General features: G+C 59.6%; 1 protein-coding gene and 1 long non-coding RNA gene across 2 annotated transcripts; both read left to right on the top strand.

Moving 5' to 3' along the window:
- Positions 1-32,607: 32,607 nt before the first annotated feature.
- LOC141736921 (protein NDRG2-like) lies at positions 32,608-36,070 on the top strand (the record flags this gene model as incomplete). The annotated part of the gene is made up of 8 exons (XM_074571570.1): positions 32,608-32,741; positions 33,731-33,793; positions 33,874-33,934; positions 34,591-34,677; positions 35,134-35,190; positions 35,406-35,500; positions 35,847-35,891; positions 36,001-36,070. Coding segments are annotated over 8 exons (612 nt in total), but the record flags the coding sequence as incomplete, so codon positions are not given.
- A 113-nt stretch (positions 36,071-36,183) lies between these two features.
- Positions 36,184-37,814, top strand: LOC141736922 (uncharacterized). The gene is made up of 5 exons (XR_012585083.1): positions 36,184-36,219; positions 36,286-36,321; positions 36,734-36,785; positions 37,179-37,217; positions 37,794-37,814. It is a non-coding gene; the product is annotated as an uncharacterized LOC141736922 (long non-coding RNA).
- Positions 37,815-69,047: the final 31,233 nt, after the last annotated feature.

Here is a 69,047-nt window from a genome sequence, read left to right as displayed (position 1 = left end):
AGATGTGTGTTTGTTTTGAGGACGGCTCTCTGGAGCGTCTTAGCAAAGAGGTCACACAGATAATCAGAGCAATTCTCAGAGACACTGAGAACAAGCTCCGCAATTCCCTCCTGGCACTTTCCCTGTAGGAGATACCGCAAGACGTTTCTGTATATTGGGCACAGCGCTCTGCACGGTGTTAGCAGAGACTTTCCCGGGACAGTGAAACCCTATGTCAGAGACACTGAGAGGAAGCCCCAATGTTCCCTCCAGGCACTTTCAGTGTGGGTGCTTTCTCCACGTGGTTCCTGGTTTCACTGCAGCTCTGAAGAGAATGTTAGCAAAGAGGTAACCGGGACAGTGAAAACAGTACTCAAAGACAGGGAGAGCAAGCTCTCTCTTGGCACTTTGGATGTGGGACATACAGCGAGATGTTTGCTGCTTTTGCGTTTGGCTGTTGGGAGATTTACAGCACAAAGATATCGAGTTGATTTGAAGCAGTTCCGAGAAAGTCTAAACATAATCCCCACTTCTCCCTCCTGGCACTTTCCATGTGGGAGATATAGCAGGATGTATATTGGTTTTGAGGACAACTCAATGGACAGTGTAGGGAGAAAACCTCCTGGCTCCTTGAATGCCGTTTCTGGAGACACTGCGATCAATGTGGGAGATATGTCAAGATGTGTGTTTGTTTTGAGGACGGCTCTCTGGAGCGTCTTAGCAAAGAGGTCACACAGATAATCAGAGCAATTCTCAGAGACACTGAGAACAAGCTCCGCAATTCCCTCCTGGCACTTTCCCTGTAGGAGATACCGCAAGACGTTTCTGTATATTGGGCACAGCGCTCTGCACGGTGTTAGCAGAGACTTCCCCGGGACAGTGAAACCCTATGTCAGAGACACTGAGAAGAAGCCCCAATGTTCCCTCCAGGCACTTTCAGTGTGGGTGCTTTCTCCACGTGGTTCCTGGTTTCACTGCAGCTCTGAAGAGAATGTTAGCAAAGAGGTAACCGGGACAGTGAAAACAGTACTCAAAGACAGGGAGAGCAAGCTCTCTCTTGGCACTTTGGATGTGGGACATACAGCGAGATGTTTGCTGCTTTTGCGTTTGGCTGTTGGGAGATTTACAGCACAAAGATATCGAGTTGATTTGAAGCAGTTCCGAGAAAGTCTAAACATAATCCCCACTTCTCCCTCCTGGCACTTTCCATGTGGGAGATATAGCAGGATGTATATTGGTTTTGAGGACAACTCAATGGACAGTGTAGGGAGAAAACCTCCTGGCTCCTTGAATGCCGTTCCTGGAGACACTGCGATCAATGTGGGAGATATGTCAAGATGTGTGTTGGTTTTGAGGACGGCTCTCTGGAGAGTCTTAGCAAAGAGGTCACACAGATAATCAGAGCAATTCTCAGAGACACTGAGAACAAGCTCCCAATTCCCTCCTGGCACTTTCCCTGTAGGAGATACCGCAAGACGTTTCTGTATATTGGGCACAGCGCTCTGCACGGTGTTAGCAGAGACTTTCCCGGGACAGTGAAACCCTATGTCAGAGACACTGAGAAGAAGCCCCAATGTTCCCTCCAGGCACTTTCAGTGTGGGTGCTTTCTCCACGTGGTTCCTGGTTTCACTGCAGCTCTGAAGAGAATGTTAGCAAAGAGGTAACCGGGACAGTGAAAACAGTACTCAAAGACAGGGAGAGCAAGCTCTCTCTTGGCACTTTGGATGTGGGACATACAGCGAGATGTTTGCTGCTTTTGCGTTTGGCTGTTGGGAGATTTACAGCACAAAGATATCTAGTTGATTTGAAGCAGTTCCGAGAAAGTCTAAACATAATCCCCACTTCTCCCTCCTGGCACTTTCCATGTGGGAGATATAGCAGGATGTATATTGGTTTTGAGGACAACTCAATGGACAGTGTAGGGAGAAAAGGTCCTGGCTCCTTGAATGCCGTTTCTGGAGACACTGCGATCAATGTGGGAGATATGTCAAGATGTGTGTTTGTTTTGAGGACGGCTCTCTGGAGCGTCTTAGCAAAGAGGTCACACAGATAATCAGAGCAATTCTCAGAGACACTGAGAACAAGCTCGACAATTCCCTCCTGGCACTTTCCCTGTAGGAGATACCGCAAGACGTTTCTGTATATTGGGCACAGCGCTCTGCACGGTGTTAGCAGAGACTTTCCCGGGACAGTGAAACCCTATGTCAGAGACACTGAGAAGAAGCCCCAATGTTCCCTCCAGGCACTTTCAGTGTGGGTGCCTTCTCCACGTGGTTCCTGGTTTCACTGCAGCTCTGAAGAGAATGTTAGCAAAGAGGTAACCGGGACAGTGAAAACAGTACTCAAAGACAGGGAGAGCAAGCTCTCTCTTGGCACTTTGGATGTGGGACATACAGCGAGATGTTTGCTGCTTTTGCGTTTGGCTGTTGGGAGATTTACAGCACAAAGATATCTAGTTGATTTGACAGTTCCGAGAAAGTCTAAACATAATCCCCACTTCTCCCTCCTGGCACTTTCCATGTGGGAGATATAGCAGGATGTATATTGGTTTTGAGGACAACTCAATGGACAGTGTAGGGAGAAAACCTCCTGGCTCCTTGAATGCCGTTTCTGGAGACACTGCGATCAATGTGGGAGATATGTCAAGATGTGTGTTTGTTTTGAGGACGGCTCTCTGGAGAGTCTTAGCAAAGAGGTCACACAGATAATCAGAGCAATTCTCAGAGACACTGAGAACAAGCTCCGCAATTCCCTCCTGGCACTTTCCCTGTAGGAGATACCGCAAGACGTTTCTGTATAATGGGCACAGCGCGCTGCACGGTGTTAGCAGAGACTTTCCCGGGACAGTGAAACCCTATGTCAGAGACACTGAGAAGAAGCCCCAATGTTCCCTCCAGGCACTTTCAGTGTGGGTGCCTTCTCCACGTGGTTCCTGGTTTCACTGCAGCTCTGAAGAGAATGTTAGCAAAGAGGTAACCGGGACAGTGAAAACAGTACTCAAAGACAGGGAGAGCAAGCTCTCTCTTGGCACTTTCAATGTGGGACATACAGCGAGATGTTTGCTGCTTTTGCGTTTGGCTGTTGGGAGATTTACAGCACAAAGATATCTAGTTGATTTGAAGCAGTTCCGAGAAAGTCTAAACATAATCCCCACTTCTCCCTCCTGGCACTTTCCATGTGGGAGATATAGCAGGATGTATATTGGTTTTGAGGACAACTCAATGGACAGTGTAGGGAGAAAACCTCCTGGCTCCTTGAATGCCGTTTCTGGAGACACTGCGATCAATGTGGGAGATATGTCAAGATGTGTGTTTGTTTTGAGGACGGCTCTCTGGAGAGTCTTAGCAAAGAGGTCACAGGGATAATCAGAGCAATTCTCAGAGACACTGAGAACAAGCTCCACAATTCCCTCCTGGCACTTTCCCTGTAGGAGATACCGCAAGACGTTTCTGTATATTGGGCACAGCGCTCTGCACGGTGTTAGCAGAGACTTTCCCGGGACAGTGAAACCCTATGTCAGAGACACTGAGAAGAAGCCCCAATGTTCCCTCCAGGCACTTTCAGTGTGGGTGCCTTCTCCACGTGGTTCCTGGTTTCACTGCAGCTCTGAAGAGAATGTTAGCAAAGAGGTAACCGGGATAGTGAAAACAGTACTCAAAGACAGGGAGAGCAAGCTCTCTCTTGGCACTTTGGATGTGGGACATACAGCGAGATGTTTGCTGCTTTTGCGTTTGGCTGTTGGGAGATTTACAGCACAAAGATATCTAGTTGATTTGAAGCAGTTCCGAGAAAGTCTAAACATAATCCCCACTTCTCCCTCCTGGCACTTTCCATGTGGGAGATATAGCAGGATGTATATTGGTTTTGAGGACAACTCAATGGACAGTGTAGGGAGAAAACCTCCTGGCTCCTTGAATGCCGTTTCTGGAGACACTGCGATCAATGTGGGAGATATGTCAAGATGTGTGTTTGTTTTGAGGACGGCTCTCTGGAGAGTCTTAGCAAAGAGGTCACACAGATAATCAGAGCAATTCTCAGAGACACTGAGAACAAGCTCCGCAATTCCCTCCTGGCACTTTCCCTGTAGGAGATACCGCAAGACGTTTCTGTATAATGGGCACAGCGCGCTGCACGGTGTTAGCAGAGACTTTCCCGGGACAGTGAAACCCTATGTCAGAGACACTGAGAAGAAGCCCCAATGTTCCCTCCAGGCACTTTCAGTGTGGGTGCCTTCTCCACGTGGTTCCTGGTTTCACTGCAGCTCTGAAGAGAATGTTAGCAAAGAGGTAACCGGGACAGTGAAAACAGTACTCAAAGACAGGGAGAGCAAGCTCTCTCTTGGCACTTTGGATGTGGGACATACAGCGAGATGTTTGCTGCTTTTGCGTTTGGCTGTTGGGAGATTTACAGCACAAAGATATCTAGTTGATTTGAAGCAGTTCCGAGAAAGTCTAAACATAATCCCCACTTCTCCCTCCTGGCACTTTCCATGTGGGAGATATAGCAGGATGTATATTGGTTTTGAGGACAACTCAATGGACAGTGTAGGGAGAAAACCTCCTGGCTCCTTGAATGCCGTTTCTGGAGACACTGCGATCAATGTGGGAGATATGTCAAGATGTGTGTTTGTTTTGAGGACGGCTCTCTGGAGAGTCTTAGCAAAGAGGTCACACAGATAATGAGAGCAATTCTCAGAGACACTGAGAACAAGCTCCACAATTCCCTCCTGGCACTTTCCCTGTAGGAGATACCGCAAGACGTTTCTGTATATTGGGCACAGCGCTCTGCACGGTGTTAGCAGAGACTTTCCCGGGACAGTGAAACCCTATGTCAGAGACACTGAGAAGAAGCCCCAATGTTCCCTCCAGGCACTTTCAGTGTGGCTGCCTTCTCCACGTGGTTCCTGGTTTCACTGCAGCTCTGAAGAGAATGTTAGCAAAGAGGTAACCGGGACAGTGAAAACAGTACTCAAAGACAGGGAGAGCAAGCTCTCTCTTGGCACTTTGGATGTGGGACATACAGCGAGATGTTTGCTGCTTTTGCGTTTGGCTGTTGGGAGATTTACAGCACAAAGATATCGAGTTGATTTGAAGCAGTTCCGAGAAAGTCTAAACATAATCCCCACTTCTCCCTCCTGGCACTTTCCATGTGGGAGATATAGCAGGATGTATATTGGTTTTGAGGACAACTCAATGGACAGTGTAGGGAGAAAACCTCCTGGCTCCTTGAATGCCGTTCCTGGAGACACTGCGATCAATGTGGGAGATATGTCAAGATGTGTGTTTGTTTTGAGGACGGCTCTCTGGAGCGTCTTAGCAAAGAGGTCACACAGATAATGAGAGCAATTCTCAGAGACACTGAGAACAAGCTCGACAATTCCCTCCTGGCACTTTCCCTGTAGGAGATACCGCAAGACGTTTCTGTATATTGGGCACAGCGCTCTGCACGGTGTTAGCAGAGACTTTCCCGGGACAGTGAAACCCTATGTCAGAGACACTGAGAAGAAGCCCCAATGTTCCCTCCAGGCACTTTCAGTGTGGGTGCCTTCTCCACGTGGTTCCTGGTTTCACTGCAGCTCTGAAGAGAATGTTAGCAAAGAGGTAACCGGGACAGTGAAAACAGTACTCAAAGACAGGGAGAGCAAGCTCTCTCTTGGCACTTTGGATGTGGGACATACAGCGAGATGTTTGCTGCTTTTGCGTTTGGCTGTTGGGAGATTTACAGCACAAAGATATCTAGTTGATTTGAAGCAGTTCCGAGAAAGTCTAAACATAATCCCCACTTCTCCCTCCTGGCACTTTCCATGTGGGAGATATAGCAGGATGTATATTGGTTTTGAGGACAACTCAATGGACAGTGTAGGGAGAAAACCTCCTGGCTCCTTGAATGCCGTTCCTGGAGACACTGCGATCAATGCGGGAGATATGTCAAGATGTGTGTTTGTTTTGAGGACGGCTCTCTGGAGAGTCTTAGCAAAGAGGTCACACAGATAATGAGAGCAATTCTCAGAGACACTGAGAACAAGCTCCACAATTCCCTCCTGGCACTTTCCCTGTAGGAGATACCGCAAGACGTTTCTGTATATTGGGCACAGCGCTCTGCAGCGTGTTAGCAGAGACTTTCCCGGGACAGTGAAACCCTATGTCAGAGACACTGAGAAGAAGCCCCAATGTTCCCTCCAGGCACTTTCAGTGTGGGTGCCTTCTCCACGTGGTTCCTGGTTTCACTGCAGCTCTGAAGAGAATGTTAGCAAAGAGGTAACCGGGACAGTGAAAACAGTACTCAAAGACAGGGAGAGCAAGCTCTCTCTTGGCACTTTGGATGTGGGACATACAGCGAGATGTTTGCTGCTTTTGCGTTTGGCTGTTGGGAGATTTACAGCACAAAGATATCTAGTTGATTTGACAGTTCCGAGAAAGTCTAAACATAATCCCCACTTCTCCCTCCTGGCACTTTCCGTGTGGGAGATATAGCAGGATGTATATTGGTTTTGAGGACAACTCAATGGACAGTGTAGGGAGAAAACCTCCTGGCTCCTTGAATGCCGTTCCTGGAGACACTGCGATCAATGTGGGAGATATGTCAAGATGTGTGTTGGTTTTGAGGACGGCTCTCTGGAGCGTCTTAGCAAAGAGGTCACACAGATAATGAGAGCAATTCTCAGAGACACTGAGAACAAGCTCCACAATTCCCTCCTGGCACTTTCCCTGTAGGAGATACCGCAAGACGTTTCTGTATATTGGGCACAGCGCTCTGCACGGTGTTAGCAGAGACTTTCCCGGGACAGTGAAACCCTATGTCAGAGACACTGAGAAGAAGCCCCAATGTTCCCTCCAGGCACTTTCAGTGTGGGTGCCTTCTCCACGTGGTTCCTGGTTTCACTGCAGCTCTGAAGAGAATGTTAGCAAAGAGGTAACCGGGACAGTGAAAACAGTACTCAAAGACAGGGAGAGCAAGCTCTCTCTTGGCACTTTGGATGTGGGACATACAGCGAGATGTTTGCTGCTTTTGCGTTTGGCTGTTGGGAGATTTACAGCACAAAGATATCTAGTTGATTTGAAGCAGTTCCGAGAAAGTCTAAACATAATCCCCACTTCTCCCTCCTGGCACTTTCCATGTGGGAGATATAGCAGGATGTATATTGGTTTTGAGGACAACTCAATGGACAGTGTAGGGAGAAAACCTCCTGGCTCCTTGAATGCCGTTTCTGGAGACACTGCGATCAATGTGGGAGATATGTCAAGATGTGTGTTTGTTTTGAGGACGGCTCTCTGGAGAGTCTTAGCAAAGAGGTCACACAGATAATGAGAGCAATTCTCAGAGACACTGAGAACAAGCTCCACAATTCCCTCCTGGCACTTTCCCTGTAGGAGATACCGCAAGACGTTTCTGTATATTGGGCACAGCGCTCTGCAGCGTGTTAGCAGAGACTTTCCCGGGACAGTGAAACCCTATGTCAGAGACACTGAGAAGAAGCCCCAATGTTCCCTCCAGGCACTTTCAGTGTGGGTGCCTTCTCCACGTGGTTCCTGGTTTCACTGCAGCTCTGAAGAGAATGTTAGCAAAGAGGTAACCGGGACAGTGAAAACAGTACTCAAAGACAGGGAGAGCAAGCTCTCTCTTGGCACTTTGGATGTGGGACATACAGCGAGATGTTTGCTGCTTTTGCGTTTGGCTGTTGGGAGATTTACAGCACAAAGATATCTAGTTGATTTGAAGCAGTTCCGAGAAAGTCTAAACATAATCCCCACTTCTCCCTCCTGGCACTTTCCATGTGGGAGATATAGCAGGATGTATATTGGTTTTGAGGACAACTCAATGGACAGTGTAGGGAGAAAACCTCCTGGCTCCTTGAATGCCGTTCCTGGAGACACTGCGATCAATGTGGGAGATATGTCAAGATGTGTGTTTGTTTTGAGGACGGCTCTCTGGAGAGTCTTAGCAAAGAGGTCACACAGATAATCAGAGCAATTCTCAGAGACACTGAGAACAAGCTCCACAATTCCCTCCTGGCACTTTCCCTGTAGGAGATACCGCAAGACGTTTCTGTATAATGGGCACAGCGCGCTGCACGGTGTTAGCAGAGACTTTCCCGGGACAGTGAAACCCTATGTCAGAGACACTGAGAAGAAGCCCCAATGTTCCCTCCAGGCACTTTCAGTGTGGGTGCCTTCTCCACGTGGTTCCTGGTTTCACTGCAGCTCTGAAGAGAATGTTAGCAAAGAGGTAACCGGGACAGTGAAAACAGTACTCAAAGACAGGGAGAGCAAGCTCTCTCTTGGCACTTTCAATGTGGGACATACAGCGAGATGTTTGCTGCTTTTGCGTTTGGCTGTTGGGAGATTTACAGCACAAAGATATCTAGTTGATTTGAAGCAGTTCCGAGAAAGTCTAAACATAATCCCCACTTCTCCCTCCTGGCACTTTCCATGTGGGAGATATAGCAGGATGTATATTGGTTTTGAGGACAACTCAATGGACAGTGTAGGGAGAAAACCTCCTGGCTCCTTGAATGCCGTTTCTGGAGACACTGCGATCAATGTGGGAGATATGTCAAGATGTGTGTTTGTTTTGAGGACGGCTCTCTGGAGAGTCTTAGCAAAGAGGTCACACAGATAATCAGAGCAATTCTCAGAGACACTGAGAACAAGCTCCACAATTCCCTCCTGGCACTTTCCCTGTAGGAGATACCGCAAGACGTTTCTGTATATTGGGCACAGCGCTCTGCACGGTGTTAGCAGAGACTTTCCCGGGACAGTGAAACCCTATGTCAGAGACACTGAGAAGAAGCCCCAATGTTCCCTCCAGGCACTTTCAGTGTGGGTGCCTTCTCCACGTGGTTCCTGGTTTCACTGCAGCTCTGAAGAGAATGTTAGCAAAGAGGTAACCGGGACAGTGAAAACAGTACTCAAAGACAGGGAGAGCAAGCTCTCTCTTGGCACTTTGGATGTGGGACATACAGCGAGATGTTTGCTGCTTTTGCGTTTGGCTGTTGGGAGATTTACAGCACAAAGATATCTAGTTGATTTGAAGCAGTTCCGAGAAAGTCTAAACATAATCCCCACTTCTCCCTCCTGGCACTTTCCATGTGGGAGATATAGCAGGATGTATATTGGTTTTGAGGACAACTCAATGGACAGTGTAGGGAGAAAACCTCCTGGCTCCTTGAATGCCGTTTCTGGAGACACTGCGATCAATGTGGGAGATATGTCAAGATGTGTGTTTGTTTTGAGGACGGCTCTCTGGAGAGTCTTAGCAAAGAGGTCACACAGATAATCAGAGCAATTCTCAGAGACACTGAGAACAAGCTCCGCAATTCCCTCCTGGCACTTTCCCTGTAGGAGATACCGCAAGACGTTTCTGTATAATGGGCACAGCGCGCTGCACGGTGTTAGCAGAGACTTTCCCGGGACAGTGAAACCCTATGTCAGAGACACTGAGAAGAAGCCCCAATGTTCCCTCCAGGCACTTTCAGTGTGGGTGCCTTCTCCACGTGGTTCCTGGTTTCACTGCAGCTCTGAAGAGAATGTTAGCAAAGAGGTAACCGGGACAGTGAAAACAGTACTCAAAGACAGGGAGAGCAAACTCTCTCTTGGCACTTTGGATGTGGGACATACAGCGAGATGTTTGCTGCTTTTGCGTTTGGCTGTTGGGAGATTTACAGCACAAAGATATCTAGTTGATTTGAAGCAGTTCCGAGAAAGTCTAAACATAATCCCCACTTCTCCCTCCTGGCGCTTTCCATGTGGGAGATATAGCAGGATGTATATTGGTTTTGAGGACAACTCAATGGACAGTGTAGGGAGAAAACCTCCTGGCTCCTTGAATGCCGTTTCTGGAGACACTGCGATCAATGTGGGAGATATGTCAAGATGTGTGTTTGTTTTGAGGACGGCTCTCTGGAGAGTCTTAGCAAAGAGGTCACACAGATAATGAGAGCAATTCTCAGAGACACTGAGAACAAGCTCGACAATTCCCTCCTGGCACTTTCCCTGTAGGAGATACCGCAAGACGTTTCTGTATATTGGGCACAGCGCTCTGCACGGTGTTAGCAGAGACTTTCCCGGGACAGTGAAACCCTATGTCAGAGACACTGAGAAGAAGCCCCAATGTTCCCTCCAGGCACTTTCAGTGTGGCTGCCTTCTCCACGTGGTTCCTGGTTTCACTGCAGCTCTGAAGAGAATGTTAGCAAAGAGGTAACCGGGACAGTGAAAACAGTACTCAAAGACAGGGAGAGCAAGCTCTCTCTTGGCACTTTGGATGTGGGACATACAGCGAGATGTTTGCTGCTTTTGTGTTTGGCTGTTGGGAGATTTACAGCACAAAGATATCTAGTTGATTTGAAGCAGTTCCGAGAAAGTCTAAACATAATCCCCACTTCTCCCTCCTGGCACTTTCCATGTGGGAGATATAGCAGGATGTATATTGGTTTTGAGGACAACTCAATGGACAGTGTAGGGAGAAAACCTCCTGGCTCCTTGAATGCCGTTCCTGGAGACACTGCGATCAATGTGGGAGATATGTCAAGATGTGTGTTTGTTTTGAGGACGGCTCTCTGGAGCGTCTTAGCAAAGAGGTCACACAGATAATGAGAGCAATTCTCAGAGACACTGAGAACAAGCTCGACAATTCCCTCCTGGCACTTTCCCTGTAGGAGATACCGCAAGACGTTTCTGTATATTGGGCACAGCGCTCTGCACGGTGTTAGCAGAGACTTTCCCGGGACAGTGAAACCCTATGTCAGAGACACTGAGAAGAAGCCCCAATGTTCCCTCCAGGCACTTTCAGTGTGGGTGCCTTCTCCACGTGGTTCCTGGTTTCACTGCAGCTCTGAAGAGAATGTTAGCAAAGAGGTAACCGGGACAGTGAAAACAGTACTCAAAGACAGGGAGAGCAAGCTCTCTCTTGGCACTTTGGATGTGGGACATACAGCGAGATGTTTGCTGCTTTTGCGTTTGGCTGTTGGGAGATTTACAGCACAAAGATATCTAGTTGATTTGAAGCAGTTCCGAGAAAGTCTAAACATAATCCCCACTTCTCCCTCCTGGCACTTTCCATGTGGGAGATATAGCAGGATGTATATTGGTTTTGAGGACAACTCAATGGACAGTGTAGGGAGAAAACCTCCTGGCTCCTTGAATGCCGTTCCTGGAGACACTGCGATCAATGTGGGAGATATGTCAAGATGTGTGTTTGTTTTGAGGACGGCTCTCTGGAGAGTCTTAGCAAAGAGGTCACACAGATAATGAGAGCAATTCTCAGAGACACTGAGAACAAGCTCCACAATTCCCTCCTGGCACTTTCCCTGTAGGAGATACCGCAAGACGTTTCTGTATATTGGGCACAGCGCTCTGCAGCGTGTTAGCAGAGACTTTCCCGGGACAGTGAAACCCTATGTCAGAGACACTGAGAAGAAGCCCCAATGTTCCCTCCAGGCACTTTCAGTGTGGGTGCCTTCTCCACGTGGTTCCTGGTTTCACTGCAGCTCTGAAGAGAATGTTAGCAAAGAGGTAACCGGGACAGTGAAAACAGTACTCAAAGACAGGGAGAGCAAGCTCTCTCTTGGCACTTTGGATGTGGGACATACAGCGAGATGTTTGCTGCTTTTGCGTTTGGCTGTTGGGAGATTTACAGCACAAAGATATCTAGTTGATTTGACAGTTCCGAGAAAGTCTAAACATAATCCCCACTTCTCCCTCCTGGCACTTTCCGTGTGGGAGATATAGCAGGATGTATATTGGTTTTGAGGACAACTCAATGGACAGTGTAGGGAGAAAACCTCCTGGCTCCTTGAATGCCGTTCCTGGAGACACTGCGATCAATGTGGGAGATATGTCAAGATGTGTGTTTGTTTTGAGGACGGCTCTCTGGAGCGTCTTAGCAAAGAGGTCACACAGATAATGAGAGCAATTCTCAGAGACACTGAGAACAAGCTCCACAATTCCCTCCTGGCACTTTCCCTGTAGGAGATACCGCAAGACGTTTCTGTATATTGGGCACAGCGCTCTGCACGGTGTTAGCAGAGACTTTCCCGGGACAGTGAAACCCTATGTCAGAGACACTGAGAAGAAGCCCCAATGTTCCCTCCAGGCACTTTCAGTGTGGGTGCCTTCTCCACGTGGTTCCTGGTTTCACTGCAGCTCTGAAGAGAATGTTAGCAAAGAGGTAACCGGGACAGTGAAAACAGTACTCAAAGACAGGGAGAGCAAGCTCTCTCTTGGCACTTTGGATGTGGGACATACAGCGAGATGTTTGCTGCTTTTGCGTTTGGCTGTTGGGAGATTTACAGCACAAAGATATCTAGTTGATTTGAAGCAGTTCCGAGAAAGTCTAAACATAATCCCCACTTCTCCCTCCTGGCACTTTCCATGTGGGAGATATAGCAGGATGTATATTGGTTTTGAGGACAACTCAATGGACAGTGTAGGGAGAAAACCTCCTGGCTCCTTGAATGCCGTTCCTGGAGACACTGCGATCAATGTGGGAGATATGTCAAGATGTGTGTTTGTTTTGAGGACGGCTCTCTGGAGCGTCTTAGCAAAGAGGTCACACAGATAATGAGAGCAATTCTCAGAGACACTGAGAACAAGCTCGACAATTCCCTCCTGGCACTTTCCCTGTAGGAGATACCGCAAGACGTTTCTGTATATTGGGCACAGCGCTCTGCACGGTGTTAGCAGAGACTTTCCCGGGACAGTGAAACCCTATGTCAGAGACACTGAGAAGAAGCCCCAATGTTCCCTCCAGGCACTTTCAGTGTGGGTGCCTTCTCCACGTGGTTCCTGGTTTCACTGCAGCTCTGAAGAGAATGTTAGCAAAGAGGTAACCGGGACAGTGAAAACAGTACTCAAAGACAGGGAGAGCAAGCTCTCTCTTGGCACTTTGGATGTGGGACATACAGCGAGATGTTTGCTGCTTTTGCGTTTGGCTGTTGGGAGATTTACAGCACAAAGATATCTAGTTGATTTGAAGCAGTTCCGAGAAAGTCTAAACATAATCCCCACTTCTCCCTCCTGGCACTTTCCATGTGGGAGATATAGCAGGATGTATATTGGTTTTGAGGACAACTCAATGGACAGTGTAGGGAGAAAACCTCCTGGCTCCTTGAATGCCGTTCCTGGAGACACTGCGATCAATGTGGGAGATATGTCAAGATGTGTGTTTGTTTTGAGGACGGCTCTCTGGAGAGTCTTAGCAAAGAGGTCACACAGATAATGAGAGCAATTCTCAGAGACACTGAGAACAAGCTCCACAATTCCCTCCTGGCACTTTCCCTGTAGGAGATACCGCAAGACGTTTCTGTATATTGGGCACAGCGCTCTGCAGCGTGTTAGCAGAGACTTTCCCGGGACAGTGAAACCCTATGTCAGAGACACTGAGAAGAAGCCCCAATGTTCCCTCCAGGCACTTTCAGTGTGGGTGCCTTCTCCACGTGGTTCCTGGTTTCACTGCAGCTCTGAAGAGAATGTTAGCAAAGAGGTAACCGGGACAGTGAAAACAGTACTCAAAGACAGGGAGAGCAAGCTCTCTCTTGGCACTTTGGATGTGGGACATACAGCGAGATGTTTGCTGCTTTTGCGTTTGGCTGTTGGGAGATTTACAGCACAAAGATATCTAGTTGATTTGACAGTTCCGAGAAAGTCTAAACATAATCCCCACTTCTCCCTCCTGGCACTTTCCGTGTGGGAGATATAGCAGGATGTATATTGGTTTTGAGGACAACTCAATGGACAGTGTAGGGAGAAAACCTCCTGGCTCCTTGAATGCCGTTCCTGGAGACACTGCGATCAATGTGGGAGATATGTCAAGATGTGTGTTTGTTTTGAGGACGGCTCTCTGGAGCGTCTTAGCAAAGAGGTCACACAGATAATGAGAGCAATTCTCAGAGACACTGAGAACAAGCTCCACAATTCCCTCCTGGCACTTTCCCTGTAGGAGATACCGCAAGACGTTTCTGTATATTGGGCACAGCGCTCTGCACGGTGTTAGCAGAGACTTTCCCGGGACAGTGAAACCCTATGTCAGAGACACTGAGAAGAAGCCCCAATGTTCCCTCCAGGCACTTTCAGTGTGGGTGCCTTCTCCACGTGGTTCCTGGTTTCACTGCAGCTCTGAAGAGAATGTTAGCAAAGAGGTAACCGGGACAGTGAAAACAGTACTCAAAGACAGGGAGAGCAAGCTCTCTCTTGGCACTTTGGATGTGGGACATACAGCGAGATGTTTGCTGCTTTTGCGTTTGGCTGTTGGGAGATTTACAGCACAAAGATATCTAGTTGATTTGAAGCAGTTCCGAGAAAGTCTAAACATAATCCCCACTTCTCCCTCCTGGCACTTTCCATGTGGGAGATATAGCAGGATGTATATTGGTTTTGAGGACAACTCAATGGACAGTGTAGGGAGAAAACCTCCTGGCTCCTTGAATGCCGTTCCTGGAGACACTGCGATCAATGTGGGAGATATGTCAAGATGTGTGTTTGTTTTGAGGACGGCTCTCTGGAGAGTCTTAGCAAAGAGGTCACACAGATAATGAGAGCAATTCTCAGAGACACTGAGAACAAGCTCCACAATTCCCTCCTGGCACTTTCCCTGTAGGAGATACCGCAAGACGTTTCTGTATATTGGGCACAGCGCTCTGCAGCGTGTTAGCAGAGACTTTCCCGGGACAGTGAAACCCTATGTCAGAGACACTGAGAAGAAGCCCCAATGTTCCCTCCAGGCACTTTCAGTGTGGGTGCCTTCTCCACGTGGTTCCTGGTTTCACTGCAGCTCTGAAGAGAATGTTAGCAAAGAGGTAACCGGGACAGTGAAAACAGTACTCAAAGACAGGGAGAGCAAGCTCTCTCTTGGCACTTTGGATGTGGGACATACAGCGAGATGTTTGCTGCTTTTGCGTTTGGCTGTTGGGAGATTTACAGCACAAAGATATCTAGTTGATTTGACAGTTCCGAGAAAGTCTAAACATAATCCCCACTTCTCCCTCCTGGCACTTTCCGTGTGGGAGATATAGCAGGATGTATATTGGTTTTGAGGACAACTCAATGGACAGTGTAGGGAGAAAACCTCCTGGCTCCTTGAATGCCGTTCCTGGAGACACTGCGATCAATGTGGGAGATATGTCAAGATGTGTGTTTGTTTTGAGGACGGCTCTCTGGAGCGTCTTAGCAAAGAGGTCACACAGATAATGAGAGCAATTCTCAGAGACACTGAGAACAAGCTCCACAATTCCCTCCTGGCACTTTCCCTGTAGGAGATACCGCAAGACGTTTCTGTATATTGGGCACAGCGCTCTGCACGGTGTTAGCAGAGACTTTCCCGGGACAGTGAAACCCTATGTCAGAGACACTGAGAAGAAGCCCCAATGTTCCCTCCAGGCACTTTCAGTGTGGGTGCCTTCTCCACGTGGTTCCTGGTTTCACTGCAGCTCTGAAGAGAATGTTAGCAAAGAGGTAACCGGGACAGTGAAAACAGTACTCAAAGACAGGGAGAGCAAGCTCTCTCTTGGCACTTTGGATGTGGGACATACAGCGAGATGTTTGCTGCTTTTGCGTTTGGCTGTTGGGAGATTTACAGCACAAAGATATCTAGTTGATTTGAAGCAGTTCCGAGAAAGTCTAAACATAATCCCCACTTCTCCCTCCTGGCACTTTCCATGTGGGAGATATAGCAGGATGTATATTGGTTTTGAGGACAACTCAATGGACAGTGTAGGGAGAAAAGGTCCTGGCTCCTTGAATGCCGTTTCTGGAGACACTGCGATCAATGTGGGAGATATGTCAAGATGTGTGTTTGTTTTGAGGACGGCTCTCTGGAGAGTCTTAGCAAAGAGGTCACACAGATAATGAGAGCAATTCTCAGAGACACTGAGAACAAGCTCCACAATTCCCTCCTGGCACTTTCCCTGTAGGAGATACCGCAAGACGTTTCTGTATATTGGGCACAGCGCTCTGCAGCGTGTTAGCAGAGACTTTCCCGGGACAGTGAAACCCTATGTCAGAGACACTGAGAAGAAGCCCCAATGTTCCCTCCAGGCACTTTCAGTGTGGGTGCCTTCTCCACGTGGTTCCTGGTTTCACTGCAGCTCTGAAGAGAATGTTAGCAAAGAGGTAACCGGGACAGTGAAAACAGTACTCAAAGACAGGGAGAGCAAGCTCTCTCTTGGCACTTTGGATGTGGGACATACAGCGAGATGTTTGCTGCTTTTGCGTTTGGCTGTTGGGAGATTTACAGCACAAAGATATCTAGTTGATTTGAAGCAGTTCCGAGAAAGTCTAAACATAATCCCCACTTCTCCCTCCTGGCACTTTCCATGTGGGAGATATAGCAGGATGTATATTGGTTTTGAGGACAACTCAATGGACAGTGTAGGGAGAAAACCTCCTGGCTCCTTGAATGCCGTTCCTGGAGACACTGCGATCAATGTGGGAGATATGTCAAGATCTGTGTTTGTTTTGAGGACGGCTCTCTGGAGAGTCTTAGCAAAGAGGTCACACAGATAATCAGAGCAATTCTCAGAGACACTGAGAACAAGCTCCACAATTCCCTCCTGGCACTTTCCCTGTAGGAGATACCGCAAGACGTTTCTGTATATTGGGCACAGCGCTCTGCAGCGTGTTAGCAGAGACTATCCCGGGACAGTGAAACCCTATGTCAGAGACACTGAGAAGAAGCCCCAATGTTCCCTCCAGGCACTTTCAGTGTGGGTGCCTTCTCCACGTGGTTCCTGGTTTCACTGCAGCTCTGAAGAGAATGTTAGCAAAGAGGTAACCGGGACAGTGAAAACAGTACTCAAAGACAGGGAGAGCAAGCTCTCTCTTGGCACTTTGGATGTGGGACATACAGCGAGATGTTTGCTGCTTTTGCGTTTGGCTGTTGGGAGATTTACAGCACAAAGATATCTAGTTGATTTGAAGCAGTTCCGAGAAAGTCTAAACATAATCCCCACTTCTCCCTCCTGGCACTTTCCATGTGGGAGATATAGCAGGATGTATATTGGTTTTGAGGACAACTCAATGGACAGTGTAGGGAGAAAACCTCCTGGCTCCTTGAATGCCGTTTCTGGAGACACTGCGATCAATGTGGGAGATATGTCAAGATGTGTGTTTGTTTTGAGGACGGCTCTCTGGAGAGTCTTAGCAAAGAGGTCACACAGATAATCAGAGCAATTCTCAGAGACACTGAGAACAAGCTCCACAATTCCCTCCTGGCACTTTCCCTGTAGGAGATACCGCAAGACGTTTCTGTATATTGGGCACAGCGCTCTGCACGGTGTTAGCAGAGACTTTCCCGGGACAGTGAAACCCTATGTCAGAGACACTGAGAAGAAGCCCCAATGTTCCCTCCAGGCACTTTCAGTGTGGGTGCCTTCTCCACGTGGTTCCTGGTTTCACTGCAGCTCTGAAGAGAATGTTAGCAAAGAGGTAACCGGGACAGTGAAAACAGTACTCAAAGACAGGGAGAGCAAGCTCTCTCTTGGCACTTTGGATGTGGGACATACAGCGAGATGTTTGCTGCTTTTGCGTTTGGCTGTTGGGAGATTTACAGCACAAAGATATCTAGTTGATTTGAAGCAGTTCCGAGAAAGTCTAAACATAATCCCCACTTCTCCCTCCTGGCACTTTCCATGTGGGAGATATAGCAGGATGTATATTGGTTTTGAGGACAACTCAATGGACAGTGTAGGGAGAAAACCTCCTGGCTCCTTGAATGCCGTTTCTGGAGACACTGCGATCAATGTGGGAGATATGTCAAGATGTGTGTTTGTTTTGAGGACGGCTCTCTGGAGAGTCTTAGCAAAGAGGTCACACAGATAATCAGAGCAATTCTCAGAGACACTGAGAACAAGCTCCGCAATTCCCTCCTGGCACTTTCCCTGTAGGAGATACCGCAAGACGTTTCTGTATAATGGGCACAGCGCGCTGCACGGTGTTAGCAGAGACTTTCCCGGGACAGTGAAACCCTATGTCAGAGACACTGAGAAGAAGCCCCAATGTTCCCTCCAGGCACTTTCAGTGTGGGTGCCTTCTCCACGTGGTTCCTGGTTTCACTGCAGCTCTGAAGAGAATGTTAGCAAAGAGGTAACCGGGACAGTGAAAACAGTACTCAAAGACAGGGAGAGCAAGCTCTCTCTTGGCACTTTGGATGTGGGACATACAGCGAGATGTTTGCTGCTTTTGCGTTTGGCTGTTGGGAGATTTACAGCACAAAGATATCTAGTTGATTTGAAGCAGTTCCGAGAAAGTCTAAACATAATCCCCACTTCTCCCTCCTGGCGCTTTCCATGTGGGAGATATAGCAGGATGTATATTGGTTTTGAGGACAACTCAATGGACAGTGTAGGGAGAAAACCTCCTGGCTCCTTGAATGCCGTTTCTGGAGACACTGCGATCAATGTGGGAGATATGTCAAGATGTGTGTTTGTTTTGAGGACGGCTCTCTGGAGAGTCTTAGCAAAGAGGTCACACAGATAATGAGAGCAATTCTCAGAGACACTGAGAACAAGCTCGACAATTCCCTCCTGGCACTTTCCCTGTAGGAGATACCGCAAGACGTTTCTGTATATTGGGCACAGCGCTCTGCACGGTGTTAGCAGAGACTTTCCCGGGACAGTGAAACCCTATGTCAGAGACACTGAGAAGAAGCCCCAATGTTCCCTCCAGGCACTTTCAGTGTGGCTGCCTTCTCCACGTGGTTCCTGGTTTCACTGCAGCTCTGAAGAGAATGTTAGCAAAGAGGTAACCGGGACAGTGAAAACAGTACTCAAAGACAGGGAGAGCAAGCTCTCTCTTGGCACTTTGGATGTGGGACATACAGCGAGATGTATGCTGCTTTTGTGTTTGGCTGTTGGGAGATTTACAGCACAAAGATATCTAGTTGATTTGAAGCAGTTCCGAGAAAGTCTAAACATAATCCCCACTTCTCCCTCCTGGCACTTTCCATGTGGGAGATATAGCAGGATGTATATTGGTTTTGAGGACAACTCAATGGACAGTGTAGGGAGAAAACCTCCTGGCTCCTTGAATGCCGTTCCTGGAGACACTGCGATCAATGTGGGAGATATGTCAAGATGTGTGTTTGTTTTGAGGACGGCTCTCTGGAGCGTCTTAGCAAAGAGGTCACACAGATAATGAGAGCAATTCTCAGAGACACTGAGAACAAGCTCGACAATTCCCTCCTGGCACTTTCCCTGTAGGAGATACCGCAAGACGTTTCTGTATATTGGGCACAGCGCTCTGCACGGTGTTAGCAGAGACTTTCCCGGGACAGTGAAACCCCATGTCAGAGACACTGAGAAGAAGCCCCAATGTTCCCTCCAGGCACTTTCAGTGTGGGTGCCTTCTCCACGTGGTTCCTGGTTTCACTGCAGCTCTGAAGAGAATGTTAGCAAAGAGGTAACCGGGACAGTGAAAACAGTACTCAAAGACAGGGAGAGCAAGCTCTCTCTTGGCACTTTGGATGTGGGACATACAGCGAGATGTTTGCTGCTTTTGCGTTTGGCTGTTGGGAGATTTACAGCACAAAGATATCTAGTTGATTTGAAGCAGTTCCGAGAAAGTCTAAACATAATCCCCACTTCTCCCTCCTGGCACTTTCCATGTGGGAGATATAGCAGGATGTGTATTGGTTTTGAGGACAACTCAATGGACAGTGTAGGGAGAAAACCTCCTGGCTCCTTGAATGCCGTTCCTGGAGACACTGCGATCAATGTGGGAGATATGTCAAGATGTGTGTTTGTTTTGAGGACGGCTCTCTGGAGAGTCTTAGCAAAGAGGTCACACAGATAATGAGAGCAATTCTCAGAGACACTGAGAACAAGCTCCACAATTCCCTCCTGGCACTTTCCCTGTAGGAGATACCGCAAGACGTTTCTGTATATTGGGCACAGCGCTCTGCAGCGTGTTAGCAGAGACTTTCCCGGGACAGTGAAACCCTATGTCAGAGACACTGAGAAGAAGCCCCAATGTTCCCTCCAGGCACTTTCAGTGTGGGTGCCTTCTCCACGTGGTTCCTGGTTTCACTGCAGCTCTGAAGAGAATGTTAGCAAAGAGGTAACCGGGACAGTGAAAACAGTACTCAAAGACAGGGAGAGCAAGCTCTCTCTTGGCACTTTGGATGTGGGACATACAGCGAGATGTTTGCTGCTTTTGCGTTTGGCTGTTGGGAGATTTACAGCACAAAGATATCTAGTTGATTTGACAGTTCCGAGAAAGTCTAAACATAATCCCCACTTCTCCCTCCTGGCACTTTCCGTGTGGGAGATATAGCAGGATGTATATTGGTTTTGAGGACAACTCAATGGACAGTGTAGGGAGAAAACCTCCTGGCTCCTTGAATGCCGTTCCTGGAGACACTGCGATCAATGTGGGAGATATGTCAAGATGTGTGTTTGTTTTGAGGACGGCTCTCTGGAGCGTCTTAGCAAAGAGGTCACACAGATAATGAGAGCAATTCTCAGAGACACTGAGAACAAGCTCCACAATTCCCTCCTGGCACTTTCCCTGTAGGAGATACCGCAAGACGTTTCTGTATATTGGGCACAGCGCTCTGCACGGTGTTAGCAGAGACTTTCCCGGGACAGTGAAACCCTATGTCAGAGACACTGAGAAGAAGCCCCAATGTTCCCTCCAGGCACTTTCAGTGTGGGTGCCTTCTCCACGTGGTTCCTGGTTTCACTGCAGCTCTGAAGAGAATGTTAGCAAAGAGGTAACCGGGACAGTGAAAACAGTACTCAAAGACAGGGAGAGCAAGCTCTCTCTTGGCACTTTGGATGTGGGACATACAGCGAGATGTTTGCTGCTTTTGCGTTTGGCTGTTGGGAGATTTACAGCACAAAGATATCTAGTTGATTTGAAGCAGTTCCGAGAAAGTCTAAACATAATCCCCACTTCTCCCTCCTGGCACTTTCCATGTGGGAGATATAGCAGGATGTATATTGGTTTTGAGGACAACTCAATGGACAGTGTAGGGAGAAAACCTCCTGGCTCCTTGAATGCCGTTCCTGGAGACACTGCGATCAATGTGGGAGATATGTCAAGATGTGTGTTTGTTTTGAGGACGGCTCTCTGGAGCGTCTTAGCAAAGAGGTCACACAGATAATGAGAGCAATTCTCAGAGACACTGAGAACAAGCTCCACAATTCCCTCCTGGCACTTTCCCTGTAGGAGATACCGCAAGACGTTTCTGTATATTGGGCACAGCGCTCTGCACGGTGTTAGCAGAGACTTTCCCGGGACAGTGAAACCCTATGTCAGAGACACTGAGAAGAAGCCCCAATGTTCCCTCCAGGCACTTTCAGTGTGGGTGCCTTCTCCACGTGGTTCCTGGTTTCACTGCAGCTCTGAAGAGAATGTTAGCAAAGAGGTAACCGGGACAGTGAAAACAGTACTCAAAGACAGGGAGAGCAAGCTCTCTCTTGGCACTTTGGATGTGGGACATACAGCGAGATGTTTGCTGCTTTTGCGTTTGGCTGTTGGGAGATTTACAGCACAAAGATATCTAGTTGATTTGAAGCAGTTCCGAGAAAGTCTAAACATAATCCCCACTTCTCCCTCCTGGCACTTTCCATGTGGGAGATATAGCAGGATGTATATTGGTTTTGAGGACAACTCAATGGACAGTGTAGGGAGAAAACCTCCTGGCTCCTTGAATGCCGTTCCTGGAGACACTGCGATCAATGTGGGAGATATGTCAAGATGTGTGTTTGTTTTGAGGACGGCTCTCTGGAGAGTCTTAGCAAAGAGGTCACACAGATAATGAGAGCAATTCTCAGAGACACTGAGAACAAGCTCCACAATTCCCTCCTGGCACTTTCCCTGTAGGAGATACCGCAAGACGTTTCTGTATATTGGGCACAGCGCTCTGCAGCGTGTTAGCAGAGACTTTCCCGGGACAGTGAAACCCTATGTCAGAGACACTGAGAAGAAGCCCCAATGTTCCCTCCAGGCACTTTCAGTGTGGGTGCCTTCTCCACGTGGTTCCTGGTTTCACTGCAGCTCTGAAGAGAATGTTAGCAAAGAGGTAACCGGGACAGTGAAAACAGTACTCAAAGACAGGGAGAGCAAGCTCTCTCTTGGCACTTTGGATGTGGGACATACAGCGAGATGTTTGCTGCTTTTGCGTTTGGCTGTTGGGAGATTTACAGCACAAAGATATCTAGTTGATTTGACAGTTCCGAGAAAGTCTAAACATAATCCCCACTTCTCCCTCCTGGCACTTTCCGTGTGGGAGATATAGCAGGATGTATATTGGTTTTGAGGACAACTCAATGGACAGTGTAGGGAGAAAACCTCCTGGCTCCTTGAATGCCGTTCCTGGAGACACTGCGATCAATGTGGGAGATATGTCAAGATGTGTGTTTGTTTTGAGGACGGCTCTCTGGAGCGTCTTAGCAAAGAGGTCACACAGATAATCAGAGCAATTCTCAGAGACACTGAGAACAAGCTCCACAATTCCCTCCTGGCACTTTCCCTGTAGGAGATACCGCAAGACGTTTCTGTATATTGGGCACAGCGCTCTGCACGGTGTTAGCAGAGACTTTCCCGGGACAGTGAAACCCTATGTCAGAGACACTGAGAAGAAGCCCCAATGTTCCCTCCAGGCACTTTCAGTGTGGGTGCCTTCTCCACGTGGTTCCTGGTTTCACTGCAGCTCTGAAGAGAATGTTAGCAAAGAGGTAACCGGGACAGTGAAAACAGTACTCAAAGACAGGGAGAGCAAGCTCTCTCTTGGCACTTTGGATGTGGGACATACAGCGAGATGTTTGCTGCTTTTGCGTTTGGCTGTTGGGAGATTTACAGCACAAAGATATCTAGTTGATTTGAAGCAGTTCCGAGAAAGTCTAAACATAATCCCCACTTCTCCCTCCTGGCACTTTCCATGTGGGAGATATAGCAGGATGTATATTGGTTTTGAGGACAACTCAATGGACAGTGTAGGGAGAAAAGGTCCTGGCTCCTTGAATGCCGTTTCTGGAGACACTGCGATCAATGTGGGAGATATGTCAAGATGTGTGTTTGTTTTGAGGACGGCTCTCTGGAGAGTCTTAGCAAAGAGGTCACACAGATAATGAGAGCAATTCTCAGAGACACTGAGAACAAGCTCCACAATTCCCTCCTGGCACTTTCCCTGTAGGAGATACCGCAAGACGTTTCTGTATATTGGGCACAGCGCTCTGCAGCGTGTTAGCAGAGACTTTCCCGGGACAGTGAAACCCTATGTCAGAGACACTGAGAAGAAGCCCCAATGTTCCCTCCAGGCACTTTCAGTGTGGGTGCCTTCTCCACGTGGTTCCTGGTTTCACTGCAGCTCTGAAGAGAATGTTAGCAAAGAGGTAACCGGGACAGTGAAAACAGTACTCAAAGACAGGGAGAGCAAGCTCTCTCTTGGCACTTTGGATGTGGGACATACAGCGAGATGTTTGCTGCTTTTGCGTTTGGCTGTTGGGAGATTTACAGCACAAAGATATCTAGTTGATTTGAAGCAGTTCCGAGAAAGTCTAAACATAATCCCCACTTCTCCCTCCTGGCACTTTCCATGTGGGAGATATAGCAGGATGTATATTGGTTTTGAGGACAACTCAATGGACAGTGTAGGGAGAAAACCTCCTGGCTCCTTGAATGCCGTTCCTGGAGACACTGCGATCAATGTGGGAGATATGTCAAGATGTGTGTTTGTTTTGAGGACGGCTCTCTGGAGAGTCTTAGCAAAGAGGTCACACAGATAATGAGAGCAATTCTCAGAGACACTGAGAACAAGCTCGACAATTCCCTCCTGGCACTTTCCCTGTAGGAGATACCGCAAGACGTTTCTGTATATTGGGCACAGCGCTCTGCACGGTGTTAGCAGAGACTTTCCCGGGACAGTGAAACCCTATGTCAGAGACACTGAGAAGAAGCCCCAATGTTCCCTCCAGGCACTTTCAGTGTGGGTGCCTTCTCCACGTGGTTCCTGGTTTCACTGCAGCTCTGAAGAGAATGTTAGCAAAGAGGTAACCGGGACAGTGAAAACAGTACTCAAAGACAGGGAGAGCAAGCTCTCTCTTGGCACTTTGGATGTGGGACATACAGCGAGATGTTTGCTGCTTTTGCGTTTGGCTGTTGGGAGATTTACAGCACAAAGATATCTAGTTGATTTGAAGCAGTTCCGAGAAAGTCTAAACATAATCCCCACTTCTCCCTCCTGGCACTTTCCATGTGGGAGATATAGCAGGATGTATATTGGTTTTGAGGACAACTCAATGGACAGTGTAGGGAGAAAAGGTCCTGGCTCCTTGAATGCCGTTTCTGGAGACACTGCGATCAATGTGGGAGATATGTCAAGATGTGTGTTTGTTTTGAGGACGGCTCTCTGGAGAGTCTTAGCAAAGAGGTCACACAGATAATGAGAGCAATTCTCAGAGACACTGAGAACAAGCTCCACAATTCCCTCCTGGCACTTTCCCTGTAGGAGATACCGCAAGACGTTTCTGTATATTGGGCACAGCGCTCTGCAGCGTGTTAGCAGAGACTTTCCCGGGACAGTGAAACCCTATGTCAGAGACACTGAGAAGAAGCCCCAATGTTCCCTCCAGGCACTTTCAGTGTGGGTGCCTTCTCCACGTGGTTCCTGGTTTCACTGCAGCTCTGAAGAGAATGTTAGCAAAGAGGTAACCGGGACAGTGAAAACAGTACTCAAAGACAGGGAGAGCAAGCTCTCTCTTGGCACTTTGGATGTGGGACATACAGCGAGATGTTTGCTGCTTTTGCGTTTGGCTGTTGGGAGATTTACAGCACAAAGATATCTAGTTGATTTGAAGCAGTTCCGAGAAAGTCTAAACATAATCCCCACTTCTCCCTCCTGGCACTTTCCATGTGGGAGATATAGCAGGATGTATATTGGTTTTGAGGACAACTCAATGGACAGTGTAGGGAGAAAACCTCCTGGCTCCTTGAATGCCGTTCCTGGAGACACTGCGATCAATGTGGGAGATATGTCAAGATGTGTGTTTGTTTTGAGGACGGCTCTCTGGAGCGTCTTAGCAAAGAGGTCACACAGATAATGAGAGCAATTCTCAGAGACACTGAGAACAAGCTCCACAATTCCCTCCTGGCACTTTCCCTGTAGGAGATACCGCAAGACGTTTCTGTATATTGGGCACAGCGCTCTGCACGGTGTTAGCAGAGACTTCCCCGGGACAGTGAAACCCTATGTCAGAGACACTGAGAAGAAGCCCCAATGTTCCCTCCAGGCACTTTCAGTGTGGGTGCCTTCTCCACGTGGTTCCTGGTTTCACTGCAGCTCTGAAGAGAATGTTAGCAAAGAGGTAACCGGGACAGTGAAAACAGTACTCAAAGACAGGGAGAGCAAGCTCTCTCTTGGCACTTTGGATGTGGGACATACAGCGAGATGTTTGCTGCTTTTGCGTTTGGCTGTTGGGAGATTTACAGCACAAAGATATCTAGTTGATTTGAAGCAGTTCCGAGAAAGTCTAAACATAATCCCCACTTCTCCCTCCTGGCACTTTCCATGTGGGAGATATAGCAGGATGTATATTGGTTTTGAGGACAACTCAATGGACAGTGTAGGGAGAAAAGGTCCTGGCTCCTTGAATGCCGTTTCTGGAGACACTGCGATCAATGTGGGAGATATGTCAAGATGTGTGTTTGTTTTGAGGACGGCTCTCTGGAGAGTCTTAGCAAAGAGGTCACACAGATAATGAGAGCAATTCTCAGAGACACTGAGAACAAGCTCCACAATTCCCTCCTGGCACTTTCCCTGTAGGAGATACCGCAAGACGTTTCTGTATATTGGGCACAGCGCTCTGCAGCGTGTTAGCAGAGACTTTCCCGGGACAGTGAAACCCTATGTCAGAGACACTGAGAAGAAGCCCCAATGTTCCCTCCAGGCACTTTCAGTGTGGGTGCCTTCTCCACGTGGTTCCTGGTTTCACTGCAGCTCTGAAGAGAATGTTAGCAAAGAGGTAACCGGGACAGTGAAAACAGTACTCAAAGACAGGGAGAGCAAGCTCTCTCTTGGCACTTTGGATGTGGGACATACAGCGAGATGTTTGCTGCTTTTGCGTTTGGCTGTTGGGAGATTTACAGCACAAAGATATCTAGTTGATTTGAAGCAGTTCCGAGAAAGTCTAAACATAATCCCCACTTCTCCCTCCTGGCACTTTCCATGTGGGAGATATAGCAGGATGTATATTGGTTTTGAGGACAACTCAATGGACAGTGTAGGGAGAAAACCTCCTGGCTCCTTGAATGCCGTTCCTGGAGACACTGCGATCAATGTGGGAGATATGTCAAGATGTGTGTTTGTTTTGAGGACGGCTCTCTGGAGCGTCTTAGCAAAGAGGTCACACAGATAATGAGAGCAATTCTCAGAGACACTGAGAACAAGCTCCACAATTCCCTCCTGGCACTTTCCCTGTAGGAGATACCGCAAGACGTTTCTGTATATTGGGCACAGCGCTCTGCACGGTGTTAGCAGAGACTTCCCCGGGACAGTGAAACCCTATGTCAGAGACACTGAGAAGAAGCCCCAATGTTCCCTCCAGGCACTTTCAGTGTGGGTGCCTTCTCCACGTGGTTCCTGGTTTCACTGCAGCTCTGAAGAGAATGTTAGCAAAGAGGTAACCGGGACAGTGAAAACAGTACTCAAAGACAGGGAGAGCAAGCTCTCTCTTGGCACTTTGGATGTGGGACATACAGCGAGATGTTTGCTGCTTTTGCGTTTGGCTGTTGGGAGATTTACAGCACAAAGATATCTAGTTGATTTGAAGCAGTTCCGAGAAAGTCTAAACATAATCCCCACTTCTCCCTCCTGGCACTTTCCATGTGGGAGATATAGCAGGATGTATATTGGTTTTGAGGACAACTCAATGGACAGTGTAGGGAGAAAACCTCCTGGCTCCTTGAATGCCGTTTCTGGAGACACTGCGATCAATGTGGGAGATATGTCAAGATGTGTGTTTGTTTTGAGGACGGCTCTCTGGAGAGTCTTAGCAAAGAGGTCACACAGATAATCAGAGCAATTCTCAGAGACACTGAGAACAAGCTCCACAATTCCCTCCTGGCACTTTCCCTGTAGGAGATACCGCAAGACGTTTCTGTATATTGGGCACAGCGCTCTGCACGGTGTTAGCAGAGACTTTCCCGGGACAGTGAAACCCTATGTCAGAGACACTGAGAAGAAGCCCCAATGTTCCCTCCAGGCACTTTCAGTGTGGGTGCCTTCTCCACGTGGTTCCTGGTTTCACTGCAGCTCTGAAGAGAATGTTAGCAAAGAGGTAACCGGGACAGTGAAAACAGTACTCAAAGACAGGGAGAGCAAGCTCTCTCTTGGCACTTTGGATGTGGGACATACAGCGAGATGTTTGCTGCTTTTGCGTTTGGCTGTTGGGAGATTTACAGCACAAAGATATCTAGTTGATTTGAAGCAGTTCCGAGAAAGTCTAAACATAATCCCCACTTCTCCCTCCTGGCACTTTCCATGTGGGAGATATAGCAGGATGTATATTGGTTTTGAGGACAACTCAATGGACAGTGTAGGGAGAAAACCTCCTGGCTCCTTGAATGCCGTTCCTGGAGACACTGCGATCAATGTGGGAGATATGTCAAGATGTGTGTTGGTTTTGAGGACGTCTCTCTGGAGCGTCTTAGCAAAGAGGTCACACAGATAATGAGAGCAATTCTCAGAGACACTGAGAACAAGCTCCGCAATTCCCTCCTGGCACTTTCCCTGTAGGAGATACCGCAAGACGTTTCTGTATATTGGGCACAGCGCTCTGCACGGTGTTAGCAGAGACTTTCCCGGGACAGTGAAACCCTATGTCAGAGACACTGAGAAGAAGCCCCAATGTTCCCTCCAGGCACTTTCAGTGTGGGTGCCTTCTCCACGTGGTTCCTGGTTTCACTGCAGCTCTGAAGAGAATGTTAGCAAAGAGGTAACCGGGACAGTGAAAACAGTACTCAAAGACAGGGAGAGCAAGCTCTCTCTTGGCACTTTGGATGTGGGACATACAGCGAGATGTTTGCTGCTTTTGCGTTTGGCTGTTGGGAGATTTACAGCACAAAGATATCTAGTTGATTTGAAGCAGTTCCGAGAAAGTCTAAACATAATCCCCACTTCTCCCTCCTGGCACTTTCCATGTGGGAGATATAGCAGGATGTATATTGGTTTTGAGGACAACTCAATGGACAGTGTAGGGAGAAAACCTCCTGGCTCCTTGAATGCCGTTTCTGGAGACACTGCGATCAATGTGGGAGATATGTCAAGATGTGTGTTTGTTTTGAGGACGGCTCTCTGGAGCGTCTTAGCAAAGAGGTCACACAGATAATGAGAGCAATTCTCAGAGACACTGAGAACAAGCTCCACAATTCCCTCCTGGCACTTTCCCTGTAGGAGATACCGCAAGACGTTTCTGTATATTGGGCACAGCGCTCTGCACGGTGTTAGCAGAGACTTCCCCGGGACAGTGAAACCCTATGTCAGAGACACTGAGAAGAAGCCCCAATGTTCCCTCCAGGCACTTTCAGTGTGGGTGCCTTCTCCACGTGGTTCCTGGTTTCACTGCAGCTCTGAAGAGAATGTTAGCAAAGAGGTAACCGGGACAGTGAAAACAGTACTCAAAGACAGGGAGAGCAAGCTCTCTCTTGGCACTTTGGATGTGGGACATACAGCGAGATGTTTGCTGCTTTTGCGTTTGGCTGTTGGGAGATTTACAGCACAAAGATATCTAGTTGATTTGAAGCAGTTCCGAGAAAGTCTAAACATAATCCCCACTTCTCCCTCCTGGCACTTTCCATGTGGGAGATATAGCAGGATGTATATTGGTTTTGAGGACAACTCAATGGACAGTGTAGGGAGAAAACCTCCTGGCTCCTTGAATGCCGTTCCTGGAGACACTGTGATCAATGTGGGAGATATGTCAAGATGTGTGTTTGTTTTGAGGACGGCTCTCTGGAGAGTCTTAGCAAAGAGGTCACACAGATAATGAGAGCAATTCTCAGAGACACTGAGAACAAGCTCCACAATTCCCTCCTGGCACTTTCCCTGTAGGAGATACCGCAAGACGTTTCTGTATATTGGGCACAGCGCTCTGCACGGTGTTAGCAGAGACTTTCCCGGGACAGTGAAACCCTATGTCAGAGACACTGAGAAGAAGCCCCAATGTTCCCTCCAGGCACTTTCAGTGTGGGTGCCTTCTCCACGTGGTTCCTGGTTTCACTGCAGCTCTGAAGAGAATGTTAGCAAAGAGGTAACCGGGACAGTGAAAACAGTACTCAAAGACAGGGAGAGCAAGCTCTCTCTTGGCACTTTGGATGTGGGACATACAGCGAGATGTTTGCTGCTTTTGCGTTTGGCTGTTGGGAGATTTACAGCACAAAGATATCTAGTTGATTTGAAGCAGTTCCGAGAAAGTCTAAACATAATCCCCACTTCTCCCTCCTGGCACTTTCCATGTGGGAGATATAGCAGGATGTATATTGGTTTTGAGGACAACTCAATGGACAGTGTAGGGAGAAAAGGTCCTGGCTCCTTGAATGCCGTTTCTGGAGACACTGCGATCAATGTGGGAGATATGTCAAGATGTGTGTTTGTTTTGAGGACGGCTCTCTGGAGAGTCTTAGCAAAGAGGTCACACAGATAATGAGAGCAATTCTCAGAGACACTGAGAACAAGCTCCACAATTCCCTCCTGGCACTTTCCCTGTAGGAGATACCGCAAGACGTTTCTGTATATTGGGCACAGCGCTCTGCAGCGTGTTAGCAGAGACTTTCCCGGGACAGTGAAACCCTATGTCAGAGACACTGAGAAGAAGCCCCAATGTTCCCTCCAGGCACTTTCAGTGTGGGTGCCTTCTCCACGTGGTTCCTGGTTTCACTGCAGCTCTGAAGAGAATGTTAGCAAAGAGGTAACCGGGACAGTGAAAACAGTACTCAAAGACAGGGAGAGCAAGCTCTCTCTTGGCACTTTGGATGTGGGACATACAGCGAGATGTTTGCTGCTTTTGCGTTTGGCTGTTGGGAGATTTACAGCACAAAGATATCTAGTTGATTTGAAGCAGTTCCGAGAAAGTCTAAACATAATCCCCACTTCTCCCTCCTGGCACTTTCCATGTGGGAGATATAGCAGGATGTATATTGGTTTTGAGGACAACTCAATGGACAGTGTAGGGAGAAAACCTCCTGGCTCCTTGAATGCCGTTTCTGGAGACACTGCGATCAATGTGGGAGATATGTCAAGATGTGTGTTGGTTTTGAGGACGTCTCTCTGGAGAGTCTTAGCAAAGAGGTCACACGGATAATCAGAGCAATTCTCAGAGACACTGAGAACAAGCTCCGCAATTCCCTCCTGGCACTTTCCCTGTAGGAGATACCGCAAGACGTTTCTGTATATTGGGCACAGCACTCTGCACGGTGTTAGCAGAGACTTTCCCGGGACAGTGAAACCCTATGTCAGAGACACTGAGAAGAAGCCCCAATGTTCCCTCCAGGCACTTTCAGTGTGGGTGCCTTCTCCACGTGGTTCCTGGTTTCACTGCAGCTCTGAAGAGAATGTTAGCAAAGAGGTAACCGGGACAGTGAAAACAGTACTCAAAGACAGGGAGAGCAAGCTCTCTCTTGGCACTTTGGATGTGGGACATACAGCGAGATGTTTGCTGCTTTTGCGTTTGGCTGTTGGGAGATTTACAGCACAAAGATATCTAGTTGATTTGAAGCAGTTCCGAGAAAGTCTAAACATAATCCCCACTTCTCCCTCCTGGCACTTTCCATGTGGGAGATATAGCAGGATGTATATTGGTTTTGAGGACAACTCAATGGACAGTGTAGGGAGAAAACCTCCTGGCTCCTTGAATGCCGTTTCTGGAGACACTGCGATCAATGTGGGAGATATGTCAAGATGTGTGTTTGTTTTGAGGACGGCTCTCTGGAGAGTCTTAGCAAAGAGGTCACACAGATAATCAGAGCAATTCTCAGAGACACTGAGAACAAGCTCCGCAATTCCCTCCTGGCACTTTCCCTGTAGGAGATACCGCAAGACGTTTCTGTATATTGGGCACAGCGCTCTGCACGGTGTTAGCAGAGACTTTCCCGGGACAGTGAAACCCTATGTCAGAGACACTGAGAAGAAGCCCCAATGTTCCCTCCAGGCACTTTCAGTGTGGGTGCTTTCTCCACGTGGTTCCTGGTTTCACTGCAGCTCTGAAGAGAATGTTAGCCAAGAGGTAACCGGGACAGTGAAAACAGTACTCAAAGACAGGGAGAGCAAGCTCTCTCTTGGCACTTTGGATGTGGGACATACAGCGAGATGTTTGCTGCTTTTGCGTTTGGCTGTTGGGAGATTTACAGCACAAAGATATCTAGTTGATTTGAAGCAGTTCCGAGAAAGTCTAAACATAATCCCCACTTCTCCCTCCTGGCACTTTCCATGTGGGAGATATAGCAGGATGTATATTGGTTTTAAGGAACTGTCCCCGGAGAGTGTGGGCAGAAAAATTCCTGGCTCCTTGAATGCCGTTTCTGGAGACACTGCGATCAATGTGGGAGATATGTCAAGATGTGTGTTTGTTTTGAGGACGGCTCTCTGGAGAGTCTTAGCAAAGAGGTCACACGGATAATCAGAGCAATTCTCAGAGACACTGAGACCAAGCTCCACAATTCCCTCCTGGCACTTTCCCTGTAGGAGATACCGCAAGACGTTTCTGTATATTGGGCACAGCGCTCTGCACGGTGTTAGCAGAGACTTTCCCGGGACAGTGAAACCCTATGTCAGAGACACTGAGAAGAAGCCCCAATGTTCCCTCCAGGCACTTTCAGTGTGGGTGCCTTCTCCACGTGGTTCCTGGTTTCACTGCAGCTCTGAAGAGAATGTTAGCAAAGAGGTAACCGGGACAGTGAAAACAGTACTCAAAGACAGGGAGAGCAAGCTCTTCTAGATGGGGGACCAGGCCCACACATGGGGGGCCCAGACCCAGAGATGGGGGTTCCAGACCCACAGATGGGGGTCCCAGACCTGGAGATGGGGGTTCTAGACCCACACCTGGGGGTCCCAAACCCATAGATGGGGGACCAGGCCCAGAGATGGGGGGACAGACCCACACATGGGGGGCCCAGACCCAGAGATGGGGGACCAGGGCCACACCTGGGGGTTCTAGACCCATAGAGGTGGGTCCCAGAGCCACACATGGGGGGCCCAGACCCATAGATGGGGGACCAGGCTCACACACGGGGGGCCCAGACCCAGAGGTGGGGGGACGGACCCACACATGGGGGGCCCAGACCCAGAGACGGGTGTTCCAGACCCACACCTGGGGGTCCCAGACCTGGAGATAGGGGTTCTAGACCCACACCAGGGGGTCCAAGACCCATAGATGGGGGACCCAGACCCAGAGATGGGGGGACAGACCCACAGGTGGGGGTCCCAGCCCCATAGATGTGTGTGCCCCTGGACACCTGGGTCCCCTCTGCCCCATAGATCCGGGTCCAGCCCCATAGGTGGGGGTCCCCCCGGCCACCTGGGTCCCCTCCCCAGTCCCCTGGGTCCCCCCTCCCCGGGCACCTGGGGCCCTTCCATCCCTTCCCTGGCCCCATGGGTGCCCCCTGCCCCACGGCCGTGGGTCCAGCCCCATAGCCGTGGGGTGGGGCTGTCCCCAGACGAGTCGTGCTTCACCCCGCTCTTCGCCCACGAGGAGATGGGGGAGATCGTCAAGAACTTCCTGGTGGTCCACGTCGACCCCCCCGGCATGGAGGAGGGCGCCCCCCCCTACCCCCCAGGGTGCAACCCACGGCGCCCCGCGACCCCCATCGCCCGCCCCCCAACCCCCCCCTCCCCCAGCCCCGCTGATCCCGCCCCGCTTGATCCCGCTTGAACCCTTGATTGACCACCTTGAGTCTCCGTTGCCCCTCCCCGTTGGCCCCGCTGACCCCCAAGTTGGCCCCGCTGACCCACAGTTGACCTCCCATGATCCCATTGACCCCCAAGTTGGCCCCACTGACCCACAGTTGACCTCCCATGATCCCATTGACCCCCAAGTTGGCCCCATTGACCCCACCGACCCCCGAGTTGACCCTGTTGGCCCCCCAGTTGGCTTCACTGACCCCCAAGTTGGCCCCACCGACCTCCCGGTTAACCCCAGTGACCCCCAAGTTGGCCCCGCTGACCCACAGTTGACCTCCCATGATCCCATTGACCCCCAAGTTGGCCCCGTTGACCCCACCGACCCCTGAGTTGACCCTGTTGGCCCCCCAGTTGGCTTCATTGACCCCCAAGTTGGCCCCGCTGACCCCCAAGTTGGCCCCGTTGACCCACAGTTGACCTCCCATGATCCCATTGACCCCACCGACCCCCGAGTTGACCCTGTTGGCCCCCCAGTTGGCTTCATTGACCCCCAAGTTGGCCCCGCTGACCCCCAAGTTGGCCCCGCTGACCCACAGTTGACCTCCCATGATCCCATTGACCCCACCGACCCCCGAGTTGACCCTATTGGCCCCCCAGTTGGCTTCATTGACCCCCAAGTTGGCCCCACCGACCTCCCGGTTGACCCCAGTGACCCCCAAGTTGGCCCCGCTGACCCCCAAGTTGGCCCCGCTGACCCACAGTTGACCTCCCATGATCCCATTGACCCCCAAGTTGGCCCCGTTGACCCACAGTTGACCTCCCATGATCCCATTGACCCCCAAGCTGGCCCCATTGACCCCACCAACCCCCGAGTTGACCCCGTTGACCCCCTGTCACCCCCCCGTTGACCCCCCCCTGCCCCCCAGGTACCAGTACCCCTCGCTGGAGCAACTGGCCGAGATGATCCCCTGCATCCTCCAGTACCTCAAGTGAGTTGGGGGGCTGCCCCATAGCGGGGGGGGGGGGTCAGGATGACCTTGACCTCGTGACACTCCACCCCCGCCCCCAGCATCGCCAGCATCATCGGGATGGGGGTGGGGGCCGGCGCCTTCGTCCTGGCGAAATTTGGGGTGAGTGGGGCTGGGGGGGGGGGGGGCACATGGAGGGGCTCGGGGGTGGTTATGGGGCATCTTGGGGGGGGGAGATCTGTGGGTCCTTGGAGGGGGGGTCCTGAGGGTCTCTGGGGGGGGTGTATGGGGCATCTGGGGGGGGTTCTGTGGGGTTCTGTGGGTCTCAGGGGGGCTATGGGTCACCTGGGGGGGATCTGTGGGTCTGGCGGGGGGGTTGCGGGGCATCTGGGGGGACACATGTGGGTCGGGGGGGGGGGGAGTGTCATTGTGGGTCTGGAGGGGGTTTGGGGGGGTTCCTTGGGGGAGAACTTGGGGGTCGCTGTGGGGCTGGAGGGATCTGGGGGGGTTCTGGAGGGGTCCTGAAGGGTCTCCGGGGGGGGAATTTGGGGGTCTGGGGGGGTCGCCGTGGGTCTGGAGGGCTCTGGGGGGGGAATCTATGGGGCTGGGGAGGTCGCTATGGGGCAGGGGGGTCGCTGTGGGGCAGGAGGGCCCTTGGGTGGGATCGCTGTGGGTCCGGAGGAGGTTTGAGGAGCTCCTGCGTTGGGTTCTTGGGGGTCACTGTGGGGCCGGCGGGGAATCTATGGGTCCGGGGAGGTGTCTATGTGGCAGAGAGGACCGCCGTGGGGCAGGAGGTGACCCCCGGCCCTGCCCCACAGCTGCTGCACCCCGAGGCGGTGGAGGGGCTGGTGCTGGTCAACATCGACCCCCAGGCCAAGGGCTGGATGGACTGGGCCGCGCACAAGGTGGGGCGGCCGTGGGGCGGCCATGGGGCGGCTGTGGGGCGCTCTAGTGGGTCTCCGTGGGCATATGGGGCACCTTTAGGTCTTCTATGGGTCTCCATGGGGCACCTATGGGTCACTTATGGGTCTCCATGGGGCTACGGAGCAGCCGCGGGTCACTTATGGGTCTCCACGGCGCTATGGGGCACCTCTAGATGTTCTGTGGGTCACTTACGGGTGTCCATGGGACTATGGGGCACCTATGGGTCCCGCCGGGTCCCTGTGGGTCCCACGGGTCTCTGTGGGTCCCATGGGTCCCAATGGGTCCCGTGGGTCTCTATGGGTCACTGTGGGTCTCTATGGGTCTTATGGGTCGCTATGGGTCTCTGTGGGTCCCATGGGTCCCTGTAGGTTCCATGGGTCCCGTGGCTCCTTATGGGTCGCTGTGGGTCCCATGGCGCCCCACTTGCTGCCCCACAGCTCTCGGGCCTGACGTCCTCCACCACCGACATGATCCTGGCCCATCTCTTCACCCAGGTGGGGCCGGGGGCACTTGTGGGGCCGGGGGGAGGAACTTGTGGGGCTGGGGGCATCAGTTATGGGTCCTGGGGGGTCACTTGTGGGTCGGTGGTGAGTCAGCCGTGGCCCTGGGGTGGGTCAGTTATGGGTCTCGGGGTGGGTTACGGGTCGGTTGTGGGTCCGGGGGAGCGGCGGGGGGTCAGTTGCGGCTCACTTGTGGGTCTGCCCCACAGGAGGAGCTGTCGGCCGCCCCCCCGGCCGTGCAGAGCAGCCGGGCCCGGCTGGGGGCGACCCCCAACGCCCCCCTGCTGTGGGGCATGTACAACAGGTGGGGGGCTGTGGGGCACTGGGAGGCACTGGGCTGTACTGGGGGGCACTGGGGGGGGGCTGTGGGGCACTGGGAGGGCACTGGGATATACTGGGAGGCACTGGGAGGGGGCTGTGGGGCACTGGGCTATACTGGGAGGCACTGGGAGGGGGCTGTGGGGCACTGGGAGGGACTGGGCTGTACTGGGGGGCACTAGGAGGGACTGGGCTGTACTGGGAGGCACTGGGAGGGCACTGGGCTATACTGGGAGGGCACCGGGGGGGCACCGGTGTGTACTGGTGTGTACTGGGGGCACTCACCGTGGCGGTGGCGGCTCCCTGCTCCTGCTCCTGCCGGGGCCGCGCAGCCGCGGTGACCTGGGCCTGGCGCGCAGCGGGGCCGGCAGCCTGCGGTGAGCGACCCCCCCTCGCCCCTCTGACCTTTGACCCCGTGCCTCCGGGATGGCCTCCGACCCCCCACAGTGACCTTTGACCCCCTCTCCCCTCCACCCCCCCCGAAAGCTGCCCCATGTTGCTGGTGGTGGGCGACGGCTCCCCCCACGAGGAGGCCGTGGTGAGTGACGTCACCTGACCCCGCCCCCCCGTGAGGTCACGTGCCGGGGTCACATGGCCCGTCCCGTGACCCTCGTGGAGTCACGTGACCCCCGCCACGGCCCGTCCCCCCCCCCCCAGGTGGAGTGCAATGCCAAGCTGGACCCCACCCAGACCTCCTTCCTCAAGGTGACCTTTGACCCCCCGACCCCGTAACCTTTGACCCCCTACACCGTGACCTTTGACACCTCACAGATGGCGGACGGAGGGGGGCAGCCCCAGCTCAGCCAGGTGAGGGGTCAAAGGTCACCAGCGCCAACGGGGGGGCGTGGCTTAAGGGGGAGGGGGCGTGGTCTGGGAGACTGAGGGGGCATGGCCTAAGGGGGGGCGTGGCCTGGCACCGGCCTTCTATGGGGAGCTGTAGGGGCAGGGCTTGGAAGGGAGGGGGCGTGGCGTAAGGGCGCACCAAAGCCATAGAAGGGGTTGGTTGGGGGGGGCGTGGCTAAGGGGGGAGGGGGCGTGGCCTCAGGGCGTCCCCCATATAAGGGGGGTGTGGGTGTGGTTTGAGGGGGAGGGGGCATAGCCTAAGGGGAGGGAGCGGGGCTTAAAGGGGAGGGGCCCCCTATGGGGGGGTTGGGGTGTGGCTTAAAGGGGGCGTGGCCTAAAGGGGCGTGGTCTTGACCCCCCCCCCCGCCCCCCCCAGCCGGCCAAGCTGACAGAGGCCTTCAAGTACTTCGTGCAGGGCATGGGCTACAGTGAGTACAATTAGTGCTCATTAATATTCATGAGAGCTCATTAACCCCCCCCCGCGGGGGTAATTAACCCCCCCCCCCCCCCCCCCCCGGGGAGAAATTAGCACCCAAGGAGGGGGGCAATTAATTGCCCTGGGGGGTAATGAAGACCCCCGGGGACAGCAATTAATGACCCCTGGGTTAATTAGTGCTCCGGGGGGGGTAATTAACTGCTTTTCCTGGGGTATAAATCTGCCCGAGGGGGTGGGGTGCATTATTAGCCCCCCTGCAGGTTAATTAATGGCCCTGGGGGGGTAATGAATGGCTACGGGGGGGGGGGGGGGGTGTGTGTGGGGGTAATCAGTGACCCGGGGGGGTAATTAATTGCTCCGGGGGGTTAATTACCCCGCCCCCCAGTCCCCCACGTCCTGGACCGCAAGCGCAGCGTGGGGCCAGGTAGGGAGAGACGTCAGCGATGACGTCAGCGGTGATGTCACGCGTGAGGCCACACCCTCCCCCCCCCGCCTCACGTCACCTCCCCCCTCCCCCTCCCCCCCTCCAACGTGTGACGGCACCGCCCCTTTGTGAGGTCACGTGTGATGTCACGGGGAGCACGAGGGGCGTGGCCTCGGGGAGGGGGCGTGGCCTCGGGGACGCCTCCCCTGCACTAACCCCGTGGGGGGCGTGGCCTAATAAAGGGGGCGTGTCCTGCAGCTCCGCACTAACCCCACTGGGGGCTTGGGGGCATGGCTTGCGGCAAGGGGGCGTGGCCTCCTCCCTTCCATTAACCCTATTGGAGCCGCTTGGAGGGGGCGGGGCCTGTTTCCTTGCGTTGGTGTGGGGCGGGGCTTCGGGGAGGGGGCGTGGCTTCGGGGAGGGGGCGTGGCCTACACCCCGGGGGCGGGGCCTGAGGGCATTTCCCCCTGCACTAACCCCCCTGGGGGGGGGGCGCTGCGGGGGGCGGGGGGGGCTCCAAGGGGCGGGGCTTGCGGGGCAGGGGGCGTGTCCCCTGACGCCACGCCCTCCCGGCAGTGGCGGCGGCGGCCATGACGCACCTCTCCCGCTTCCGCACCGCCTCCGTCTCCAGCTCCGCCTCCGGGGAGGGCGAGCGGGGCCGCAGCCGCACCCTCTCTCGGGGTAGCCTGGGGGGGGGGCGCCCCCGCCCCATAGACCCCGCCCCGCTTTGGGTTTGGAAGGCCACGGGAACCCCCCAAAAAAACGCACCCGGGAAGCGCCAAAACCACTCCAGGGTCCCGTCCCCCCCCCCAAGTCCCCCCCCAAACCCCCTTGGAACCCCCCCCCAAATCCATCCCCAACTCCCCCCCCTCCCGCCCCCAAAAACCCTGGGATGCCCCAAAACCACCCCAGGACCCCCAAAAATCCACCCAGGACCCCCCCAAATCTACCCAAGGCCTCCCTGAATCCCCCCCAACCCCACCCAGGACCCCCCAAATCTCTTGGGATGCCCCAAAACCACCCTGGGACCCCCCCCCCAAATCCCCCAGGACCCTCCAAATCCCCCAGGAACCCCCCAGAATGCAGACGAGAGTCCCCAGAACCACCACCCCCCCCAAGATCCATCCAGGACCCCCCCAAATCCCCTTGGGATGCCCCAAAACCCCCCCGGGAGCCCCCAAAAATCACCACAGGGATCCCCAAAAACCCCGGAACGGCTCAAAACCACCCCAGAACCTTCCAGAATTCCCCAAGACCCCCTCCCAAATCACCCCAGGGACCCCCAAAACCCTCACAATGCCCCTTCCCCCCCCAACCCCACCCAGGACCCTCCGAAAATCCCCTTGGGATCCCCCAAAACCACCCCGGGACCTTCCAAAATCGACCCCCCTCTACCCCCCCCCCCAAGCCACTCCGGAACCTCCAAAAACCCCCCAGAACTCCCCAAAACGCCCTGGGACCCCCCCCCCCCAAAATCCATCCAACGCCCCTCTGAAGCCCCCCAGGGACCCCCCCCAAAACCCCCTGGGATAACCCAAAACCATCCCGGGACGCCCAAACCCCCGAGAACCCCCCCCTCCCCAAAAAATACCCCCAAACCTCCTGGCACCCCCTAATGCTCCCTCAGCCACCCCCCCACCCCAATCACTTGGGACCCCCCCAATCTCCCCCCAGGATCCCCCTAGAGCCCCCAACCCCCCCTAGGGCACCCCAGGGCCCCGCAAAATCTCCCCTGAGACCCCCCAAGATCCCCAATAGCCCCCTGATGCCCCCCAGGACCCCCCAATACCCCCCCCAGACGCCTCTGGGACCCCCTGAGATCCCCAATAGCCCCCTGATACCCCCCAGGACCCCCAATACCCCCCCGAGACCCCCCCCAGGAGCCTCTGGGACCCCTTGAGACTCCCCAGGACCCCCCGACCCCCCTCAGGGATCGACCCCCACCCTCCCCCCCCCGGCCTCAAGCTGCAACCTTCGACCCCCGCCGGAGCCGGAGCCACGTCCGAGCGCGCACGGAGACCGCGTTCCCGGCGCCAGAACCGACTTTTAATCCCCCGCCCCGAGAAAACCGAATAAAGCGGCGGCGGCGGCCGCGGGCCGCACTGCGCAGGCGCGGCGCCCTCCGCCTCTTTAAAGGGACTCAGCGCGCCGGCGCGGATCCCTCCGCCTCCGGACAGGGGCGCGTTACGCGAACCCCTCCGCGCCGCTCCCCGGCCCCGCCCCTCCGGGGGAGCGGGGCGGTGCGTCAGGCGCGTGCGCAGTGCGTCGGGCGCGTGCGGGGAGGGGGGGGGGTGTGTGTGTGCGCCGCCATCTTAAGGGGCTGGGCGCCATTTCGTGGGGTAGAGCGGGCGAGTTGAGGGGAAAAGTAGGCAAATTGGGGGGAAAGTGAGGGGAATTTACCGGACAGCCGTACTGCGCATGTGTGTCCTCTTTTCCGTACGGCTCATGGCGCCCCCCTGTGCCGTACAGCCGCACTGCGCATGAGCGACGTCTTCTCCGTACGGCTCATGGCGCCCCCCTGTGCCGTACAGCCGTACTGCGCATGCGCGGACTCTTTTCCGTGCAGCCGTACGGCTCATGGCGCCCCCCAGTGCCTTACTGCCGTACTGCGCATGAGTGGCCTCTTTTCCGTACAGCCGTACGGCTCATGGCGCCCCCCTGTGCCGTACAGCCGCACTGCGCACGCGCGGCGCCTTTCCCGTTGGTTGACCGACGGGCGCCGCCATGAGGGAGCGGGGGGCCCTTCCCCGACGGCTGCGGAGGAGGGAAGGGGTTTTTCTCCAGTTTCGGCGCCGGGGGTCGGCCGGGAGAGGGGTCGGCGGGTTCACCGGCCTCCGCCGCGTCGGTTTTGCCCCTGGGTTTGGGTGTCGGCAGGGTCCCGTCTGCTCTGGCCACCAAAGGGTGACGGACGCGGCAAGCGGGGCCCCGTGAGGAGGCGGGTGGGTGCGTGGTGCTGGGAGGGACGGTGCCACCGGTGGCTACGCGACACCGTGTGACGGCTTGGCGGTGGGGTGTTCTTGTTTTTGTGGGTTTTTTTTTAATTTTGGAGGCGCGAAGTGGCGAGTAAAGCGGGATCTTGGCACCGGACGCGACTCGGGCAAGGCGAGCGATGGCTGGTGGCCTGCAACAGCGATTCTTTCTCCCACGTTGTACGGTGGGTGAAGGTTCAAGTGTCCTTTGGGTCTGTTTTCCGGGGCGTCTGTGAGCCTCAAAGCGGCAGCCCGAAACCATGGGGGGCAGGCGGGCGCGAGGCCGGGGTAAAGGAGCAGGAGACGGGAATGGCTGCGGGCAGGCTGAGGTTTTCGGGCGGTATCTCAGCCCACGCCTTTTGGTTGGCTTTTTCTTTTTTCCCCTTCGGGTGCAGGACGCGCGTGGAGAGGGGCTAAGCCGAGGCAGCGGCGAGGAGGCGCTTGGGGTCGGTGACTTCTCGCGCGGGCGACGGTCGTTTTGTGTCCCGGTGTCTCCGGCGAGGACGGCCGCGGCGAGCAGCGTCCTGTCGTGCTTCGGAGGAAGGGGAAGCCGCGGGAGAGGTCGGCGCTGGCCTCTCCGCAACTTCTCGCTGGCGCCGTTTTCTTTTCCTCAATGGCGGACGACGAAGAGGAACCCGGTGACCAAGGGAATGTCCCGGAGGGTCGAGGCGCTGGGTTTTTTTTTTTGACGACAAGGGATTTAAGGCCTCCGGCCCTCCGGAAGCCAAGTTGAGCGGCCGGAGCCGGGGAGGGCTTGGGAGGAGGGGAGAAGTTTGGGAGTCGCAGGGAGGCGTTTTGGAGACGGGCAGAGGGCTGGACGCCGTCCCCTTTGGGTAGGCAACGGGAGCGGGATGGTCGTCAGCACGACGCTAGCGCGAGCCGGGCAGGGCGGTTCCGGCCTGTGTCCGTTGTGCGGTGTGCGCGGCGTGTTTTCTGTGGCTTAGACCTTCCGTGGGTCTCGATGTTCTCCCTACGCTTGAGGAGCGCGGTCTGTGCTTGAGGCACCATCCCTAGAGCCTCGAAGGCCCGTCCTCATCGGCATCGCCCCAGTCGGGGGCTGCTTTTCTTGCGTCGTAAGCTTAAAGCGTGGCTGGGTCCGGCGTCTCGGAAGTTTCTGGACGGTCCTGGTTTGCAGCCTTGCTCCTGGCTGTGGGAGCAGCTCTCTTCTCTAGCCATCCATTTTCAGTGACTGCGACTTCTTCCCTGCGTCCTTGAGTTCTTGGGTCTGGGAGCCGGGCGTCCTGCGCGTTCGTCTTCTCCGTTTGAGAGTCGCTCGTTGTCCCGGGCCGTGGCGTTGTGCTCATTTCCTGGGGCTTCCCTCGAGCCTTTCTCACGTCGCCGTCGTGGTCCCGCAGGTCTTCTTGCCTGACGGTCGCTTACGTTGGGGTGTCGTCCTCCTCGCCGAGAGTCTTCTCTCCTCGCTGAGGGGCGTTGTTCGCCGTGTGGTGTGTGGCGTTGGGTCTGTGCTTGCGCATGTTGGGGCTCGGAGCTGCTCTGCCCGGTCGCGTAGAGTCAGGGGGAGGAGGAACAGCAAAAGAGTTCGCGGTTAATACGTTCTAACGAGGCCGTCGAGGCCAAGGTGGTGGAGTCAATTCCCATCGAGTAGCCATCAGCAGGTGGCGTGGGCAGCTCTTTAATTAAGGGTTTTTTTTGGGATGAGCAGAGCTGTACCTGCGTCTGCTATATTAGAGAAACGATGTTATCGTATGGAAAGATCTGTCCCACAGCCAACTTTTGTCTCCGTGGTTCTCCCCCTCTCGCGTTCTCCTGTCTGGGCTGTAGCCCATGGCTGTCTTCTTTCCCCTGTGGCTCCCTTTGCCCGTCCCCTGCCGCCCCGGCTTCTCTGCCCCGCAGCAGACGGCCGTTGTCTCGGGTTTACGTGATGAGGTCTTTGCGGGGGTGGGTTGTGTGAGAAGACACCAGGAGCTCCCCCCACGCTGGGCACAGCCAGCTGAGAGAGGGACCTGCCGCTGGTCAAACAAGGCCGCGGTCGGCAACGCCGGCCGGGAGCGGAGCAGAGAGTCCCCTGCAACCCGTGGAGGCCCCGCTGTCGGCGCAGAAAATTAATTTCTCCCTGTGTCTCGTCGAGGAAGGGCAGCGACGGAGCGGCTGGGTGGGTCCCCAGGGGCCAGCCGAGGTCAACCCACCACAGATGACTTCTGCTGCGCTCCCTGGCCTCGTCTTTTCACGCTTGACTGGGTTTCTTGTACCCGGTCTCTTTCGAGACTTAATTTCTTGCTTTCCATCTCTTTCTTTCTGATTCTGATGTTTCTTGATCCCCGTCAGTTTTCAGTTCTTCTTGCTGCCTTTCCCTCTATCTGTCTCCCCAAAATAAATTTTAATTTCTTTCCCATGTTTCTTGTACCCCGTCGTTTTTCATCATCGTCTTCCTCTCTTTCTGTGCAGTCCTGCGTACCTGTCTTTCAAGTCTTGGGTATGATTCTTGCATCCTGCGCCTTTCGAAATTTTGGGTCTCCGTCTCCTACTAACCATTTCCCTGTCTGTGATTCCTCATTCTTCCCTCTCTGTCCTGCACCCTGTCACTTTTTTCATGTTTTTTTTCTACATCTCCCTGTTATTTTTTTGCTTATGTTTCTTGTGCCCTGTTGTTTTTCGAAGTTTTCTTTCAACGTGTGCTTCTGTCGGGGTCCCTGTTTCTCTTTTCTGTCTGCGAGAGGCTCAGGGGAGGGGGTGATGTGCTGTGGGGCTTTGGCAATGGCCCCTCTTCCCAATGGGCTCCAGCTGGGGCTGAGGACGCCCAGGTGGGACCCGTGAGGTGACCATGGTCTGGGCCAAGGGCTTAAGAGGGCTGCAGGTGGGGATGGGCCTGCTGTGCTGAGGGTCTCTAGCTGGGGAGGGGGTGCCTGGGCACGGCTGCAGGCCAGCGCTGGCTAAGGAGTCAAACGAAGTGGGTTCCATAGAGCTTTAGAACAAGGCACAGTTTTCCCTCCTCGCGTTTGGGCGTGGGAGCAATCTCTCGATGTCCGGATATATGGAAATTTTGGAGGCTGGCGCGGCGCCAAGGGAAAGGGTGGTTTTGAGGCTGAAGGCAGCAGGAAAATGCTCCAAAATTTCCATATATCGGGAGATAGGGAGATTGCTCCCACGCCCAAAGAGCCAGGAGGGAAAGCCGTGCCTTGTTGGAAAGCTCTTTGGCAGCCGCTCGCGTGGCCCCACAGCCCGTGGGGCTGCGGGCTTTGCGGCGGCCATCAGCCTCGGCGCCACCGGCGCCCACGTGGCGCAGCCGCGCCAGCCTGCGAAGCATTTTGCGGTAGGGCCGTGGCTCTGGCGACAGCTCCCACGCCCGAAGAGCCAGGAGGGAAAGCCATGCCTCGTTGGAAAGCTCTTTGGCAGCCGCTCGTGTGGCCCCACAGCCCGTGGGGCTGCGGGCTTTGCGGCGGCCATCAGCCTCGGCGCCACCTGCGCCCACGTGGCGCCGCCGCGCCAGCCTGCGAAGCATTTTGCGGTAGGGCCGCGTCTCTGGCGACAGCTGCCACGCCCGAAGAGCCAGGAGGGAAAGCCGTGCCTCGTTGGAAAGCTCTTTGGCAGCCGCTCGCGTGGCCGCACAGCCCGTGGGGCTGCGGGCTTTGCGGCGGCCGTCAGCCTCGGCGCCACCGGCGCCCACGTGGCGCCGCCGCGCCAGCCTGCGAAGCATTTTCCGGTAGGGCCGCGGCTGTGGCGACAGCTCCCACGCCCGAAGAGCCAGGAGGGAAAGCCGTGCCTCGTTGGAAAGCTCTTTGGCAGCCGCTCGCGTGGCCCCACAGCCCGTGGGGCTGCGGGCTTTGTGGAGGCCGTCAGCCTCAGCGCCACCGGCGCCGTCGTGGCGCCACCGCGCCAGCCTGCGAAGCATTTTCCAGTAGGGCCGCGGCTCTGGCGACAGCTCCCACGCCCGAAGAGCCAGGAGGGAAAGCCGTGCCTCGTTGGAAAGCTCTTTGGCAGCCGCTCGTGTGGCCCCACAGCCCGTGGGGCTGCGGGCTTTGCAGGGGCCATCACCCTCGGCGCCACCGGCGCACACGTGGCGCCGCCGCGCCAGCCTGCCAAGCATTTTCCGGTAGGGCCGCTGCTCTGGCGACAGCTCCCACGCCTGAAGAGCCAGGAGGGAAAGCTGTGCCTCGTTGGAAAGCTGTTTGGCAGCCGCTCGTATGGCCCCACAGCCCGTGGGGCTGCGGGCTTTGCGGCAGCCGTCAGCCTCGGCGTCACCAGCGCCCACGTAGCGCCGCCGCGCCAGCCCGCGAAGCATTTTCCGGTAGGGCCGCGGCTCTGGCGACAGCTCCCATGCCCGAAGAGCCAGGAGGGAAAGCCGTGCCTCCTTGGAAAGCTCTTTGGCAGCCGCTTGCGTGGCCCCACAGCCCGTGGGGCTGCAGGCTTTGCGGCGGCCGTCAGCCTCGGCACCACCGGTGCCCACGTAGCGCCGCCACGCCAGCCCGCGCAGCATTTTCCGGTAGGGCCGCGGCTCTGGCGACAACTCCCACGCCCGAAGAGCAAGGAGGGAAAGCCGTGCCTCGTTGGAAAGCTCTTTGGCAGCCGCTCGCGTGGCCCCACAGCCCGTGGGGCTGCGGGCTTTGCGGCGGCCGTCAGCCTCGGCGCCACCGGCTCAAAGGTGGCGCCGCCGCGCCAGCCTGCGAAGCATTTTCCGGTAGGGCCGCGGCTCTGGCGACAGCTCCCACGCCCGAAGAGCCAGGAGGCAAAGCCGTGCCTCGTTGGAAAGCTCTTTGGCAGCCGCTCGCGTGGGCCCACAGGCCTTGGGGCTGCGGGCTTTGCGGCGGCCGTCACCCTTGGCGCCACCGGCGCAAATGTGGCGCCGCCGCGCCAGCCTGCGAAGCAATATCCGGTAGGGCCGCGGCTCTGGCGACAGCTCCCACGCCCGAAGAGCCAGGAGGGAAAGCCGTGCCTCGTCGGAAAGCTCTTTGGCAGCCGCTCGCGTGGCCCCACAGCCCGTGGGGCTGCGGGCTTTGCGGCGGCCGTCAGCCTCGGCGCCACTGGCGCCCAGGTGGCGCCGCCGCGCCAGCCTGCGAAGCATTTTCCGGTAGGGCCGCGGCTCTGGCGACAGCTCCCACGCCCGAAGAGCCAGGAGGGAAAGCCGTGCCTCGTTGGAAAGCTCTTTGGCAGCCGCTCGCGTGGCTCTACAGCCCGTGGGGCTGCGGGCTTTGCGGAGGCCGTCAGCCTCGGCTCCACCGGCGCCCAGGTGGCACCGCCGCGCCAGCCTGCGAAGCATTTTCCGGTAGGGCCGCGGCTCTGGCGACAGCTCCCACGCCCGAAGAGCCAGGAGGGAAAGCCGTGCCTCGTTGGAAAGCTCTTTGGCAGCCGCTCGCGTGGCCCCACAGCCCGTGGGGCTGCGGGCTTTGTGGAGGCCGTCAGCCTCGGCGCCACCGGCGCAAAGGTGGCGCCGCAGCGCCAGCCTGCGAAGCATTTTCCGGTAGGGCCGCAGCTCTGGCGACAGCTCCCACGCCCGAAGAGCCAGGAGGGCAAGCCGTGCCTCGTTGGAAAGCTCTTTGGCAGCCGCTCGCGTGGCCCCACAGCCCGTGGGGCTGCGGGCTTTGCGGCGGCCATCACCCTCGTCGCCACCGGCGCCCACGTGGCGCCGCTGCGCCAGCCTGCGAAGCATTTTGCGGTAGGGCCGCGGCTCTGGCGACAGCTCCCACGCCCGAAGAGCCAGGAGGGAAAGCCGTGCCTCGTTGGAAAGCTCTTTGGCAGCCGCTCGCGTGGCCCCACAGCCCGTGGGGCTGCAGGCTTTGCGGCGGCCGTCAGCCTCGGCGCCACCGGCGCCCACGTGGTGCCGCCGCGCCAGCCTGCCAAGAATTTTCCGCTAGGGCAGCGGCTCTGGCGACAGCTCCCACGCCCTAAGAGCCAGGAGGGAAAGCCGTGCCTCGTTGGAAAGCTCTTTGGCAGCCGCTCGCGTGGCCCCACAGCCCGTGGGGCTGCGGGCTTTGCGGCGGCCATCACCCTCGGCGCCACCGGCGCCCACGTGGCGCCGCCGCGCCAGCCTGCGAAGCATTTTCCGGTAGGGCCGTGGCTCTGGCAACAGCTCCCACGCCCGAAGAGCCAGGAGGGAAAGCCGTGCCTCTTTGGAAAGCTCTTTGGCAGACGCTCGCGTGGCCCCACAGCCCGTGGGGCTGCGGGCTTTGCGGCGGCCGTCAGACTCGGCGCCACCGGCGCAAACGTGTCGCCGCCGCGCCATCCTGCGAAGCAATTTCCGGTAGGGCCGCGGCTCTGGCGACCGCTCCCACGCCCGAAGAGCCAGGAGGGAAAGCCGTGCCTCGTTGGAAAGCTCTTTGGCAGCCGCTCGCGTGGCCCCACAGCCCGTGGGGCTGAGGGCTTTGCGGCGGCCCTCAGCCTCGGCGCCACTGGAGCCCAGGTGGCGCCGCCGCGCCAGCCTGCGAAGCATTTTGCGGTAGGGCCGCGGCTCTGGCGAGAGCTCCCATGCCCGAAGAGCCAGGAGGGAAAGCCGTGCCTCGTTGGAAAGCTCTTTGGCAGCCGCTCGCGTGGCTCTACAGCCCGTGGGGCTGCGGGGTTTCCGGCGGCCATCACCCTCGGCGCCACCGGCGCCCACGTGGCGCCGCCGCGCTAGCCTGCGAAGCATTTTCCGGTAGGGCCGCTGCTCTGGCAACAGCTCCCACGCCCGAAGAGCCAGGAGAAAAAGCCGTGCCTCATTGGAAAGCTGTTTGGCAGCCGACCGCGTGGCCCCACAGCCCGTGGGGCTGCGGGCTTTGCGGCGGCCGTCAGCCTCGACTCCACCGGCGCCCACGTGGCGCCGCCGCGCCAGCCTGCGAAGCATTTTCCGGTAGGGCCGCGGCTCTGGCGACAGCTCCCACGCCCGAAGAGCCAGGAGGGAAAGCCGTGCCTCGTTGGAAAGCTCTTTGGCAGCCGCTCGCGTGGCCCCACAGCCCGTGGGGCTGCGGGCTTTGCGGCGGCCGTCAGCCTCGGCGCCACCGGCGCCCACGTGGTGCCGCCGCGCCAGCCTGCCAAGAATTTTCCGGTAGGGCCGCGGCTCTGGCGACAGCTCCCACGCCCGAAGAGCCAGGAGGCAAAGCCGTGCCTCGTTGGAAAGCTCTTTGGCAGCCGCTCGCGTGGCCCCACAGCCCGTGGGGCTGCGGACTTTGCGGCGGCCGTCACCCTCGGCGCCACCGGCGCCAACGTGGCGCCGCCGCGCCAGCCTGCGAAGCAATATCCGGTAGGGCCGCGGCTCTGGCGACAGCTCCCACGCCCGAAGAGCCAGAAGGGAAAGCCGTGCCTCGTTGGAAAGCTCTTTGGCAGCCGCTCGCGTGGCCCCACAGCCCGTGGGGCTGCGGGCTTTGCGGCGGCCGTCAGCCTCGACGCCACCGGCGCCCAAGTGGCGCCGCCGCGCCAGCCTGCGAAGCATTTTCCGGTAGGGCCGCGGCTCTGGCGACAGCTCCCATGCCCGAAGAGCCAGGAGGGAAAGCCGTGCCTCGTTGGAAAGCTCTTTGGCAGCCGCTCGCGTGGCCCCACAGCCCGTGGGGCTGCGGGCTTTGTGGAGGCCGTCAGCCTCGGCGCTACCGGCGCCCACGTTGCGCCGCCGCGCCAGCCTGCGAAGCATTTTCCGCTAGGGCCGCGGCTCTTGCGACAGCTCCCACGCCCGAAGAGCCAGGAGGGAAAGCCGTGCCTCGTTGGAAAGCTCTTTGGCAGCCGCTCGCGTGGCCCCACAGCCCGTGGGGCTGTGGGCTTTGCGGCAGCCGTCAGCCTCGGCGCCACCGGCGCCCACGTGGTGCCGCCGCGCCAGCCTGCCAAGAATTTTCCGGTAGGGCCGCGGCTCTGGCGACAGCTCCCACGCCCAAAGAGCCAGGAGGGAAAGCCGTGCCTCGTTGGAAAGCTCTTTGGCAGCCGCTCGCGTGGCCCCACAGCCCGTGGGGCTGCGGGCTTTGCGGCGGCCCTCAGCCTCGGCGTCACTGGAGCCCAGGTGGCGCCGCCGCGCCAGCCTGCGAAGCATTTTCCGGTAGGGCCGCTGCTCTGGCGAGAGCTCCCATGCCCGAAGAGCCAGGAGGGAAAGCCGTGCCTCGTTGGAAAGCTCTTTGGCAGCCGCTCGCGTGGCTCTACAGCCCGTGGGGCTGCGGGGTTTCCGGCGGCCATCACCCTCGGCGCCACCGGCGCCCACGTGGCGCCGCCGCGCCAGCCTGCGAAGCATTTTCCGGTAGGGCCGCGGCTCTGGCAACAGCTCCCACGCCCGAAGAGCCAGGAGGGAAAGCCGTGCCTCGTTGGAAAGATCTTTGGCAGCCGCTCGCGTAGCCCCACAGCCCGTGGGGCTGCGGGGTTTGCGGCGGCCATCACCCTCGGCGCCACTGGCGCACACGTGGCGCCGCCGCACTAGTCTGCGAAGCATTTTGCGGTAGGGCCGCTGCTCTGGCAACAGCTCCCACGCCCGAAGAGCCAGGAGGCAAAGCCGTGCCTCTTTGGAAAGCTCTTTGGCAGCCGCTCGCGTGGCCCCACAGCCCGTGGGGCTGCGGGCTTTGCGGCGGCCGTCACCGTCGACTCCACCGGCGCCCACGTGGCGCCGCCGCGCCAGCCTGCGAAGCATTTTCCGGTAGGGCCGCGGCTCTGGCGACAGCTCCCACGCCCGAAGAGCCAGGAGGGAAAGCCTTGCCTCATTGGAAAGCTCTTTGGCAGCCACTCGCGTGGCCCCACAGCCCGTGGGGCTGCGGGCTTTGCGGCGGCCGTCAGCCTCGACTCCACCGGCGCCCACGTGGTGCCGCCGCGCCAGCCTGCCAAGAATTTTCCGGTAGGGCCGCGGCTCTGGCGACAGCTACCACGCCCGAAGAGCCAGGAGGGAAAGCTGTGCCTCGTTGGAAAGCTCTTTGGCAGCCGCTTGCGTGGCCCCACAGCCCGTGGGGCTGCGGGCTTTGCGGCGGCCGTCACCCTTGGCGCCACCGGCGCAAACGTGGCGCCGCCGCGCCAGCCTGCGAAGCAATATCCGGTAGGGCCGCGGCTCTGGCGACAGCTCCCACGCCCAAAGAGCCAGGAGGGAAAGCCGTGCCTCGTCGGAAAGCTCTTTGGCAGCTGCTCGCGTGGCCCCACAGCCCGTGGGGCTGCGGGCTTTGCGGCGACCGTCAGCCTCGGCGGCACCGGCGCCCATGTGGCCCCGCCGCGCCAGCCTGCGAAGCATTTTCCGGTAGGGCCGCGGCTCTGGTGACAGCTCCCATGCCCGAAGAGCCAGGAGGGAAAGCCGTGCCTCGTTGGAAAGCTCTTTGGCAGCCGCTCGCGTGGCTCTACAGCCCATGGGGCTGCGGGCTTTGCGGAGGCCGTCAGCCTTGGCTCCACTGGCGCCCTGGTGGCGCCACCGCGCCAGCCTGCGAAGCATTTTCCGGTAGGGCCGCGGCTCTGGCGACAGCTCCCACGCCCGAAGAGCCAGGAGGGAAAGCCGTGCCTCGTTGGAAAGCTCTTTGGCAGCCGCTCGCGTAGCCCCACAGCTCGTGGGGCTGCGGGCTTTGCGGCAGCCGTCAGCCTCGGCGCCACCGGCGCCCACGTGGCGCCGCCGCGCCAGCCTGCGAAGCAATTTCCAATAGGGCCGCGGCTCTGGCGACAGCTCCCACGCCCGAAGAGCCAGGAGGGAAAGCCATGCCTCGTTGGAAAGCTCTTTGGCAGCCGCTCGCGTGGCCCCACACCCCGTGGGGCTGCGGGCTTTGTGGATGCCGTCAGCCTCGGCGCCACCGGCGCCCACGTGGCGCCGCCGCGCTAGCCTGCGAAGCATTTTCCGGTAGGGCCGCGGCTCTGGCGACAGCTCCCACGCCCGAAGAGGCAGGAGGGAAAGCCGTGCCTCGTTGGAAAGCTCTTTGGCAGCCGCTCGCGTGGCCCCACAGCCCGTGGGGCTGCGGGCTTTGCGGCGGCCGTCAGCCTCGGCGCCACCGGCGCCCACGTGGTGCCTCCGCGCCAGCCTGCCAAGAATTTTCCGGTAGGGCCGCGGCTCTGGCGACAGCTACCACGCCCGAAGAGCCAGGAGGGAAAGCCGTGCCTCGTTGGAAAGCTCTTTGGCAGCCGCTCGCGTGGCCCCACAGCCCGTGGGGCTGCGGGCTTTGTGGAGGCCGTCAGCCTCGGCGCCACCGGCGCCCAGGTGGCGCCGCCGCGCCAGCCTGCGAAGCATTTTCCGGTAGGGCCGCGGCTCTGGCGACAGCTCCCACGCCCGAAGAGCCAGGAGGGAAAGCCGTGCCTCGTTGGAAAGCTCTTTGGCAGCCGCTCGCGTGGCCCCACAGCCCGTGGGGCTGCGGGCTTTGCGGCGGCCGTCAGCCTCGGCGCCACCGCCGACCACGTGGCACCGCCGCGCCAGCCTGCGAAGCAATATCCGGTAGGGCGGCGGCTCTGGCGACAGCTCCCACGCCGGGAAAGACTTGCCTCGTTGGAAAGCTCTTTGGCAGCCGCTCGCGTGGCTCCACAGCCCGTGAGGCTGCGGCCTTTGCGGAGGCTGTCAGCCTCGGCACCACCGGCGCCCAGGTGGCGCCGCCGCGCCAGCCTGTGTAGCATTTTGCGGTAGGGCCGCGGGTCTGGCGACAGCTCCCACGCCCGAAGAGCCAGGAGGGAAAGCCGTGCCTCGTTGGAAAGCTCTTTGGCAGCCGCTCGCGTGGCCCCACAGCCCGTGGGGCTGCAGGGTTTCCGGCGGCCATCACCCTCGGCGCCACCGGCGCCCACGTGGCGCCGCCGCGCCAGCCTGCGAAGCATTTTCCGGTAGGGCCGCGGCTCTGGCAACAGCTCCCACGCCCGAAGAGCCAGGAGGGAAAGCCGTGCCTCTTTGGAAAGGTCTTTGGCAGCCGCTCGCGTGGCCCCACAGCCCGTGGGGCTGCGAGCTTTGCGGCGGCCGTCAGCCTCGACGCCACCGGCGCCCACATGGCGCCGCCGCGCCCGCCTGCGAAGCATTTTGCGGTAGGGCCGCGGCTCTGGCGACAGCTCCCACGCCCGAAGAGCCAGGAGGGAAAGCCGTGGCTCGTTGGAAAGCTCTTTGGCAGCCGCTCGCGTGGCCCCACAGCCCGTGGGGCTGCAGGCTTTGCGGCGGCTGTCAGCCTCAGCGCCACTCGCGCCCACGTGGCGCTGCCACGCCAGCCTGCCAAGAATTTTCCGGTAGGGCCGCGGCTCTGGCGACAGCTACCACGCCCGAAGAGCCAGGAGGGAAAGCTGTGCCTCGTTGGAAAGCTCTTTGGCAGCCGCTCGCGTGGCCCCACAGCCCGTGGGGCTGCGGGCTTTGTGGAGGCCGTCAGCCTCGGCGCCACCGGCGCCCAGGTGGCGCCGCCACGCCAGCCTGCGAAGCATTTTGCGGTAGGGCCGCGGCTCTGGCGACAGCTCCCACGCCCGAAGAGCCAGGAGGGAAAGCCGTGCCTCGTTGGAAAGCTCTTTGGCAGCCGCTCGCGTGGCCCCACAGCCCGTGGGGCTGCGGGCTTTGCGGCGGCCGTCAGCCTCGGCGCCACCGCCGACCACGTGGCGCTTCCGCGCCAGCCTGCGAAGCAATATCCGGTAGGGCCGCGGCTCTGGCGACAGCTCCCATGCCGGGAAAGACTTGCCTCGTTGGAAAGCTCTTTGGCAGCCGCTCGCGTGGCTCCACAGCCCGTGAGGCTGCGGCCTTTGCGGAGGCTGTCAGCCTCGGCACCACCGGCGCCCAGGTGGCGCCGCTGCGCCAGCCTGTGTAGCATTTTGCGGTAGGGCCGCGGCTCTGGCGACAGCTCCCACGCCCGAAGAGCCAGGAGGGAAAGCCGTGCCTCGTTGGAAAGCTCTTTGGCAGCCGCTCGCGTGGCCCCACAGCCCGTGGGGCTGCAGGGTTTCCGGCGGCCATCACCCTCGGCGCCACCGGCGCCCACGTGGCGCCGCCGCGCCAGCCTGCGAAGCATTTTCCGGTAGGGCCGCGGCTCTGGCAACAGCTCCCACGCCCGAAGAGCCAGGAGGGAAAGCCGTGCCTCGTTGGAAAGCTCTTTGGCAGCCGCTCGCGTGGCCCCACAGCCCGTGGGGCTGCGGGCTTTGCGGCGGCCGTCACCCTTGGCGCCACCGGCGCCCACGTGGCGCCGCCGCGCCAGCCTGCGAAGCATTTTCCGGTAGGGCCGCGGCTCTGGCGACAGCTCCCACGCCCGAAGAGCCAGGAGGGAAAGCCGTGCCTCTTTGGAAAGCTCTTTGGCAGCCGCTCGCGTGGCCCCACAGCCCGAGGGGCTGCGGGTTTTGCGGCGGCCGTCGGCCTCGGTGCCACCGGCTCCCACGTGGCGCCGCCGCGCCAGCCTGCGAAGCATTTTGCGGTAGGGCCGCGTCTCTCGCGACAGCTCCCACGCCCGAAGAGCCAGGAGGGAAAGCCGTGCCTCGTTGGAAAGCTCTTTGGCAGCCGCTCGCGTGGCCCCACAGCCCGTGGGGCTGCGGGATTTGCGGCAGCCGTCAGCCTTGGCGCCACCGGCGCCCACGTGGCGCCGCCGCGCCAGCCTGCGAAGCATTTTCCGGTAGGGCCGCGGCTCTGGCGACAGCTCCCACGCCCGAAGAGCCAGGAGGGCAAGCCATGCCTCGTTGGAAAGCTCTTTGGCAGCCGCTCGCGTGGCCCCACAGCCCGTGGGGCTGCGGGCTTTGCGGCGGCCGTCACCCTTGGTGCCACCGGCGCAAACGTGGCGCCGCCGCGCCAGCCTGCGAAGCATTTTCCGGTAGGGCCGCGGCTCTGGCGACAGCTCCCACGCCCGAAGAGCCAGGAGGGAAAGCCGTGCCTCGTTGGAAAGCTCTTTGGCAGCCGCTCGCGTGGCCCCACAGCCCGTGGGGCTGCGGGCTTTGTGGAGGCCGTCAGCCTCGGCGCCACCGGCGCCCAGGTGGCGCCGCCACGCCAGCCTGCGAAGCATTTTGCGGTAGGGCCGCGGCTCTGGCGACAGCTCCCACGCCCGAAGAGCCAGGAGGGAAAGCCGTGCCTCGTTGGAAAGCTCTTTGGCAGCCGCTCGCGTGGCCCCACAGCCCGTGGGGCTGCGGGCTTTGCGGCGGCCGTCAGCCTCGGCGCCACCGCCGACCACGTGGCGCTTCCGCGCCAGCCTGCGAAGCAATATCCGGTAGGGCCGCGGCTCTGGCGACAGCTCCCATGCCGGGAAAGACTTGCCTCGTTGGAAAGCTCTTTGGCAGCCGCTCGCGTGGCTCCACAGCCCGTGAGGCTGCGGCCTTTGCGGAGGCTGTCAGCCTCGGCACCACCGGCGCCCAGGTGGCGCCGCTGCGCCAGCCTGTGTAGCATTTTGCGGTAGGGCCGCGGCTCTGGCGACAGCTCCCACGCCCGAAGAGCCAGGAGGGAAAGCCGTGCCTCGTTGGAAAGCTCTTTGGCAGCCGCTCGCGTGGCCCCACAGCCCATGGGGCTGCAGGGTTTCCGGCGGCCATCACCCTCGGCGCCACCGGCGCCCACGTGGCGCCGCCGCGCCAGCCTGCGAAGCATTTTCCGGTAGGGCCGCGGCTCTGGCAACAGCTCCCACGCCCGAAGAGCCAGGAGGGAAAGCCGTGCCTCGTTGGAAAGCTCTTTGGCAGCCGCTCGCGTGGCCCCACAGCCCGTGGGGCTGCGGGCTTTGCGGCGGCCGTCACCCTTGGCGCCACCGGCGCCCACGTGGCGCCGCCGCGCCAGCCTGCGAAGCATTTTCCGGTAGGGCCGCGGCTCTGGCGACAGCTCCCACGCCCGAAGAGCCAGGAGGGAAAGCCGTGCCTCTTTGGAAAGCTCTTTGGCAGCCGCTCGCGTGGCCCCACAGCCCGAGGGGCTGCGGGTTTTGCGGCGGCCGTCGGCCTCGGTGCCACCGGCTCCCACGTGGCGCCGCCGCGCCAGCCTGCGAAGCATTTTGCGGTAGGGCCGCGTCTCTCGCGACAGCTCCCACGCCCGAAGAGCCAGGAGGGAAAGCCGTGCCTCGTTGGAAAGCTCTTTGGCAGCCGCTCGCGTGGCCCCACAGCCCGTGGGGCTGCGGGATTTGCGGCAGCCGTCAGCCTTGGCGCCACCGGCGCCCAGGTGGCGCCGCCGCGCCAGCCTGCGAAGCATTTTCCGGTAGGGCCGCGGCTCTGGCGACAGCTCCCACGCCCGAAGAGCCAGGAGGGAAAGCCGTGCCTCGTTGGAAAGCTCTTTGGCAGCCGCTCGCGTGGCCCCACAGCCCGTGGGGCTGCGGGCTTTGCGGCGGCCGTCAGCCTCGGCGCCACCGGCGCCCACGTGGTGCCGCCGCGCCAGCCTGCCAAGAATTTTCCGGTAGGGCCGCTGCTCTGGCGACAGCTCCCACGCCCGAAGAGCCAGGAGGGAAAGCCGTGCCTCGTTGGAAAGCTCTTTGGCAGCCGCTCGCGTGGCCCCACAGTCCGTGGGGCTGCGGGCTTTGTGGAGGCCGTCAGCCTCGGCGCCACCGGCGCCCAGGTGGCGCCGCCGCGCCAGCCTGCGAAGCATTTTCCGGTAGGGCCGCGGCTCTGACGACAGCTCCCACGCCCGAAGAGCCAGGAGGGCAAGCCATGCCTCGTTGGAAAGCTCTTTGGCAGCCGCTCGCGTGGCCCCACAGCCCGTGGGGCTGCGGGCTTTGCGGCGGCCGTCACCCTTGGTGCCACCGGCGCAAACGTGGCGCCGCCGCGCCAGCCTGCGAAGCATTTTGCGGTAGGGCCGCGGCTCTGGCGACAGCTCCCACGCCCGAAGAGCCAGGAGGGAAAGCCGTGCCTCGTTGGAAAGCTCTTTGGCAGCCGCTCGCGTGGCCCCACAGCCCGTGGGGCTGCGGGCTTTGCGGCGGCCGTCAGCCTCGGCGCCACTGGCGCCCAGGTGGCGCCGCCGCGCCAGCCTGCGAAGCATTTTGCGGTAGGGCCGCTGCTCTGGCGACAGCTCCCACGCCCGAAGAGCCAGGAGGGAAAGCCGTGCCTCGTTGGAAAGCTCTTTGGCAGCCGCTCGCGTGGCCCCACAGCCCGTGGGGCTGCGGGATTTGCGGCAGCTGTCAGCCTCAGCGCCACTCGCGCCCACGTGGCGCTGCCACGCCAGCCTGCCAAGAATTTTGCGGTAGGGCCGCGGCTCTGGCGACAGCTCCCACGCCCGAAGAGCCAGGAGGGAAAGCCGTGCCTCGTTGGAAAGCTCTTTGGCAGCCGCTCGCGTGGCCCCACAGCCCGTGGGGCTGCGGGATTTGCGGCAGCTGTCAGCCTCAGCGCCACTCGCGCCCACGTGGCGCTGCCACGCCAGCCTGCCAAGAATTTTCCGGTAGGGCCGCGGCTCTGGCGACAGCTCCCACGCCCGAAGAGCCAGGAGGGAAAGCCGTGCCTCGTTGGAAAGCTCTTTGGCAGCCGCTCGCGTGGCTCCACAGCCCGTGAGGCTGCGGCCTTTGCGGAGGCTGTCAGCCTCGGCACCACCGGCGCCCAGGTGGCGCCGCTGCGCCAGCCTGTGTAGCATTTTGCGGTAGGGCCGCGGCTCTGGCGACAGCTCCCACGCCCAAAGAGCCAGGAGGGAAAGCCGTGCCTCGTTGGAAAGCTCTTTGGCAGCCGCTCGCGTGGCCCCACAGCCCGTGGGGCTGCAGGGTTTCCGGCGGCCATCACCCTCGGCGCCACCGGCGCCCACGTGGCGCCGCCGCGCCAGCCTGCGAAGCATTTTCCGGTAGGGCCGCGGCTCTGGCAACAGCTCCCACGCCCGAAGAGCCAGGAGGGAAAGCCGTGCCTCGTTGGAAAGCTCTTTGGCAGCCGCTCGCGTGGCCCCACAGCCCGTGGGGCTGCGGGCTTTGCGGCGGCCGTCACCCTTGGCGCCACCGGCGCCCACGTGGCGCCGCCGCGCCAGCCTGCGAAGCATTTTCCGGTAGGGCCGCGGCTCTGGCGACAGCTCCCACGCCCGAAGAGCCAGGAGGGAAAGCCGTGCCTCTTTGGAAAGCTCTTTGGCAGCCGCTCGCGTGGCCCCACAGCCCGAGGGGCTGCGGGTTTTGCGGCGGCCGTCGGCCTCGGTGCCACCGGCTCCCACGTGGCGCCGCCGCGCCAGCCTGCGAAGCATTTTGCGGTAGGGCCGCGTCTCTCGCGACAGCTCCCACGCCCGAAGAGCCAGGAGGGAAAGCCGTGCCTCGTTGGAAAGCTCTTTGGCAGCCGCTCGCGTGGCCGCACAGCCCGTGGGGCTGCGGGCTTTGCGGCAGCCGTCAGCCTTGGCGCCACCGGCGCCCAGGTGGCGCCGCCGCGCCATCCTGCGAAGCAATTTCCGGTAGGGCCGCGGCTCTGGCGACAGCTCCCACGCCCGAAGAGCCAGGAGGGAAAGCCGTGCCTCGTTGGAAAGCTCTTTGGCAGCCGCTCGCGTGGCCCCACAGCCCGTGGGGCTGCGGGCTTTGCGGCGGCCGTCAGCCTCGGCGCCACCGGCGCCCACGTGGTGCCGCCGCGCCAGCCTGCCAAGAATTTTCCGGTAGGGCCGCGGCTCTGGCGACAGCTCCCACGCCCGAAGAGCCAGGAGGGAAAGCCGTGCCTCGTTGGAAAGCTCTTTGGCAGCCACTCGCGTGGCCCCACAGTCCGTGGGGCTGCGGGCTTTGTGGAGGCCGTCAGCCTCGGCGCCACCGGCGCCCAGGTGGCGCCGCCGCGCCAGCCTGCGAAGCATTTTCCGGTAGGGCCGCGGCTCTGACGACAGCTCCCACGCCCGAAGAGCCAGGAGGGCAAGCCATGCCTCGTTGGAAAGCTCTTTGGCAGCCGCTCGCATGGCCCCACAGCCCGTGGGGCTGCGGGCTTTGCGGCGGCCGTCACCCTCGGTGCCACCGGCGCAAACGTGGCGCCGCCGCGCCAGCCTGCGAAGCATTTTGCGGTAGGGCCGCGGCTCTGGCGACAGCTCCCACGCCCAAAGAGCCAGGAGGGAAAGCCGTGCCTCGTTGGAAAGCTCTTTGGCAGCCGCTCGCGTGGCCCCACAGCCCGTGGGGCTGCGGGCTTTGCGGCGGCCGTCAGCCTCGGCGCCACTGGCGCCCAGGTGGCGCCGCCGCGCCAGCCTGCGAAGCATTTTCCGGTAGGGCCGCGGCTCTGGCGACAGCTCCCATGCCCGAAGAGCCAGGAGGGAAAGCCGTGCCTCGTTGGAAAGCACTTTGGCAGCCACTCGCGTGGCTCTACAGCCCGTGGGGCTGCGGGCTTTGCGGCGGTCATCACCCTTGGCGACAGCGGCGCCGACGTTGCGCCGCCGCACCAGCCTGCGAAGCATTTTCCGGTAGGGCCGCGGCTCTGGCGACAGCTCCCACGCCGGGAAAGACTTGCCTCGTTGGAAAGCTCTTTGGCAGCCGCTCGCGTGGCTCCACAGCCCGTGGGGCTGCGGCCTTTGCGGCGGCTGTCAGCCTCGGCACCACCGGCGCCCAGGTGGCGCCGCCGCGCCAGCCTGTGCAGCATTTTGCGGTAGGGCCGCGGCTCTGGCGACAGCTCCCACGCCCGAAGAGCCAGGAGGGAAAGCCGTGCCTCGTTGGAAAGCTCTTTGGCAGCCGCTCGCGTGGCCCCACAGCCCGTGGGGCTGCAGGGTTTCCGGCGGCCATCACCCTCGACGCCACCGGCGCCCACGTGGCGCCGCCGCGCCAGCCTGCGAAGCATTTTCCGGTAGGGCCACGGCTCTGGCGACAGCTCCCACGCCCGAAGAGCCAGGAGGGAAAGCCGTGCCTCGTTGGAAAGCTCTTTGGCAGCCGCTCGCGTGGCCCCACAGCCCATGGGGCTGCGGGCTTTGCGGCAGCCGTCAGCCTCGGCGCCACCGGCGCAAACGTTGCGCCGCCGCGCCAGCCTGCGAAGCATTTTCCGCTAGGGCCGCGGCTCTGGCGACAGCTCCCACGCCCGAAGAGCCAGGAGGGAAAGCCGTGCCTCGTTGGAAAGCTCTTTGGCAGCCGCTCGCGTGGCCCCACAGCCCGTGGGGCTGCGGGCTTTGCGGCGGCCGTCAGCCTCGGCGCCACCGGCGCCCACGTGGTGCCGCCGCGCCAGCCTGCCAAGAATTTTCCGGTAGGGCCGCTGCTCTGGCGACAGCTACCACGCCTGAAGAGCCAGGAGGGAAAGCTGTGCCTCGTTGGAAAGCTCTTTGGCAGCCGCTCGCGTGGCCCCACAGTCCGTGGGGCTGCGGGCTTTGTGGAGGCCGTCAGCCTCGGCGCCACCGGCGCCCAGGTGGCGCCGCCGCGCCAGCCTGCGAAGCATTTTCCGGTAGGGCCGCGGCTCTGGCGACAGCTGCCATGCCCGAAGAGCCAGGAGGGAAAGCCATGCCTCGTTGGAAAGCTCTTTGGCAGCCGCTCGCGTGGCCCCACAGCCCGTGGGGCTGCGGGCTTTGCGGCGGCCGTCACCCTTGGCGCCACCGGCGCCCACGTGGTGCCGCCGCGCCAGCCTGCGAAGCATTTTCCGGTAGGGCCGCGGCTCTGGCAACAGCTCCCACGCCCGAAGAGCCAGGAGGGAAAGCCGTGCCTCTTTGGAAAGCTCTTTGGCAGCCGCTCGCGTGGCCCCACAGGACGTGGGGCTGCGGGCTTTGCGGCGGCCGTCAGCCTCGACGCCACCGGCGCCCACGTGGCGCCGCCGCGCCAGCCTGCGAAGCATTTTGCGGTAGGGCCGCGGCTCTGGCGACAGCTCCCACGCCCGAAGAGCCAGGAGGGAAAGCCGTGCCTCGTTGGAAAGCTCTTTGGCAGCCGCTCGCGTGGCCCCACAGCCCGTGGGGCTGCGGGATTTGCGGCGGCTGTCAGCCTCAGCGCCACTCGCGCCCACGTGGCGCTGCCGCGCCAGCCTGCGAAACATTTTCCGGTAGGGCCGCGGCTCTGGCGACAGCTGCCATGCCCGAAGAGCCAGGAGGGAAAGCCGTGCCTCGTTGGAAAGCTCTTTGGCAGCCGCTCGCGTGGCCCCACAGCCCGTGGGGCTGCGGGCTTTGCGGCGGCCGTCACCGTTGGCGCCACCGGCGCCCACGTGGCGCCGCCGCGCCAGCCTGCGAAGCATTTTCCGGTAGGGCCGCGGCTCTGGCGACAGCTCCCACGCCCGAAGAGCCAGGAGGGAAAGCCGTGCCTCTTTGGAAAGCTCTTTGGCAGCCGCTCGCGTGGCCCCACAGCCCGAGGGGCTGCGGGTTTTGCGGCGGCCGTCGGCCTCGGTGCCACCGGCTCCCACGTGGCGCCGCCGCGCCAGCCTGCGAAGCATTTTGCGGTAGGGCCGCGTCTCTCGCGACAGCTCCCACGCCCGAAGAGCCGGGAGGGAAAGCCGTGCCTCGTTGGAAAGCTCTTTGGCAGCCGCTCGCGTGGCCGCACAGCCCGTGGGGCTGCGGGCTTTGCGGCAGCCGTCAGCCTCGGCGCCACCGGCGCAAACGTTGCGCCGCCGCGCCAGCCTGCGAAGCATTTTCCGGTAGGGCCGCGGCTCTGGCGACAGCTCCCACGCCCGAAGAGCCAGGAGGGAAAGCCGTGCCTCGTTGGAAAGCTCTTTGGCAGCCGCTCGCGTGGCCCCACAGCCCGTGGGGCTGCGGGCTTTGCGGCGGCCGTCAGCCTCGGCGCCACCGGCGCCCACGTGGTGCCGCCGCGCCAGCCTGCCAAGAATTTTCCGGTAGGGCCGCGGCTCTGGCGACAGCTCCCACGCCCGAAGAGCCAGGAGGGAAAGCCGTGCCTCGTTGGAAAGCTCTTTGGCAGCCGCTCGCGTGGCCCCACAGCCCGTGGGGCTGCGGGCTTTGTGGAGGCCGTCAGCCTCGGCGCCACCGGCGCCCAGGTGGCGCCGCCGCGCCAGCCTGCGAAGCATTTTCCGGTAGGGCCGCGGCTCTGACGACAGCTCCCACGCCCGAAGAGCCAGGAGGGCAAGCCATGCCTCGTTGGAAAGCTCTTTGGCAGCCGCTCGCGTGGCCCCACAGCCCGTGGGCCTGCGGGCTTTGCGGCGGCCGTCACCCTTGGTGCCACCGGCGCCCACGTGGCGCCGCCGCGCCAGCCTGCGAAGCATTTTCCGGTAGGGCCGCGGCTCTGGCGACAGCTCCCACGCCCAAAGAGCCAGGAGGGAAAGCCGTGCCTCGTTGGAAAGCTCTTTGGCAGCCGCTCGCGTGGCCCCACAGGCCGTGGGGCTGCGGGCTTTGCGGCAGCCGTCAGCCTCGGCGCCACTGGCGCCCAGGTGGCGCCGCCGCGCCAGCCTGCGAAGCATTTTCCGGTAGGGCCGCGGCTCTGGCGACAGCTCCCATGCCCGAAGAGCCAGGAGGGAAAGCCGTGCCTCGTTGGAAAGCTCTTTGGCAGCCGCTCGCGTGGCTCTACAGCCCGTGGGGCTGCGGGCTTTGCGGCGGTCATCACCCTTGGCGACAGCGGCGCCCACGTCGGGCCGCCGCGCCAGCCTGCGAAGCATTTTCCGGTAGGGCCGCGGCTCTGGCGACAGCTCCCACGCCGGGAAAGACTTGCCTCGTTGGAAAGCTCTTTGGCAGCCGCTCGCGTGGCTCCACAGCCCGTGGGGCTGCGGCCTTTGCGGCGGCTGTCAGCCTCGGCACCACCGGCGCCCAGGTGGCGCCGCCGCGCCAGCCTGTGCAGCATTTTGCGGTAGGGCCGCGGCTCTGGCGACAGCTCCCACGCCCGAAGAGCCAGGAGGGAAAGCCGTGCCTCGTTGGAAAGCTCTTTGGCAGCCGCTCGCGTGGCCCCACAGCCCGTGGGGCTGCAGGGTTTCCGGCGGCCATCACCCTCGGCGCCACCGGCGCCCACGTGGCGCCGCCGCGCCAGCCTGCGAAGCATTTTCCGGTAGGGCCACGGCTCTGGCGACAGCTCCCACGCCCGAAGAGCCAGGAGGGAAAGCCGTGCCTCTTTGGAAAGCTCTTTGGCAGCCGCTCGCATGGCCCCACAGCCCGTGGGGCTGCGGGCTTTGCGGCGGCCGTCAGCCTCGACGCCACCGGCGCCCAGGTGGCGCCGCTGCGCCAGCCTGCGAAGCATTTTCCGGTAGGGCCGCGGCTCTGGCGACAGCTCCCACGCCCGAAGAGCCAGGAGGGAAAGCCGTGCCTCGTTGGAAAGCTCTTTGGCAGCCGCTCGCATGGCCCCACAGCCCGTGGGGCTGCGGGATTTGCGGCGGCTGTCAGCCTCAGCGCCACTCGCGCCCACGTGGCGCTGCCGCGCCAGCCTGCGAAACATTTTCCGGTAGGGCCGCGGCTCTGGCGACAGCTGCCATGCCGGAAGAGCCAGGAGGGAAAGCCGTGCCTCGTTGGAAAGCTCTTTGGCAGCCGCTCGCGTGGCCCCACAGCCCGTGGGGCTGCGGGCTTTGCGGCGGCCGTCACCCTTGGCGCCACCGGCGCCCACGTGGCGCCGCCGCGCCAGCCTGCGAAGCATTTTCCGGTAGGGCCGCGGCTCTGGCCACAGCTCCCACGCCCGAAGAGCCAGGAGGGAAAGCCGTGCCTCGTTGGAAAGCTCTTTGGCAGCCGCTCGCGTGGCCCCACAGCCCGTGGGGCTGCGGGCTTTGCGGCGGCCGTCAGCCTCGACGCCACCGGCGCCCACGTGGCGCCGCCGCGCCAGCCTGCGAAGCATTTTGCGGTAGGGCCGCGCCTCTCGCGACAGCTCCCATGCCCGAAGAGCCAGGAGGGAAAGCCGTGCCTCGTTGGAAAGCTCTTTGGCAGCCGCTCGCGTGGCCCCACAGCCCGTGGGGCTGCGGGATTTGCGGCGGCTGTCAGCCTCAGCGCCACTCGCGCCCACGTGGCGCTGCCGCGCCAGCCTGTGAAACATTTTCCGGTAGGGCCGCGGCTCTGGCGACAGCTCCCACGCCGGGAAAGACTTGCCTCGTTGGAAAGCTCTTTGGCAGCCGCTCGCGTGGCTCCACAGCCCGTGGGGCTGCGGCCTTTGCGGCGGCTGTCAGCCTCGGCACCACCGGCGCCCAGGTGGCGCCGCCGCGCCAGCCTGTGCAGCATTTTGCGGTAGGGCCGCGGCTCTGGCGACAGCTCCCACGCCCGAAGAGCCAGGAGGGAAAGCCGTGCCTCGTTGGAAAGCTCTTTGGCAGCCGCTCGCGTGGCCCCACAGCCCGTGGGGCTGCAGGGTTTCCGGCGGCCATCACCCTCGGCGCCACCGGCGCCCACGTGGCGCCGCCGCGCCAGCCTGCGAAGCATTTTCCGGTAGGGCCACGGCTCTGGCGACAGCTCCCACGCCCGAAGAGCCAGGAGGGAAAGCCGTGCCTCGTTGGAAAGCTCTTTGGCAGCCGCTCGCGTGGCCCCACAGCCCATGGGGCTGCGGGCTTTGCGGCAGCCGTCAGCCTCGGCGCCACCGGCGCAAACGTTGCGCCGCCGCGCCAGCCTGCGAAGCATTTTCCGGTAGGGCCGCGGCTCTGGCGACAGCTCCCACGCCCGAAGAGCCAGGAGGGAAAGCCGTGCCTCGTTGGAAAGCTCTTTGGCAGCCGCTCGCGTGGCCCCACAGCCCGTGGGGCTGCGGGCTTTGCGGCGGCCGTCAGCCTCGGCGCCACCGGCGCCCACGTGGTGCCGCCGCGCCAGCCTGCCAAGAATTTTCCGGTAGGGCCGCTGCTCTGGCGACAGCTACCACGCCTGAAGAGCCAGGAGGGAAAGCTGTGCCTCGTTGGAAAGCTCTTTGGCAGCCGCTCGCGTGGCCCCACAGTCCGTGGGGCTGCGGGCTTTGTGGAGGCCGTCAGCCTCGGCGCCACCGGCGCCCAGGTGGCGCCGCCGCGCCAGCCTGCGAAGCATTTTCCGGTAGGGCCGCGGCTCTGGCGACAGCTGCCATGCCCGAAGAGCCAGGAGGGAAAGCCATGCCTCGTTGGAAAGCTCTTTGGCAGCCGCTCGCGTGGCCCCACAGCCCGTGGGGCTGCGGGCTTTGCGGCGGCCGTCACCCTTGGCGCCACCGGCGCCCACGTGGTGCCGCCGCGCCAGCCTGCGAAGCATTTTCCGGTAGGGCCGCGGCTCTGGCAACAGCTCCCACGCCCGAAGAGCCAGGAGGGAAAGCCGTGCCTCGTTGGAAAGCTCTTTGGCAGCCGCTCGCGTGGCCGCACAGCCCGTGGGGCTGCGGGCTTTGCGGCGGCCGTCAGCCTCGACGCCACCGGCGCCCACGTGGCGCCGCCGCGCCAGCCTGCGAAGCATTTTGCGGTAGGGCCGCGGCTCTGGCGACAGCTCCCACGCCCGAAGAGCCAGGAGGGAAAGCCGTGCCTCGTTGGAAAGCTCTTTGGCAGCCGCTCGCGTGGCCCCACAGCCCGTGGGGCTGCGGGATTTGCGGCGGCTGTCAGCCTCAGCGCCACTCGCGCCCACGTGGCGCTGCCGCGCCAGCCTGCGAAACATTTTCCGGTAGGGCCGCGGCTCTGGCGACAGCTCCCACGCCCGAAGAGCCAGGAGGGAAAGCCGTGCCTCTTTGGAAAGCTCTTTGGCAGCCGCTCGCGTGGCCCCACAGCCCGAGGGGCTGCGGGTTTTGCGGCGGCCGTCGGCCTCGGTGCCACCGGCTCCCACGTGGCGCCGCCGCGCCAGCCTGCGAAGCATTTTGCGGTAGGGCCGCGTCTCTCGCGACAGCTCCCACGCCCGAAGAGCCAGGAGGGAAAGCCGTGCCTCGTTGGAAAGCTCTTTGGCAGCCGCTCGCGTGGCCGCACAGCCCGTGGGGCTGCGGGCTTTGCGGCAGCCGTCAGCCTCGGCGCCACCGGCGCAAACGTTGCGCCGCCGCGCCAGCCTGCGAAGCATTTTCCGGTAGGGCCGCGGCTCTGGCGACAGCTCCCACGCCCGAAGAGCCAGGAGGGAAAGCCGTGCCTCGTTGGAAAGCTCTTTGGCAGCCGCTCGCGTGGCCCCACAGCCCGTGGGGCTGCGGGCTTTGCGGCGGCCGTCAGCCTCGGCGCCACCGGCGCCCACGTGGTGCCGCCGCGCCAGCCTGCCAAGAATTTTCCGGTAGGGCCGCGGCTCTGGCGACAGCTCCCACGCCCGAAGAGCCAGGAGGGAAAGCCGTGCCTCGTTGGAAAGCTCTTTGGCAGCCGCTCGCGTGGCCCCACAGCCCGTGGGGCTGCGGGCTTTGTGGAGGCCGTCAGCCTCGGCGCCACCGGCGCCCAGGTGGCGCCGCCGCGCCAGCCTGCGAAGCATTTTCCGGTAGGGCCGCGGTTCTGACGACAGCTCCCACGCCCGAAGAGCCAGGAGGGCAAGCCATGCCTCGTTGGAAAGCTCTTTGGCAGCCGCTCGCGTGGCCCCACAGCCCGTGGGCCTGCGGGCTTTGCGGCGGCCGTCACCCTTGGTGCCACCGGCGCCCACGTGGCGCCGCCGCGCCAGCCTGCGAAGCATTTTCCGGTAGGGCCGCGGCTCTGGCAACAGCTCCCACGCCCGAAGAGCCAGGAGGGAAAGCCGTGCCTCTTTGGAAAGCTCTTTGGCAGCCGCTCGCGTGGCCCCACAGGACGTGGGGCTGCGGGCTTTGCGGCGGCCGTCAGCCTCGACGCCACCGGCGCCCACGTGGCGCCGCCGCGCCAGCCTGCGAAGCATTTTGCGGTAGGGCCGCGGCTCTGGCGACAGCTCCCACGCCCGAAGAGCCAGGAGGGAAAGCCGTGCCTCGTTGGAAAGCTCTTTGGCAGCCGCTCGCGTGGCCCCACAGCCCGTGGGGCTGCGGGATTTGCGGCGGCTGTCAGCCTCAGCGCCACTCGCGCCCACGTGGCGCTGCCGCGCCAGCCTGCGAAACATTTTCCGGTAGGGCCGCGGCTCTGGCGACAGCTGCCATGCCCGAAGAGCCAGGAGGGAAAGCCGTGCCTCGTTGGAAAGCTCTTTGGCAGCCGCTCGCGTGGCCCCACAGCCCGTGGGGCTGCGGGCTTTGCGGCGGCCGTCACCGTTGGCGCCACCGGCGCCCACGTGGCGCCGCCGCGCCAGCCTGCGAAGCATTTTCCGGTAGGGCCGCGGCTCTGGCGACAGCTCCCACGCCCGAAGAGCCAGGAGGGAAAGCCGTGCCTCTTTGGAAAGCTCTTTGGCAGCCGCTCGCGTGGCCCCACAGCCCGAGGGGCTGCGGGTTTTGCGGCGGCCGTCGGCCTCGGTGCCACCGGCTCCCACGTGGCGCCGCCGCGCCAGCCTGCGAAGCATTTTGCGGTAGGGCCGCGTCTCTCGCGACAGCTCCCACGCCCGAAGAGCCGGGAGGGAAAGCCGTGCCTCGTTGGAAAGCTCTTTGGCAGCCGCTCGCGTGGCCGCACAGCCCGTGGGGCTGCGGGCTTTGCGGCAGCCGTCAGCCTCGGCGCCACCGGCGCAAACGTTGCGCCGCCGCGCCAGCCTGCGAAGCATTTTCCGGTAGGGCCGCGGCTCTGGCGACAGCTCCCACGCCCGAAGAGCCAGGAGGGAAAGCCGTGCCTCGTTGGAAAGCTCTTTGGCAGCCGCTCGCGTGGCCCCACAGCCCGTGGGGCTGCGGGCTTTGCGGCGGCCGTCAGCCTCGGCGCCACCGGCGCCCACGTGGTGCCGCCGCGCCAGCCTGCCAAGAATTTTCCGGTAGGGCCGCGGCTCTGGCGACAGCTCCCACGCCCGAAGAGCCAGGAGGGAAAGCCGTGCCTCGTTGGAAAGCTCTTTGGCAGCCGCTCGCGTGGCCCCACAGCCCGTGGGGCTGCGGGCTTTGTGGAGGCCGTCAGCCTCGGCGCCACCGGCGCCCAGGTGGCGCCGCCGCGCCAGCCTGCGAAGCATTTTCCGGTAGGGCCGCGGCTCTGACGACAGCTCCCACGCCCGAAGAGCCAGGAGGGCAAGCCATGCCTCGTTGGAAAGCTCTTTGGCAGCCGCTCGCGTGGCCCCACAGCCCGTGGGCCTGCGGGCTTTGCGGCGGCCGTCACCCTTGGTGCCACCGGCGCCCACGTGGCGCCGCCGCGCCAGCCTGCGAAGCATTTTCCGGTAGGGCCGCGGCTCTGGCGACAGCTCCCACGCCCAAAGAGCCAGGAGGGAAAGCCGTGCCTCGTTGGAAAGCTCTTTGGCAGCCGCTCGCGTGGCCCCACAGGCCGTGGGGCTGCGGGCTTTGCGGCAGCCGTCAGCCTCGGCGCCACTGGCGCCCAGGTGGCGCCGCCGCGCCAGCCTGCGAAGCATTTTCCGGTAGGGCCGCGGCTCTGGCGACAGCTCCCATGCCCGAAGAGCCAGGAGGGAAAGCCGTGCCTCGTTGGAAAGCTCTTTGGCAGCCGCTCGCGTGGCTCTACAGCCCGTGGGGCTGCGGGCTTTGCGGCGGTCATCACCCTTGGCGACAGCGGCGCCCACGTCGGGCCGCCGCGCCAGCCTGCGAAGCATTTTCCGGTAGGGCCGCGGCTCTGGCGACAGCTCCCACGCCGGGAAAGACTTGCCTCGTTGGAAAGCTCTTTGGCAGCCGCTCGCGTGGCTCCACAGCCCGTGGGGCTGCGGCCTTTGCGGCGGCTGTCAGCCTCGGCACCACCGGCGCCCAGGTGGCGCCGCCGCGCCAGCCTGTGCAGCATTTTGCGGTAGGGCCGCGGCTCTGGCGACAGCTCCCACGCCCGAAGAGCCAGGAGGGAAAGCCGTGCCTCGTTGGAAAGCTCTTTGGCAGCCGCTCGCGTGGCCCCACAGCCCGTGGGGCTGCAGGGTTTCCGGCGGCCATCACCCTCGGCGCCACCGGCGCCCACGTGGCGCCGCCGCGCCAGCCTGCGAAGCATTTTCCGGTAGGGCCACGGCTCTGGCGACAGCTCCCACGCCCGAAGAGCCAGGAGGGAAAGCCGTGCCTCTTTGGAAAGCTCTTTGGCAGCCGCTCGCATGGCCCCACAGCCCGTGGGGCTGCGGGCTTTGCGGCGGCCGTCAGCCTCGACGCCACCGGCGCCCAGGTGGCGCCGCTGCGCCAGCCTGCGAAGCATTTTCCGGTAGGGCCGCGGCTCTGGCGACAGCTCCCACGCCCGAAGAGCCAGGAGGGAAAGCCGTGCCTCGTTGGAAAGCTCTTTGGCAGCCGCTCGCATGGCCCCACAGCCCGTGGGGCTGCGGGATTTGCGGCGGCTGTCAGCCTCAGCGCCACTCGCGCCCACGTGGCGCTGCCGCGCCAGCCTGCGAAACATTTTCCGGTAGGGCCGCGGCTCTGGCGACAGCTGCCATGCCGGAAGAGCCAGGAGGGAAAGCCGTGCCTCGTTGGAAAGCTCTTTGGCAGCCGCTCGCGTGGCCCCACAGCCCGTGGGGCTGCGGGCTTTGCGGCGGCCGTCACCCTTGGCGCCACCGGCGCCCACGTGGCGCCGCCGCGCCAGCCTGCGAAGCATTTTCCGGTAGGGCCGCGGCTCTGGCCACAGCTCCCACGCCCGAAGAGCCAGGAGGGAAAGCCGTGCCTCGTTGGAAAGCTCTTTGGCAGCCGCTCGCGTGGCCCCACAGCCCGTGGGGCTGCGGGCTTTGCGGCGGCCGTCAGCCTCGACGCCACCGGCGCCCACGTGGCGCCGCCGCGCCAGCCTGCGAAGCATTTTGCGGTAGGGCCGCGCCTCTCGCGACAGCTCCCATGCCCGAAGAGCCAGGAGGGAAAGCCGTGCCTCGTTGGAAAGCTCTTTGGCAGCCGCTCGCGTGGCCCCACAGCCCGTGGGGCTGCGGGATTTGCGGCGGCTGTCAGCCTCAGCGCCACTCGCGCCCACGTGGCGCTGCCGCGCCAGCCTGTGAAACATTTTCCGGTAGGGCCGCGGCTCTGGCGACAGCTCCCACGCCGGGAAAGACTTGCCTCGTTGGAAAGCTCTTTGGCAGCCGCTCGCGTGGCTCCACAGCCCGTGGGGCTGCGGCCTTTGCGGCGGCTGTCAGCCTCGGCACCACCGGCGCCCAGGTGGCGCCGCCGCGCCAGCCTGTGCAGCATTTTGCGGTAGGGCCGCGGCTCTGGCGACAGCTCCCACGCCCGAAGAGCCAGGAGGGAAAGCCGTGCCTCGTTGGAAAGCTCTTTGGCAGCCGCTCGCGTGGCCCCACAGCCCGTGGGGCTGCAGGGTTTCCGGCGGCCATCACCCTCGGCGCCACCGGCGCCCACGTGGCGCCGCCGCGCCAGCCTGCGAAGCATTTTCCGGTAGGGCCACGGCTCTGGCGACAGCTCCCACGCCCGAAGAGCCAGGAGGGAAAGCCGTGCCTCGTTGGAAAGCTCTTTGGCAGCCGCTCGCGTGGCCCCACAGCCCATGGGGCTGCGGGCTTTGCGGCAGCCGTCAGCCTCGGCGCCACCGGCGCAAACGTTGCGCCGCCGCGCCAGCCTGCGAAGCATTTTCCGGTAGGGCCGCGGCTCTGGCGACAGCTCCCACGCCCGAAGAGCCAGGAGGGAAAGCCGTGCCTCGTTGGAAAGCTCTTTGGCAGCCGCTCGCGTGGCCCCACAGCCCGTGGGGCTGCGGGCTTTGCGGCGGCCGTCAGCCTCGGCGCCACCGGCGCCCACGTGGTGCCGCCGCGCCAGCCTGCCAAGAATTTTCCGGTAGGGCCGCTGCTCTGGCGACAGCTACCACGCCTGAAGAGCCAGGAGGGAAAGCTGTGCCTCGTTGGAAAGCTCTTTGGCAGCCGCTCGCGTGGCCCCACAGTCCGTGGGGCTGCGGGCTTTGTGGAGGCCGTCAGCCTCGGCGCCACCGGCGCCCAGGTGGCGCCGCCGCGCCAGCCTGCGAAGCATTTTCCGGTAGGGCCGCGGCTCTGGCGACAGCTGCCATGCCCGAAGAGCCAGGAGGGAAAGCCATGCCTCGTTGGAAAGCTCTTTGGCAGCCGCTCGCGTGGCCCCACAGCCCGTGGGGCTGCGGGCTTTGCGGCGGCCGTCACCCTTGGCGCCACCGGCGCCCACGTGGTGCCGCCGCGCCAGCCTGCGAAGCATTTTCCGGTAGGGCCGCGGCTCTGGCAACAGCTCCCACGCCCGAAGAGCCAGGAGGGAAAGCCGTGCCTCGTTGGAAAGCTCTTTGGCAGCCGCTCGCGTGGCCGCACAGCCCGTGGGGCTGCGGGCTTTGCGGCGGCCGTCAGCCTCGACGCCACCGGCGCCCACGTGGCGCCGCCGCGCCAGCCTGCGAAGCATTTTGCGGTAGGGCCGCGGCTCTGGCGACAGCTCCCACGCCCGAAGAGCCAGGAGGGAAAGCCGTGCCTCGTTGGAAAGCTCTTTGGCAGCCGCTCGCGTGGCCCCACAGCCCGTGGGGCTGCGGGATTTGCGGCGGCTGTCAGCCTCAGCGCCAC

Source organism: Larus michahellis, unplaced genomic scaffold (assembly GCF_964199755.1).
Source record: "Larus michahellis unplaced genomic scaffold, bLarMic1.1 SCAFFOLD_57, whole genome shotgun sequence".
NCBI classification, from domain to species: Eukaryota; Metazoa; Chordata; class Aves; order Charadriiformes; family Laridae; genus Larus; species Larus michahellis.
This window is presented reverse-complemented; position numbering and strand designations above follow the sequence as displayed.